Raw genomic sequence first — 69,716 nt, forward strand, 5'->3', positions numbered from 1 at the left:
CTCGCGCCGCTAAAAGCATTCTTTGAGCATGTTCGTCGAGAGACCTAACATCAATCTTCATTAAGTCCATCCCATATTGTCGGTTCGCCAACTTCGTTTGCACCCGTAGAAAATCTTGTTGCACCTTTAGGGTCTCTTGTTGAACCCGTACAGCTTCACTCAAACTAGTTGATCTTTGTTGGATTCTTCATCTCTTTTTTCTCAGTATCCCTAATTGGGAGTTTTTGAAGCGGTAGAATGTGTGGATGTTTCGCCAACTCTTGCATTTGCTTTGGCTTGTTTACGGCCAATTGGTCTTTCTTCCGATGGATTGGTATTAGAATCTCTTTTGCCGGATGTTGACTCTCCTGGCATGTCTGCCATCCACTTGTTGTGTGTCATCAAAATTTTGTAAACATGTAGGAACCTAAACCCTTTACCTTGATGATTTTTTTATACAATTCGATAGCTCTTTGTATAAACAAAATATATATATAAGTATATATTATGAATGAAGTGAAAAGATAGAAAAAAGAAATTAAAAAGTTAGAAACAATTACCCAGTCATAATCGTTTTCTCCGCTTTTTGGAACTTTATTTATTATCCTCAAAGTCGATTTAAAACTTTGACATTCCGAGCTTATCTCACTGAAATGAGATTTACAACTTCTAAGTGTGCGTCGAAACTTTGCAGTCGCATTATATTCATCCGATATATTTTGCCAAAATACTTTATATTTTTGACTATTTCCGGCAACCGCATCAAATGTGATTCTCAAATAACAATTGGCAAGTAAAATATCTTCATCCGGCTTATACGGTTCCCGTTTAGTTATCTTTATCGAAGTCGTCCCTCCTTGCACGCAAGAATCCTCACATACTTCATAATCATCAACTCCTAATTGAGTCGACGGGTAAGTAGAATTAGGGGACAACATTTCCATATAACTTTGGTTATCGAATTCGTTGATGTCTAATGGATCCATGGGTGAACAAATGAAAAGATCAAAAAAAAATTGAAAAAAAGAGAGATAGAAATGGAGAGGATGGAAGTTGCAAGAATTAGAGAAAGAAAGTGATGAAGAGTGTGGGAGATGAAAATGGGTCCAACCCCTATTTATAGGGGTTGGACCCATTTCTAGCCGTTGGAGCAAATCCAACGGCTAGGGAGCATTCCCCAAGTGACCGTTGGGGCCCCAACGGTCACTTGAGGCCTCCCTTCAGTCGCCCCTAACTTTAGGGGCGACTGTGGAGGAGCTCCAGCCTCCGCTCCAAGCAGCTGGGCTTGGAGCACCGGGCGGAGGCCATAAATTTGAATTTATGGCCTCCGCCCCGCTGGGGCTGGAGATGCTCTAAGTGTTTTCTTCTATCTTTTTCTTTCTAAAATTTAAAAAATAATCAACAAGAATTCTTTCCAACCAACTTTAGATAAGGAAAAATCTCTAATGAAGTATATCTCTAATTCATTATTTGATGTTTGAATGTGTCATGTATAAATGTCAATGAGCACTTGTTAAAAAATCTGAGTGTTTATAGAATATTGAAATAATAACTTGAGTGCTGAGCTGATAAGGTCATCACTACTTGTACACAAAAGTCGAGTGCCTTTAGATTCCCATCACAATTTTGGTACAAGGTTAGAGGAACAACTGTCAAATATATTTTTACATCCACACATTTTATCTTCTTTTGTTGAATCTCATCCCCTCGTATTCCTCCACCATTTTCCTAAGATTTTGTTGGTCGACCACCACTACCAGTTTGTCACATTCTTTTCCAAGTGCATGTAGCTTTCCTTTCTCTCGTCGTAACTCTATTTCTCGACAAAACTCTATTTCTCTTTTTTTTTTCTAACAAAATTCCAACATCTACTTTTCAACATATCATTTTCTTATTTCAACACCGCCCTGCAGAACGTAAATCTCATACCCAAAACTTTGCTCTTGTAAACAACATTGACTTATAACATTTGTCAATAGTCGTCTCCATTAGTCTATGTCAGCACCCTCAGCGAGCATATCTTTATATAGTGGGTGGTGCAACTACTTGCATTATTCTACTAGATGTCTGATGGGACGATCAAGAATTACGAGCAATGGTCGCGGTATTTCTTGATTTTGTTCGGACCCGGTCAGCCTCAGTCAGCCTCGATCGCCCTGAGCTACTGAGTACCCTAGTGATAAAAGTTTGGATTCCCGATCGAGACTGGACCGAGAAGTTTATGACCTTGGACGGGGCGACCGGATGATTCCCACCCGTGGTCTGTATATTCATACGAATTTAGGACTTAGGGACATTTTATAGGCAATGTCTTTTATTGTTAAAAACAATGTATTTTGTAAGTTTTACTTAGTCAATTTATTATGACCAAATTTAGTTAAAGACAATGCTATCTTCGGGCGAAAAATCATCCGTCCGTAGATGAGGAGGTATTCGATTGTGAATCAAATGAAATAGTGAGAATCCACAGATGAGGGAGAAATAACTTGGGATGTAGTTGGGGAAGATGGAGTAGTCTAAGATTGCTTCTTTTACTTGAACCAGGTTACCAGGCCCGTTACTCTTAATTAATTAATCAATGAATGAGCTCACTCGGGTTCTTCTTCAAGGGTTCTGAGCTGGAAATTTCAGAGATGTTCAATGGGTTATGTAAAGGGAGAAATCGGTTAGTGTTGTTGAGTTTTGTTGGGAAGGGGAGATTGCATGAACTTATGATTTCTTTCTTCTTTATTGAAGAAATTTTGTGCCAGATTTTCCAACGTCCAGGGGAAAAAAATGAAAATAAGAACACGGCTTACTGTATGGTTCTTTACTTTCTCTCTCTCGACGTCTCTGTCCATATTTTCTTAGGCCGGCATTTTCATTGATTTTGTGCCTGATTTACGGTGTGGGCTGTTGGAAAATTATTAGTTATGTAAATAATTCTTTATTTGAGTGAAATATTATCCAATAGATAACATGTGAAAAGACACAAGTTATGTGTAGTCACAACCCAAATTGAGAGGCATCTTGTAGAGTCGCAATTAATCTATATATACTCCATTTGATTTCTTTCTCAAACAAGTTTTTTTTTAGACAGCTTTTAGTATATTTTGAAGACAAAAGTTGAGTAGTCTAGAGTCGCTTATGAGAGCATAATAACTAGAGAGTTCGATGGAGCGTATAGAATTGTAGTGCTTCTTTCTATACGACGCGATCGTTTTATCTTGGGAGACAAATGTCCGTAGTTCCGTTAGCACCATTGCGGGGACATAATTGTCTTAAGGAAAGAGTGACCACTCGCCTCGATCAAATAATTAAGATAAGTTTTAGTTTCTATATTTACATAACTTTATAATGTAATATTAATTAGTTGTCAAGAACCCAATCCATAGCCCCGAAACCAACAATCTTAAGACAATTATCATTCTAAATTCGGTTTGTGGGTAATGTAAATTGATTATTATTTTAATGTGTGCCTCGGGTTTCAACTTGAATTGCTATGTATTTCAACAAACAAAAAGAAAACATGAATTGCTATGCCTGAAACAGAGACATGTAATTCTCCTTTTGTTCATGTGAAATCTTCTCCAGGTATTAATATGAATAGTGTATATAGTTGACCATATTTTTATCAAAAGATAAATATATCAGCCGAGAAAGTGTTTGTGCATGATTCTAGAAATTATATACCTTAGATTCTTGACTATACCGAATATCTTATTATTTCTAGCATGATTCTAGAAATTATATACCTTAGATTCTCCAGGTATTAATATGAATAGTGTATATAGTTGACCATATTTTTATCAAAAGATAAATATATCAGCCGAGAAAGTGTTTGTGTGTGATTCTAGAAATTATATACCTTAGATTCTTGACTATACCGAATATCTTATTATTTCTAGTATGTGATGTAGAAAGTGTTTGTGCATGATTCTAGAAATTATATACCTTAGATTCTTGACCAAAACCCCAACTTGATAAAATTAGATTAGAAATTCAGGAGAAACTGAATCAATTAGAGAAAGAGAAAGAAATACTTATTGAGGAAGGAAAAGTTAGGAAAATGAATATTCAATCTTTGATTAAGGAGAAAGATTTAGTTGATGGAAAGTTGATTGATTCCTTGAAATCAATTGAGAATCTGAAGAGAGAGAAAGATGAAACTATCTTGAAGCAAAAAGTTCAGGAATTAGAGAAGAATATAGAAAAGACACTTAAAGAACAAAATCAACAAAAGAAGGAATTATCTTCACTCTCTACAGAACTGAAGAAGAAGGATCATAAGCTTAAAGTGTTAATGGAAGAGTTGATTTCAATTAAGTTAAGTGTTGCGGATATTAGGCAGTTTATCGGTTCCGATTCACTTGCTTTTGATAGTTGGAAGAGTTTGCTAACAGAAGATTCGTCTAAATTCTGTTATGCTTGCTTTACCCGAAAATATTCTGTTTCACCACCTAGCACAGAGATTAAAGCAAAGAAGGTTGGGGATTTCGTCGTGATGGTTTGGAAGACGACACTCAAGGTTAATTTTCTCAAAGAGGGGAATGTGGTGCTTATGATATTTTTTACAGACCTACAGGATGGCGGGAGATGTAGAAAATTATTGGACCTATATTCTCTAAGATCGATTTTCCGAGGATCTTTGCAACGTTGGATTCGGTATGAAGTTGGTGTTTTGGTCCTTATTCTTCTTCGAAATTCCGGCAAATGTCGAACAAAGTGGGAATTACGGATCACCATAACAGAGTTCACCGTTTGCTGGTGCATTACGTTATTTTCTTCATCAAACGGTTCGGGACGAACCTCTTGGGAGAAGGGGATGCTGATGCAGGGGCACCCGGCGTGGAGGCTTTTTCCATGACTAAACCGGGCCATGGGCCATGGGCCATCCGGCCATGGAGAGTAGCTTTAGGAAGTCCCAATTTTAGTATGATTATTAGAGAATTTAGGTTTAGGAAATTATGTTATTTTAGTATTTCCAATAATTGGAAAGGTCCAGATTTGAGTCTAGTTATTTAGGAAGTTGCAGTATTTTATTTATTTAGGAAAGTCTAATTCAAGTCTATATAGGAAAGTCCAGAATCCTATAAAAGGATATCTAGTTTGTCCATTATTCGCATGTTGAAGAGAAAACCCAATCAAGTTTAATCGAGTTTACAGTTATTTAGAGTTATTCATTTTCCTAACTTTTCCTTCCTCAATAAGTATTTTTTCCTTCCTCAATAAGTATTTTCCTAACTCAATAAGTATTTCTTTCTCTTTCTCTAATTAGTTTATAATATTGACCATGGTAGTCGAAGGAATTTCGGATAATAATTTGTTCGATTGGATTTGAGATTCTATAAAAGATAAGTATTCATCTAAAGGAAGAAAAACATACCTAAAGATGCTTTTTAATGTAGTCCAATCGTCGACGAATTTTTTTCCTTGATCAATGAGTCTCCATTGCATCTCGTTGAATTTTTCATAGACTCTTTTAGACAAGTGTTGTTCGATGACAAAAACCTTATCTTCGTCATGGACTTCTTGGTTTATAAACCAATCTTCCATCTGTTGAATCCAAAAATCTATATGATATTGATAACCAAACATAGGAATTTTGGAATCGACATTAATTTTGTTTTGATATTTTCGATCAACATAGAGTTGTTGTGCATCTCTTAAAGGATCCCAACCTAAACGCGGAAGATTATTCCAACATTCAAGATGAGAAGTATTTAAAAAAAATTATCTGTTCCCAGATTCTTAAAGCTCTGATACCAGCTGATGTAGATTGTTGCGGAAGCGTAAAAGTAATGGAATCCACCATTGTTAATAAACTAAACTAACGAAATAAAACTGATAAAATAACGATAAACAATAAACTTGATTAATAACTTGAATAATAATAAACTTGGTTGATAATATTCTCTGATCTGGTTAACAAAGACAGACTAGACTTCTCTTATATAGAGATTGTACTTTCCTAGATAGACTCAAATAAGGAAATAAGATAACTACTAATAATACTTTCCTTGATTGCTAAGACTCATAATTATGGAAACCCTAAATACTTAATTATAGAAACTACGCTAATGTAGCTTCTTGACCGTGAGGCCCACTATCACCATGGCCGTGAGGCCCAATAGGAAGATGGTCTCCATCAGTATGTGTCCTGGAGCTTTATATTTCACGCTGAGAAGACGCTAAACGATTTTGGCCAACCTGTGTTTTTGTCCTTTTTCGTCTGTTGGATACAACCATGGAAAGAAAAAGGTTGTGATATTGTTCACTTATGCATGATGCATGACATATTAAGGTGGTATAATTATTTGCATCATCTACAGTCCTTGTATGAGATTAGGTGTGAGATGTTCCAAACAACATCACACTTTTAATGGACGATTCTATTGTTCTCCTATTTTCTTGTTCTCATTGTAGTCCATGGTTTATGAAAAATACCTTTTGGGTTTCATTTTCTTTTATCACAATTGAAGAATTGATACAGTTAACAATTTTGTTAACAGAATGATATAAGACATGAATTGATAAGAGGTAGTTCCCTAGGTGTTCATAAATGATGGAACAAAGATGAGAAGTATTATAATAAATTCGTTTAGTGGGATAAATCATTTATAAGAACCCATAATTTTTATCTGTCCTGATTATGGTCTAGAAATGACTTACTGTTTTTTTCAATTGGACCATCTTACTTAGAAATGTTGGATAGAGAGTCAGTGGTAGTATGCTGATGGTACTGATATGTTCTGGATTGGATATATACATCCTCATTTTTCTTTGATACAAAAAAAAAAAGAACTTTGTAGAGGTCTCCCATTTGTACGTGCAGACATCTTTCAAGTTTAGAGTTTAAGATAGAACCTCTTCCTCGGTAGCTTTTCTAAAAGATGTGTCCTGACTCCTGACTATGAATCCTTGTATCCTTTGGGTCCAATCATTTGAACAAGTACCACCTTTGCAAAGGTATCACCTTTATCTCATATCTTTGACATGCCACTTTGACCAACACAGGTAAATTATTTGATGGGGTACTTAAAATAGTAATATGCACTAAAACAAAATGTCAGTGGTGATCATATTATTTTTTATGGTTAAATTTTTTTTGTTGAAACAGCCAATCGTTTGTGGCTGTGTAGGTATCTTTGATGTCAAGGATAATAAATACTCTCTACTACTAATTAGGAATTGGTGTGCCACATTCCATCATTCAATCTGGTTTCCCAAATATTGTTAAATGGGTGACTTCAAAAAGGGTGATAAGTTGTGTCGAAGGATTGTAGGCCCTGTTTGATGAACAAAGTGTCTTGTCGCGGAATGCAATGTTAGCAGGATATACACAACTACTCCGAAGGGAGGAGTCCTTCGATTTGATTCTACTAATGTTAAGAACTACTAACCAAATTGATTATGCCACTCTAGGTTTGATTCTCATAATGTTTGCAGGAAAATCTTACCTATTTCTAGGAAAATGGGTCGGTTTCGACTAAGACACTTTTTCTTCTCGAACAGCTTTGTCCGAAATGACATTCTTGTCATTTATAGTTAATGTGGTATATGGAGAAGTTTTACACTTTGGTTCTCTGAGATGGGTCGAATTTCACAGAATTCCTTAATCACTATCTACCCTCGCCATAAGCGTAGTAAAGAAGCATTATATTTTTTTTTATAAGATGTTGCTGGAAGCATCGCCGAATGAGTTCGATTTTAGCACCTTGTGCTAATATCTTTGCTCTTGACGAATATCTTTGCTCTTGAACAAGGGAGGCAAATCTGTGGTTATATGCTTCAAGAGACCTTATACTTTGGAACTATATGGGTTAACTGTTTGGATTAATGAAGAGCGAAGGAATTAACGCGCCATTGCCTTGCTCGAGTGCTTCAAGGAACATCGCCATGCACAGAGAACAAAGTGGCGAACGGGTGCGTAACGCGTGGGAATCTGCCGAACAGTTACATAGCAAGGTGTTTTGCTAGCTTGCACTAATGAGGAGTTAGTACAATTGGGGAAGCAAGATTTCAATTCAATGAGAAATGAGTATTGCTTAACTCCCGAGTTTGAGCACTTTGAGTTTATAATTCAGCTTCCAGTAGGCATGGGTTCATGGACGAACTTGAAGTTTTGTTCATAAAATACCCCGTTTGAGCCAACAGAACCATAATACCAATCTTTGATGCTTGTAGAGAACACAAGTACTTGATAACAACTTGATACAACTTGATATTATAAGATTTAATGTCACTCTCAATCTTCCAACCACTGGCAACACTAAAGAAGAAACTTGTTATTTCAGTGACTTTTCTTAAGTTGCTAACTCATTGAACCGCAAATCTCAGTAAGCGGTTAGATAATATTATCAAAAATCATTTAAGGAAGTTGTCGAGCAATCAAACTTATCAGTTGGAATGAGTACCCCTTAATGTGCTTTTGCATTGTTGATGGTTTTGGTGAAAGAGAAAGAAATGTTGTAAAACCCTACCTAAAAATTAGTAAGAGTACCTCATATGCTCTCATGCTGCAATTATGTCTACTTTCAGCATTAGGATTTTGATACATGGCTACTGTCAGAATGCAGATCTCTGTAAAACTCTAACATTAGAAGGAGAAGTCCGGAAAGCCGATCTTGTTCAAAAACAAAAAATGATTGTTTTGACAAAAGAAGTTACAATGTATGAGGAACAGTTTTTTTTTATTCAGATAAGTATATAAATTATATCCGATGATTTACGCTTGCAACATTTGTTACAAAAGCATGTGCCACATCACACAGATCACGGATGACTACTGCAATGAAGATGATACAGCTTATGCAGAGAAATACAATCCGAAATCATTATGTCATTTTAATAATAACCATTTTATGGTGGTAGAAACCGTTGTGTATTCTATTGGATCTTAAATAGAGAAAGACTCCCTGAGTTTAGTTTCATGACAATATGTTGCCATGAACTGTGGGGGATTTATGAAGGGAAAAAAATACGACATATAGTGAGGTTTCTCTCATACAAATGTTGGATCATTAAAACTCGCATTGTGGGGTTTGTTTAAGAAGGACATTTATGTCTGCCTAAAATTCTTACATAAGATAAGTGACTGGGCGTCCTAACATTACAGTCAGAAAATGTGGGGGAATTTCCAATGGAGAAATGGGTAGGGCTATGCTATGTAATAGTAATGTTCGTATTTAATGTGAGGTGTTTTAATCCCTACAAGTTGAATTTGTAAATTATTTTTATTTAAATAATATCAATACAATGAGGACGTAGAACAAAGGAGTTCTATGTGTTCAAACTTCTCATCATAAGAATGTTTCAAGTGATATGATTAAGAGAAGAGCTCTTAGTTAGATTAAAGTCAAATTAACTCAAACGTAAAACGTAACGATTTGGGATTAGGGCGGCCGACCTAATATCAAACGGAAGTTGTAGCTAGCGATGTTTTACATGATGTTTGAGAACACCCTATTGAGATACACATCTCATCGTTCTATAGAAAATAAAAAATGAGATTTATATACACCGAAGCTTATGACATGGTGTATAAGATATATATATCTTGATGAGTTACGGACTACAAAAAAATTAAAGAATATCCAATTCGTTTATCAAAAGTATCAAAGCGAATATGTATTCCAAATGGAACGGAGAACATGAGAAAACTCTATTTCGTAGAAAATATTTGAAAACAAGATGATAAAATTACCATTAAACAATTGCTCTCTAAGTTGAGGATTTAAGATAAATGCGCATGTAAATGACAACCTAACTGGATTCAATTATATAGTATAGGTGTGTCAAAGGAGCAATTGTCAACAAGGGGAATGGGACTATTGCCTAAAGTAAATGAGTAAAGTCATAACGGAAACCCAACCTAGTTGACTGGAGATCCCAAGATCTAGGTTCAATGGGAAACTGAAGTTATATACTGACTCGCCAGTAACACTAAAAGAGATTTATCTCTTACCCATTCCTAAGATGAATCAGTGTTGCCTGTAATGAGTAACGATAAAATTATTTTTAATGATTCCTATAGTTTAGGATTTTGTTTTCTAAGTGGGGTATAACAGGATACCTTTAATAGGAGATCACCTATATGAGTGTGAACTGGTGCCGGTTCCGTGAGAAGGTCGTTATGGCCGACTTCTCTAAAGCGCTCATGAAACCCGAGAACGTTCAAGGCCGAAATGAACACAACCGAGAACGGAAGGTTATAAGGAGTGTCATGTGTGATAGCCACTGCATCGGTTTACAGTTCACAGGACCCAGTTCAAGACATAGTTCACTAAGGTCCTTGTAAACCCGGTATCTTTTCACTACGGAAGATTCAAAGCCAAAAGCTATCTTTCCCGATGCATGACATCTCCTGTTGTGCTCTCATATATATATGTATGTTTGTTTGTTTGTCTATCTGTCTGTCATCTGTTTGTATGTCGTCTATCTTTTGTTGATAATTTCACTCATGTGGGGGATTGTTGGAAAATTATTAGTTATGTAAATAATTCTTTATTTGAGTGAAATATTATCCAATAGATAACATGTGAAAAGACACAAGTTATGTGTAGTCACAACCCAAATTGAGAGGCATCTTGTAGAGTCGCAATTAATCTATATATACTCCATTTGGTTTCTTTCTCAAACAAGTTTTTTTTTTAGACAGCTTTTAGTATATTTTGAAGACAAAAGTTGAGTAGTCTAGAGTCGCTTATGAGAGCATAATAACTAGAGAGTTCGATGGAGCGTATAGAATTGTAGTGCTTCTTTCTATACGACGCGATCGTTTTATCTTGGGAGACAAATGTCCGTAGTTCCGTTAGCACCATTGCGGGGACATAATTGTCTTAAGGAAAGAGTGACCACTCGCCTCGATCAAATAATTAAGATAAGTTTTAGTTTCTATATTTACATAACTTTATAATGTAATATTAATTAGTTGTCAAGAACCCAATCCATAGCCCCGAAACCAACATGGTCCTCGCCGGCAATAAAGAGAGAAGAGAAAGATGAAAGGGAAGAAGGAGGTATCGAGAAGAAGAAGAATGAAGGTGAAAAACATGGAGAAGGAAGGAAGAAGAAGAAAGAAAGAAAAAAAGTTTCTATTAGGTCAAACATTACTTGAGTCATTGCATCTTAAACGCACATTGCCTTTAACAAAACTAGAGATTGCCTTTAGCGAGATTGTCTATAACAACTTCGGGGATTGCCTACAAGGTGGCCAATACGTGGACAACTGTTTTTTTATATGGACAACTATTTTGAGGCCCGGTGCGAGTCAATTATGCTTGACTTAGTTGACTTTGATTTAATAAGGGGACAACTCCATAAAGTCTTAAATATTAACAGTTACTAACTTGTGGACCATTAACAAAATAATAGTTCAAAATTGAAAACCTAAGTTGTCTTCTTCTTCATCATCTTCTTCTTCTTCTTCCTTCTTCCTTCTTCTTAGTCTTATTCTTATTCTTTTACTGATACTAAAAGTAAACTATAGTTTCTACCACTTTCTTTTGTTTTTTTATCAATTCCTAGATGAATGAAGAAGATAAAACTCATCAATCTCCACTTCCCTTGTTTTTTAGTAAACTATAGTTTCTACTACTTCTCTTTGTTTTTTTGGTGAACTATAGTTTCTACTACTTTCCTTTGTTTTTTATCAAACCCTAGATGGGTTCAGGGGCGGCCCAAGTAGTTGGGAGGCCTAAAGCGAAATATAATTCGGGGCCCTTTGTACACAAACTATACAAAAATAAATTTTTGTCGTAACAAATGTATTACTATGAAAAACATTACCAAAAAACGTAAAGCTAAACTTATGTACTAAATACGGAGTGCATGCGATTTCCATAATGATAAGCTAAACATATATTGAAAAGATTCTTCTTACAAATTACTAATGATGCGTTCATAACCCAAAACCAACCCATTTAATCTCTCTTCTGATATAGTGGAGCGGAGGTGACTTTATCACCACTTACTATTCTACTTTAGAATATAAATTGATTCGTTTTAAATATAAATAACATAAAATATATATACTCAAAAAATCAAAGGGTCAAAATAAAGATAATCGGTACTAAAATAATAAAAATAAGAGAGTACATGTACCTGCAAACTATTGTTAAAGACTTATGATTTATAGAAAATTGTTAGAGATAGAGAATAATAACAAGGGCGCGGCTGAAGGCTCCCCTCGAAAATGTTGTAGGCCTCCGGATTACAAACAAATTGTGAGAGATCTCCTGTATAATCCGGAAGCCTACAACATTTTCGTCCGGAGAAGGAGCCTTCACAGTAAAAAAAAAAAATTAGAAGGTAAACAAAGCACCATAAAATTCTAGATAGAAACAAGAAGTATAAGTTTTAATAGGCTGCCAAAAAACAATTAGAAGGTAAACAGAGCCCCATAAATCGTATCGGTTCAAGTTTGTAGCTTTGATGCCAAATTAGGGTTAGACTAGCTGATTAGGTAACCTTATTGGCAACTTTGAATTTGGGCCCACTATTATAAAGACAAATTCACTTTTAGTTGTACTTGGAAACTCTCCCAGCAAACAACCAAACATGTAAAGTAATTATTTATTTTTATTTTATAATTTTACTGAAGGTGCCTGTAACTATATGAAATTTGGGGCCCTTGCCCAAGTGAGGCCCAAAGCAGCCGCTTTGGCTGCTTTGGGCCTGGGCCGCCCCTGGATGGGGGCGGCTGCTTTGGGCCTGGGCCGCCCCTGGATGGGTTTTAATCAAACCCTACATTGATGAGGTAAAACTCTAATTTTTTTTAATTTTATTTTGTTTTTTCGCGTGGGAAGTTTGAAAGAATACAAAACGATTTCAAGGCTAAAATTCGAAGTGAGGAAGAAATTCTCAGAATTTTGTGGGAAATCCACGAAAATATGCTAGATTTTCGTGGCAAGTTTCCTTCTGTCTTGCCAAATTTTCGTAAGAAATCTACGAAATTGGCAAGTCAGATTTTTTTTTTTTTTTTTTTTTTTACAAATACTCAAAAGTTAAGATCTCTCGTGTTTTGCCGATTTTCTGCGAAGCACGAGCAACTCTACTTGTTTGTAAAAAAAATCTAAGATTTTGAAATTTTTGATTTCAAGGTTTTAAAAGTTTAACGGGTTTTAGGATTTTTAGATCTGATTTTTCTGGTTAGAAATATCCTTCAACAATTCCCTTCCCTTTGTTTGATGTCATAATCTTCTCCAAAAAAATTCTCTCTCTAGAATTTTGGGTTGATGATGAAGATGAAGTAGTAGAAGAAGACCAAACTTACTTAGGGTTTACGGAGAAAAGAGGGAAGTGTTAAAATAATACATCTAATTCTAAGAGGACTTGAGTGAAAGTAATAGAGAGTTGTCACCTTAGAAACTGGCGTGCATATAAAAAAAATTGGGTGCTTCTAAAGGCACCTGACCAAACAGCTGTTGGCACCCATCTCTGTTGGCACCAGGCCCAAGCGCTCTATTCTCTGTTGGCACCACTCAAGTATGCAGGCACCGGTCCATTATCTGTTGACCCTAACCCCTCCATCCATCTCTCACAAAATCCATCCAAAATTGGGGATTTTAAACTTTCTCTCTCTAAGCTCTTAAAAAACCGAGTTTAAACCTCATCAAATCGCTCATAATCTCACTAATCTCCCTCAAATTTTGTTGAGAATAAGTCATTCGACTCTCTAAATCTTAGAATCAAGAATCATTTGGTGGAGACGAAGTTGAAATCAAGCTACAATTGCTCCTTCAAGGTTGGTTCAAAAACCCTAACTTTTTTAATTTTTTTGAATAAATTTGTTGTTTGATTGATTGGGGATGTTAATAGTGTGTTGTAACATGTTTAGAATGTTGTATTCTTCAATTTCGAATATATTTAGAGCATTTTCTGTGAATATTTGATGCCCAAACAAACTGCCCAAGATCTATGAAGCTTCTGGAACGACTCGGACGGACTGGACCAGTCCGTCCGTGTCTTCCTAGTCACGGATCAGCTAATCCGTGACTTAGTACAAAGAAACGAACTCCCTTTCCAGTCCGTGACGGACTGGGTAATCCGTTCCGGACTTAAAGGGCACGGATTACCTGATCCGGGACCTGGTTTTTTTTTTTTTTTTTAATCTTTCATATTTTTCTTTCTTTATTTTTCTCATCATTTTTCCTTCATTATTTGAATGACCTTTTTTGTAGCGATACGTGCCTATTTTGAATGACCTTTTTTGTAGCGATACGTCTAATTTTTCCTTCATTAATTTAGAGTAGGAAAACATATTTTGATTATTTATTGTTTGTGCATCACATATCCGCGTATTATTCAAAAGTTATTATGGCACCACGTAAGCAACGACGAACGCAAGGAAATGAGAACGAAACAGAGCCTCCTATTTCGACAGTAGAAACAGAAGTAGGGGGGTCATCTTCATTTTCAGACCCGTACTCTGGAGGTCCGATAGATCGTGCGCTTCTACCTTGTTTCAAGAATCATGTTGCTTATACGATTTGGAACAAACCGGTAAGCAAATATTATTTTCTAATTTTAGTAGTTATGATAAAATTTTGTTAATCATCAATCTAAAACAATATCTTTTTTATTTTCAGGAGAGGCCGGTGCTGAAGTTACACAACCATGCGTCTGTCGTAGTTGTGGGTACTGCTTTGAAGAAGACGAATGGGTGGGACCTGGAAACTGAGTGTCAAAGTGTTCGAGAGAGAGTCCGGAACACGGGATTGGCCCACATCGCCAAATATTCATACACCAAGCTAGATCGTGTTCTAATCTCGGCATTTACAGAGCGGTGGTACGAGGACACAAATACTTTCCACATGCCGTTCGGGGAGATGACGATCACGTTAGAGGATGTGTATCGCATATGTGGTCTTCCAATTGAAGGTAAACCCGTTGTTCTGTCCAAGACGGATGATGAAGATTTGAACGATGACGATGACGATGATACAAAAGATCCAGATGCATTACTAGTCTCTCGTTATTTACAATTAGATTACGAAGGTGTAAAACTGCACTTAGGTAAATCTAAGTCTGTGGAGCTTAAGTGGTTGAGGGAGCAATGCAGTGGGTCGAAAGAGGATGACACCGACCTTGTCAAAGATGTTGTTGCACGGGCATACCTCTTGCATCTTTTTGGTTGTACTCTTTTTGCTGATAAGAGTGCAACTAAGGTTCCTTTTGTCTATCTACGTTATCTGAAGAACTTAGATGATATTCCGAGTTACTCGTGGGGAACAGCGGCGCTTGCCTATCTTTATCGGCAGATTGGTTTTGCTTCGAGGGGAGGAAATCAATTGGCTGGTTATCTTACTTTATTTCAGGTAATTTCATATTTATTTTTGTCTCTCAATTATTTCTTTATTATGTTAGAGTAGCGAATAATAAATGTGTATTTAACATTACATTTGTAGGCGTGGATCGATGAACACTTCAAACTTGGGGTGTCTGTTCCCAACCCAAAATATGATCCTATATCTAACGTGCCCCGGATGTATAGATGGGAGGAACACGTTTTGAAAGGCAACAAGGCATGTGCTCTAGGAAGCACTCGTGAGCAATTGGACGGTCTGACTGAGAGAGATGTATGTATTTTATTTATTAATTTTTTCCTGTGTTCTATAATACCTGACGTATGCTATAGGAATCACTCGTTAAACGTCTGTATCATGTAGGTCATTTGGGACCCATATCGTCCCTTATTGTCTGGTGATGCACTACCACTTCCTGAATACTCTTTTTACACTGGTTGCATCGCGGTTAACGATATTGCCGAGCCCTATCACCCTGATAGGGTGTTAAGGCAACTTGGGTTGGTTCAAGTCATCCCTAAAGAACCGATTCGACCAAAAAAGGTGTCGAAGGATGGAGATTCTAAAAACTTTGGTAATGTGGCTTCTCATTGGGGGCGTTGGGAAGATCACCTACTAAACATGAGTGATAGACCGAAGGAGGTATCTTTGGCTCCGTGGGAGGCAAGCGCTCAGTATAACAATTGGTTCAAGAGAGTATCTCACCCGTTTGTACAAAACCCAGCTTTGTACAAATCCAATAGACCAGAACAGTACATAGGTTCGGTATTGTACTACGTGAGTATTCGATTTATCATTCTTTTGTTTTTTTACTTTTGAATTTGTAGCTATAATTTGTTACCTAATTTGTTATTAATCCATTGTTGTTTTTTTAGAGAGATGGAATTGATCGTGCCATTGTAGCGATTCAAGCGTCTGACGTTCCGTTAGGGCTTGAAATCCTAACTAATGCGAGGGCTGAAATGCCGCTTCCCGAATGTCCTCATCAACCTCAACCAGAACCCGAACCAAGAAGATCGTCTAGAAAAACTACGGTGAAGAAATCGAGGAAATCACAAAAGGAATGAAGTATTATATTATCCCATATATTATGGTTTAGAATCTCAAGAGTAGTCTCGTTATTTTGAATTGCTTTTGTGAACAACGGTTACTTTTTTTTAACTTCTTTTGTGAACGATGTGTATCGTACAATTTGATCTATGTTTGAACATCGTTACTCTTGTTTTAACAAGTTTTAACATCTACCGTACATTTTGATCGTTATTCTTGTTTTTTTAACAAGTTTTAATATCTATCAAACTGTAACGACTCTAAGATCTACCGAACGGAAGGTTTACAAAACGCCACCTTAAGTACCATCGTTTGGAAAAAGAAAAAAACCCGTACGGATCAGCTAATCCGTGCCTTCCCTTCTCAGGTCACGGATCTATGGATCCGTGACGATGTTACAATAAACGGATCCATAGATCCGTTTCTTTCTAACAGGAAAACAGTAACCCCTGTTAGAAAGTAACGGATCTATGGATCCGTGTCCTTTTTATATGAAACGGATCCATAGATCCGTTTCTTTCTAACAGGGGTTCCTGTTAGAGATTGACGGATCTCTGAATCCGTCCCTTTGTGAACCAAAACGGATTCAGGGATCCGTGACCTGTATGAAATTCCTGTTTTTCTGTTTCTCTTCGATTATAAACCCAAAGAAAATTAATCATCTAAATTTATTCAAATATTAAATCAAAAAGTTAAGTAACGAAGACAATTAATCATCAAAATTTATTCAAATATTAAATCAAAAACTTTGTAACTCGGTCTTTCAGTACACCTTAATCATCACTTAAATTTATCACACTACTACTTGGCTCATTCGAATTATCATGAGAATAAAATTTCTTTCCATCCTCGATTCTATCTCTAACAAGTTCAAGCCAACCCGTTGCCTCTAGCGATGCATACCTAGACCATTGCGGTGCAATGGGAGGGAGTATAGAATCTTTTTTGAGTTTAACGTTCATAAAGTGACCACCACTATATGTAATGCATGCAATTTTATAACCCTCAGAAGGTGGACCACTAAGTAAGGGTAAGAAAGTTGTCGAACAACCTATAGACAAATGAACTAATATGCAATTGAAGCTACTCGCCACAGCTATACTAGTGTACGGGTGAATGTAGAACCAATCTTCCGGACATGTAAAATTGAAGTTGTTCGCGGCACTTAATGTTTGAGTGTAATCTCTTATTCCAAACATCTCTTTGTAGAGTGTGTACTGATCCTCAAGTTCTTTTATGACATTTTCGCGAACTTGTTTCCAACCATCTTCTAGTGAAAATCCAAGTCCTTTACCAACGGCATGAAACCCACAATGACCATCGCCTGGCACATCTATAATGTCATCCAAGAATGGATCCATAACTGGCGGAATCTGTCCTTTGTATCTTTCAAAATTGGGTATGGTTGCTTTCGGTGTTTTGGTTACTTTGTTAACTTTACGTACTGTCTGAGTGGAGGGAACACATTCATCAACACACTTTGCATATTCGAAAGCAGATGGGTTCTTCTTAGTAGATTTTGCAGCTTCTTTTTCTTTTTTGCTCATTCTTCTTTGTTTCGGAGCCCCTTTTGTCTTTGTTTGTTGCAATGGCTCACACAAGTTTGTCATGACCGGAAAAGAAATTTCCCTCAACTTCTCAAGTATTGCGGTCCTCTCAGCATCACTGGATTTATCCCACATTAAATAAAGGTGCTCCATCTCATGTGATGCGTCAAGATCATTATGAATCGGCGGAGTCGGGTTAATGGATAGCTTGGTCCACTGAGGGTGAATGATGTCCTTTGGACATACCTTATCTTGATTCATCAAAGATACCATCTCATGAGCACAAGGGAGACCATAGACATACCTTAGAACACATCCGCAATTTTGAACGTTAATATCAATCCCATTTGCACGGTCGATCTCATCTACCATAAGATCTAATGCCGCGTGCGAGACATAACCACGTAGCTCTTTAAAAAACTTGATTTGATGCCCTTCCTTCACCTTAATACGACTGTGCTCAAAAGATGTTATAATTTCACATGTTTCGGTTTCCGTCATGATATGCATAAATTCCCAGCACGTAACATAGTTACCTTCGGAGCTACATAGATATCTCTTCAATTTGGAATGAGCACCTTCCACACGATTTGTTGTAGTATTTCCCATGTGAATAACCCCGTTAGTCCATGCAGTCACAAATCTCTCTTTCAATCCCAACCAGGTATCTTGAACATAACTAACATCTTTATGATGTGTGTTTGACCAAAACTTCACAAAAGTTTCCACCGCCTCATTATAACCACTTTCAGTCTCAGCATACATGATAGCTCGAAACATTGTCATAAACACATTGAATTATTCTTGTTTGAAATGACCTTTGACTTTGGCTACCACACACTTGTCGATGTGGAAAGTACATAGCAACCTTTGAGTATTTGGAAAGACTTCACCAATGGCGTTAATCAGTGCAAGTTCACGATCGGTAATAAACACGATTGGCATTGAGTTGGGAGGAAACAACGTCCGCAAACGATTAAGGGCCCATGTGTACTGATTAGTTGTCTCCCCATCCATAAATGTAAAGGCCGCGGTGAAGGATTTCAACGTAGAAGTTACCCCAACAATCTCAAGCAATGGCTTGTTAAATCGGTTGGTTTTATACGTACAATCGAGCAATAACACGGTATGGAAACTCTGTAATAATCGAATACAATCAGGATGTGCCCAAAATAGATTTGTTACCTCATCAGTGTCTTCGTTCTTTGAAAAATGGTAGACATAATGGTGTTCCACCAACAACTTAATGACTTGTTGCATCGGACTCCTTCCTTCTTGGTTTTCCATACGTATGATCGCACGTGCATTGTAAATGGTTTTCAACGTTGATGTGTTATCCTTGAATTGTTCATGAATTTGAGAAAGAATTTGAGCTGGCTTCGAACTAATTTTTAATAGATGTTTCACAACAGCTTTTTCATCGGGTTTCAACCTATTCACATATGCGTGACCTAGAAGACTTTCAGCTAACTCGTGGTTATGGATTCCAGACACAACTGACACTTTCCACGTGTCATTAACCCCCGGTATTCCTTTGAGCTTGAAAGGACATTGACATTTTTTGGTGCTCGATTTCCTTTTCTTTATAGGTGGTTGATGGGATTTTGGAACTAAATCCTTCTTCTCATGTGAACGAAATACTCCACTTCTTTCGCAACATAATTCTAACCGGGGTTTCTGTCCACCTCTTCTATTACCTGACCTGGAGGTCAATACTACAAACTTATGTTTTTTCCCAATTTCTTGAGCCCAACCGATTAACTCCTCTTTAGTTTGAAAAACATCTTCAGTCACAAAATACTGACCAACATCAATACTAATAAATTGACACCCATCATTTGAAGGTCGATTTTCTTCTTCGGCATGGTACTCCTCTTCAATAGGAACAATATTAAGGTCCGGAATCTGTCAAAGGGTGAAGGATGGAATGGACTGAACGAGTCCGGGATTTATCAGCTAAGGACTGATCAGTCTATCCGTCTAAATATACAAGAGCACGGACTTTTGAGTCCGTGACATTTCATTTATAAACGGATAGACCGATCCGTTAATGACTAATAAGTACCGGACTGGTTCAGTCCGTCCGCGTCACCGAAGTTTCACTTTGGTTTTTTCAAAAACTCACACAACACGTATAAAAACATATAAAATAGGATCGGGGAATGGTTGTATACCTCATGAGAAACTTCTCCTTGCATGGAAATAGGTGAAAGAGTTGGAATCGATGTAGTTGTTAAATTTTTAGAACTCTCTTCTTCCATGGTTATCTTCCTAATTTCTTTTCAAAAGATGATATAAAGAACCTATAAATTAGATGTAACACAGTTGTATGATGAATAAATCACCCGGATTGATTTTTTCGAATAAAAGAATAGTCGCCGGTAGGTGTCGGAGACGTTGTCGTCGCCGTTGCCGGAGAATGTTACACTCTTTTCTAGGGTTTTGTTTTGGAAGAAGAATTGATTAGGATTCCTTTTTTGTTGGAAGAAGAAGATGGGAGAAGTAAACGAAGGTGAACGTCACCCACATTAAAAACCGGTGCTTATAGAGACCTCGGGTCAAAAATCATTGACTTGAGCTAAGCTCGAAAAATCGGAAATCGGGACTAGTCGGCAGACCCGGGCCTAGCTACTAGTCGGGACTACAACGGGACTAGTCGGATTTAATCGGTTATATATATATATATATATATATATATATATATATATATATATATATATATTATAATTATATAATATATATATATATTATATAATAACATTATATAATATAATAATAATAATAACATTAAACTAATATATAATATATATTATACAATAATACATAGGTTCCTCATTAGTCTAAAGTTCTAAACTATTTTTATTATTGATAAAAGAAAAGATTGAAGGAAGAACTTCTTTCATATAGTGCCAGCAGCCAAGAGAGAGAAAGGAGAGATAATCACGTGGTATCTTTTCACCTACTTTTGACAGACATAGAGAGAGAAAGATGAGGCAGGTAGTAAACACTAAACATGAGAGAAAGATAGAGAGAGAAACAAATCAGTGTATAAGGAAGAAAAGAGATGAAAGGATTGAGAAGGAAATCGAAGGTGACGGAGACTGTTGCTGAACTTCTTACTCTTCTCCTCTAATTCTCTCTCTAAAGTTTCTTCTTTTATCTTCAATGGTTGCTGCTATAGCCTATTAGGGCAAGAAGTAGTAGAGAGAGAGGGGGGGACGGCTGCATAAGGAAAGAACATAAAACCCTAACTTTAAGTTGGGGTTTTGAAAAAAAAAAAATAGCTGCTGCCCGAGCCGAGTTAGTCGGCGCCTAGCCAGCCGGGTAGTCGGCTCCTGGGCGCCGGCTAACTCGGCTGCTGAAATCGACTAGCTGACCGAGTGCTAGTCGATCGGCAGCTAGCCGATTAGTGTGTAAGCGGCGCCTAGGCGCCGCTTTTTAAAGCATAGGACTTGAGTCAACAATATTTTTGGATGCTAACAGCTGTTTGGTCAGGTGCCTTTAGAAGCACCCAAAAAAATTAATTATTTTGGTTGTCCATATAAGAAAAAGGGTTGTCCACGTATTGGTCACCGCCTACAAAATCTCCCTAGGACTTAACTGTCATTTCTCTTATTCCCGCTTCATTGGATTGGAAAATAAATTCATCCCAATTGGCGCGCCAGCGGCTTTCATTTCCTTCTAGGGTTTTGTCTGAAATTTTAAAAACCTCAATAAGAGTTTGGCCTCCATTCCCGTACCGTCGATTGACATCAAAACCTCAATTTGGGATTACACACGATTGAAACTCTATTTATTCCCTGTCAAATCGAAACCTAAAGTTCTAGTTTTGAAGTTCAGAATTCGAACTTCACCAGAAACAACTTCAAATCGCAACTACTGATTTTAGGATTTATTTAAACCCTTATAACAACAAAGTTTGAAATTAGGGTTTAGAAATTGGGAATGGAAGAAACACCGACGCTCGGAAAGAGGAAAACACTAGAAGAAAATAAGGAGATTACACCTGAAACGGCATCCGAGGACAAGCAAGAAACTGAATCTGCATCGAAACGGCGGAGCTTAGCTCGGACTTGTGTTCACGAGGTCGCAGTTCCTACTGGTTATGTTTCTGCAAAAGATGAAGTTATTCATGGAACCCTATCTGATCCGGTATTCAATGGTACAATGGCTAAAACCTATAATTTCGTTCTTGATCCTTTTCAGCAAATATCTGTAGCTTGTTTAGAAAGAAATGAATCTGTATTGGTTTCTGCACATACTTCAGCTGGTAAAACAGCAGTAGCTGAATATGCAATCGCCATGGCTTTTAGAGATAAACAAAGAGTAATTTATACTTCACCATTGAAAGCTTTAAGTAATCAGAAATATAGAGAGTTAGGTCAGGAATTTTCGGATGTTGGTTTGATGACTGGTGATGTTACTCTTTCTCCTAATGCTAGTGTATTGGTCATGACTACTGAGATTTTGAGAGGAATGCTTTATAGAGGTTCTGAAGTATTGAAGGAAGTTGCTTGGGTTATTTTTGATGAAATCCATTATATGAAAGATCGTGAACGAGGGGTTGTGTGGGAAGAGAGTATTATATTCTTGCCACCCGCTATTAAAATGGTTTTTCTTTCTGCAACAATGTCGAATGCGACTGAATTTGCTGAATGGATTTGTAATTTGCATAAACAACCTTGTCATGTAGTTTACACAGATTTTCGGCCTACCCCATTGCAGCATTATGTATTTCCTGTGGGTGGATCAGGTTTGTATCTTGTTGTCGATGAGAATGAGCAGTTCAAGGAAGATAATTTTGTGAAACTTCAGGATACTTTCACGAAGCAGAAGCCGGGTGATGGGTATAAAGGTGCGGGTGCCAAACCAAGTGGAAGAATTGCAAAGGGTGGGTCTGCCTCTGGGGGTTCTGACATATACAAGATTGTTAAGGTATTTGTTCTTTGAATAATAATTATCTGTATTTGGTTATCTTCCTATCAAACTAGTTGCTCTGTGCTTCGTTTGGATGGGTTCCCTTAGCTAGGTGAGTTCCATACTTTCAAAATTTTTGTGTTGTCTCATAACTCATGATCTACTTCTTGTGTAAACATTCCAAGTAATAAAAACACTAATAGTTTCTTGTCAGTGTGCAATTATCATGGTACTATTCTTTCACAAGGATCATGATTAATGCATCAAAGAACGATCATGACCACAGACATATCTCAGCTGCATTTGAATAGCTGAATAGAGTGTAAATGATCATAGAAGTCATACATGATCCAGCCATTGCTAATTGATTAGATAAAAGATGCCTTACGTCCAAGGAAAACGAACACTGATTCATCTTAAAGTTTGAAACTTGAGCATTTGCCCAAAAAGTGTACACTGTACACCATGACTCTTGATTAGATTGTACAAAAGTGATCTTTTTGTGCTGCTTGGCCTCTAAAAAGTATGATGTTTCCATTTTTGTTCAAGACTTAATATTGGAACTTTTTTGAGGTATCTAAAAATTATGAATCTGGTAAGAACTTTGGCTTGCTTATATGAAAGAATCTACTCTTGTTATAGAGAGAATATTGGATATTGTGTAAAATACACGATGTACTGATGTAGTAATTGGTAGTAAGTTGTTACAAGTTGTCAGGAATTAATTAGCAACAGATAGTTAATTAAATGAGGAAAAAGAAGAAACTAGAGAGGACTGGGTTATACTATCAGATAAAGTATGCACCCTAACTCTTCCAATCCATTGAAATGAACTGGTTTTATCCGTGGATATGGACTTCAGTCACTATTTGTTGCTTATTGTTTCTTATGCAGTGCTTATTGGAATGCTTCTTTTTCAGATGATTATGGAGCGGAAATTTCAACCTGTTATAATTTTTAGCTTCAGTAGAAGGGAGTGTGAACAACATGCAATGGCTATGTCCAAGCTTGATTTTAACACCCAAGAGGAAAAAGATATAGTGGAAGAGGTTTTCCAAAAGGCCATACTTTGTCTGAATGAAGAAGATAGGAACTTACCTGCTATTGTATTAATGCTGCCACTTCTCCAGAGGGGCATTGCGGTGCATCACTCGGGCCTTCTTCCGATAATAAAGGAATTGGTGGAGCTTCTCTTCCAAGAAGGGCTTGTCAAGGCCCTCTTTGCTACGGAAACAGTTAGTTTGTGATACTTATTGATTTCTATCATTTATTTGCTTTGGCAACATTACTAGTTTAGACAGCTTTCTGACCTTATCTGTTTGCATTCAATCTCAAGTTGCATATTTCTCTGGTTTATTCTAATTTATACGTTTGACAGTTTGCTATGGGTTTAAATATGCCTGCAAAGACTGTTGTTTTCACATCTGTCAAGAAGTGGGATGGTGACAGTCATCGTTTTATTGGATCTGGTGAATACATCCAAGTAAGTGATGATTCGAAGAACTGCATTATTTTAGATTCTGCACTTTTTCCCTCCATTTTTAGTCATTTACTATCTTACAATTGACAATAGATGAGCGGAAGAGCTGGACGACGTGGCAAAGACGATCGGGGTATTTGCATCATAATGGTTGATGAGAAGGTAATTTAGATTAGCTATTTCTTTTGTTTCCATGAACTTCACCCGTGAAAGCAGTTTTTTGTTGGAACTTGAAATATAAATCCTTGTTTTATGATGCTTTTTATCACTAAGCAAGCGTACGATATTCACCATTATCTCAAAAGCGGGGTGCATAAGTGCACAACCTCTTCACCCTGTAACTGACTGCTAATGTTTAGCAAGAAAGTGGAGCTGTCTAAATTGTCAGGTCTGAAGTTACTTTACTACCTTTCCGGACTTTCTTAGATATTTATAAGAAAATGAAGAAGGAAAGAAAAAGATAAGAACTGGAGGCGAGTCCTTAGTTGTGCTGTGTGTAACCCGGGTGCTCGACAGTGTACTGTATGGTTTCGTACTTTAGTTTTCATTAAACCAGCTATCTTCTTTTTTCCTTCAGATGGAGATGCATACTCTCAAGGATATGGTTTTGGGTAAACCTGCTCCATTACTGAGTACTTTCAGGTTAAGCTACTACTCTATTTTGAACTTAATGAGCCGCGCCGAGGGCCAATTTACTGCTGAACATGTTATCAAAAACTCATTTCACCAGTTTCAGTATGAGAAGGTTTATACTATATCTCTTTCTTCATTCACATGAGCAGTTCTTTACACAGTTCAGATATCTGGGATAACGGCTACTAATTGTTATTCGTTGTTCAGGCTTTACCTGATATTAGCGAAAAGGTTTCAAGGCTAGAAGAAGAAGCTGCTAAGCTTGATGCCACTGGGGAGGTGATATTTCTTTCTTTGGAAAAGTTGAATGTCCTCAACTCTTCTTGGTTGCATATTAAGCTATTATTAACCTGTTTTATAGGCTGAAGTTGCTGACTATCATAAGCTAAGACTTGATATTGCTCAACTTGAGAAAAAGATGATGTCGGAAATAACCAGACCAGAAAGAGTTCTCTATTTCCTTCTTCCTGGTAGGCTTGTAAGTAAAAGTGGACGATTCCACACACCTCTTTACATCTAGTAGTTCAGCTAAATTGAATTGCTTCTTTTTCTTCATCTGCACTCTTATTTAGTTTATTTCGACAAAGTTCTGCAGTTGATACCGTGATACTTCGAAATGTGTATCTTAGATCGTCTAGCTCTAGGTTCGGACTCGATTCCCTTGATTATGTTGGTGACAGAATCTTATCCTGTTTTTTTTTTCCCGCGATGTTACCTAATAGCTCTGTTCTTATTTGGTTGTTGACAAATACCCTTTAAGGAGGCTTTCCCTTAGCGGCCGTTTGGGCCTTTAGCCTTATCCTCCCACAGACTTTGTGATTTCTATCAGAACCCATTTCTATATATTTTGCATGCTTTTTTGTTACACCAAGATTATATTGATTGAGACTAGTTTGTAAGTGATCCTGGGCCCATTTTTCGGTGGCCATATGTTTTTAGTCATGTAGATTAAATTAGATATTATATCATCTAATTGTGTACTGTTGGCCCTAGTTTTATTAATTCATGTGTTTATTATATTAGTATACCAATTCGTGGTACTCTGATATGGTTTTAAGTGTTAAACTTATTTTAACTGCCATAGTTTGCGTAACCTTCAGAAATGGCTTCACTGATATAGGTTAAGGTCCGTGATGGTGGAACAGATTGGGGTTGGGGGGTGGTGGTAAATGTTGTGAAAAAGCCCCCATCAACACAGGGCACGTTGATTCAATCATTGTCTTCTTCTCGTGGTAGTGATTATATAGTGGATACTTTGCTAAACTGTTCTCCCAGATCAAATGAAAACCGTGATTCTCAGCCTAAACCATGGCCTCCTCGTCCAGGAGAGAAAGGTGAAATGCATGTGGTAAGTTGAAGCTTGTGTAAAATAATTTATTCACTGTTCAGTTCATTATTCTTAGTACTGGCACTTCAAGTTTGATTCTCAGACCTGGCACTGTGTCGAGGTAAGAGGGTCGGTAATTGAACTATATTCCTGTTAGATTTATAAGATGGACCATGTAGCCAATTTTAACTACTTTGGCTTTAATATACATATCTACAAGGTACTGGTAGGATTAATCCTAACCTTTCGAGGGTTCATCTGGAATGCTCATTACGAACTCAAGATATTACAGAAACAGAATAGTAGGTAGACTGAAGTTGACCATAGTGAAGTAGGATGATGTCGGTCTTCGGCTTTGATCAGCTTTACCCATATTAAAGTGTGAATTTTCGATCTTGCATTATTGATGCATACATCATATCTGTTCATTACATGTAGGTTCCTGTTCAGTTGCCTCTGATATCTGCTCTCAGCAAAATCAGAATATCGGTCCCTTCTGACCTCCGACCATTGGAAGCAAGGCAAAGTATTTTGCTGGCAGTGCAGGAGTTAGAGACGCGATTCCCTCAAGGTCTCCCGAAGCTTAATCCTGTGAAGGTATCTTTGGTGCTCTAGTTATTAGGTTACTAAATTAACAGTATGAATTATCTAACTTCACGATTAACTATTTCATCAGAAGAACTATAAGTACTGTTCAACTAATAAACCGTCAAATTCATGTTTGAGAAATTATTCCAATAGATATGTCACTGGGTGCATGATTTCTTTGTTTGGTATTGTCTGTTGCCAGTTGCCAGAGCATTAGCTGATACAGCTGGTACAGAAAGAAAAGCAACAGTGATATCAGTTTTGTTTCATCCCCAATAATTAATTTAAATTACTCAGTTTTCATAGACATTTGGTTTTATGATGGAACTTTTACAAACCAGTGTACGAAGCTTGACAGTGAATCAGAAGTCAACCAATTGCTTTCCCGTTGTTGTATATCTTCTTTGGTTGAATTTGTTTTTTCAAATCATATATTTCATACCAAGCTCCATTTGAAAGATGAGAAATAATAGAAAGTGGAAAAAGATACTCTGGCAATAATTGATAGCAACTTTTATAGAATAGACTCATAGAGTATAGATTATAGAAATTTCCTTGGTTGGAGCGAAGAAGTACATTCCATGGAATTATGTTATGATCAAGGAACAAATTATAAGTCAGTAGAATCAAAATAGCAATCAATCGATGGTACACCAGGTACGAGTTATTTTCAGTGAAACTCTGACGCTTCGAGAACTAGCTATGATACACGCATTACTTCAAACAGATATATTTTGGGTATTGAGAGAGGAAATAAGTTTTCTGATTTTCTCTTCTTGCAGGATATGGGTATTGAGGACCCCGAATTTGTTGATTTGATTAACCAAATTGAGGAACTGGAGAAGAAGTTAGTCGCTCATCCTGTGCACAAGGTTTGCAAATGCAATTTATTCCTAAATAAAGGCTCTACTTGGTGTGTGGAGAATTTTTTTAAAATGATCACATTCCATTTATGCATGGGTGGTATTTATTCAGGTGCTGTGACATGGACTAATTTCTAATCAGCACACATGAACTTTACGAAATAGAGCCAAAATATTTGAGGTTGTTAAAACTACAAAATTGAACACCCTAATTGTCAAATTCATATTGGCTCGTCGTTAAGGTGGTTCATGTGATGATTGATACTCACCAAGGCATAAATGCAATGTGAAAATTGCAAAAATTCACTAAAAAACTAATGATGTTGCTTTCAAACAATTAAAATTACCGTGTACGCTTTCTCCATGGTTTTTCCAATAACACTATCTTGTGGATAGATCTTGCTTTCTCTTGTCGGTCTTTTTAAGTACAATCTCTATGATTAATATTATTTCATTCTGTGCAGTCGTCTGAAGATAAGAAGCAAATTAAATGTTACCAAAGAAAAGCAGAGGTGAACCATGAGATTCAACAACTAAAAAATAAGATGCGTGATTCTCAGGTAAACTTGTGTCGAAAGATTTCTAATTTTTAAATTACCTACACTTAGGTCTTAGATGCAAACAAAGTGGGTTCCTGACAGTGGTAAGGCAGTTTAGTCTTTCATGCTCTGCAAGACTTTGCAGTTCTATTTTGGTAATTTGTCAATACCAATTTCTTTAAGAATCTAATAGAACAATCCATCGGGAAATTAAGATGTAAAATAATACTACACTGCATACTCAGATACTCTAACTTACTGCATTGTATATGCAGCTTCAAAAATTTCGCGATGAACTTAAGAATCGTTCACGGGTTCTAAAGAAGCTTGGCCATATTGATGCTGATGGTGTTGTGCAACTAAAGGGAAGAGCTGCCTGCTTGATAGACACAGGAGATGAACTCCTTGTTACCGAATTAATGTTCAACGGTAATAATTATGCGTTATCCAGTTTTCTCAATATTTCCTCACGGATTTATTTTTGTAATTTTAAAATCTTCAATCTGCTTGCTTAGGTACATTTAACGATCTTGATCACCATCAAGTTGCTGCTCTTGCGAGCTGTTTCGTCCCTGGAGATAGGTCAAATGAGCAAATACATTTGAGAACTGAACTTGGAAAACCACTACAACAACTCCAAGACAGTGCACGAAGAATTGCGGAGGTTTATTGAAGTTTTAAAATTAATGTTTGTTCCATTTCTGAAGTGTTGCAACAAGTATGTAAACATGTCTTAATATTTTTCAGATACAACGAGAGTGCAAGTTGGATATAGATGTCGAAGAATACGTCGAATCAACAGCAAGACCGTACTTGATGGATGTGATTTACTGTTGGTCAAAGGTCAGTGACGAGACTCTAAATCTTATAATTTTTGTGTCCTCTGGGTACTTGGTTTAATATTTCGAAAGTTCGATAAATTGAGAAAATAAAATTGAATTTTGAGGTTAGTTTGTCTCTTGAGAAGAAAAGTTTTAGTGTGTTATATGTTGCTCGTGTCTTTTATGGTCTTTTGGTTTTGCTGCTTTAGAATTCAAAAGTTATTATTCTACTTTCTTTTTAGGGTGCAAACTTCGCGGAGATTATAGAGATGACTGATATCTTTGAAGGAAGCATTATTCGACTTGCTAGAAGACTAAATGAGTTTTTGAACCAGGTATGTCAACGATGTAGATTTCATTGTCCATGCTTTCCTAGCTAGGTAACTTGTTTTGGTATTGACTGACACAAAAAGAACACTATAACAAATTTAGTGGTAGGTTCCGTTTGCAATCGACAACTGGTTAATAGTCAAGAATTTGTTCGGATTACACTTAAAAAAACTTATCAGCAACTTTCTTATGTTATTCAAGAACTTGTTCGAAAAACAACCTTCTGACAGACATTTTTTCTTTGGCATCTCTTGAATTAATGAAAAATATTTTGATCAAGAACCAAAATCCACATAGCATTTAAGGTTTTAAATGGGTTGGACAAATCAATTTAGCAGAGTCGAGGTAGGCAGTCTCTGACCTAGTGAAAGTGTTTTTTTTTTTTTGTAGTTGAGAGCTGCAGCTAAAGCTGTGGGAGAAGTGGATTTGGAGAGTAAGTTTGCAGCTAGCAGTGAGAGCCTCCAAAGAGGTATAATGTTTGCAAACTCACTCTATCTCTAACGAGTTGATTCCCACCTTATTTCTTGCTTTGCTTAAACTTTCATATTCTTACAAGAAAATCATAGGGCTTAGAATGTTGTAATCTGCAATTACACATTAACTTGCAAATCCCATTTTCATACCGTAACTATGTTTTGTTTCTCCCTTGTCAATGATATGCGCTATTTAAGGTCTTGTTAGTCGTTATCAGTGTTTGAAAACGATAGTTATAATAGAAATTACTTTTCTTTTTAGTTTTACCCTTATTTGTTTTACTTGTATTTTTGATTAATTATTAGGCAATCGCAGATTGGGCCAAAAAAAGATTATTGTTACTGGGAAAGAACGTCACTTACCCCTTGATGGTTACTTTCTAAGAGGGTGTTTGATTTTTTAGCACTTACAAGTGCTACCACTTACTAAGTGATAATCACTTAGTAAGTGATATCAAATGTAAGTGCTATGGTGTTTGTTTTCCATCGGTTCTAAGTGCTTGATTTTAATTTTTATATTAATTCTAAATGTTATAAAAATGAAAAATTGTCTGTTTTAACCTTGGTGTATTTACACATTAGCATTTTATACTAATTCCTAATAAGTTCGATAGTTTAGGTAAAAGAAAATTACGGTTTACGAATGTTATGTCAAAAATATTAATCGTAAATAATTAAGAATTATGAAGGTGAAAGAACTTAGTTGTATCATGGAGTTTGGGTATTCCATGATTAGTGAAGGAAGAGATGTTAAAAAAAAATTTAAGAGGAAAACTTAGGTGAATAATGAGTGAAGATAGAGAATAGTCATAGCGAAAGTCATAAAAAGATTTTGTATTTATCAATTGTTTAAGATTTTCTTCTTAATTAAAATTATATTGGTAATTACAATATTAGGAGAAGGATAGAAATGTCATTTTTAGCACTTACAAAGTAAGTGCAGAATAATAAGCTCCAACTTGGAGCTTACTATTTTGCACTTACTTTGCTACCACTTAGAAGTGATTTTCACTTATTAAGTGAAAAAACAAACGACCTAAAATTGCCGGCCCGCACTTAATAAGTGAAAATCACTTAATAAGTGCAAAAATCAAACACCCTCTAAGTGTGCAATTATCGAAAGGACAAAAATAAAACAAACACATAACGTTTATATCATAATCTTATTCATGAGTCATAACCATGTCATATTAAATTGTTCTACCCGAGATTTTTTGAAAAAGATATTTTGGTAAGTTGTCATATTGTTAGAAAAAAAGAAGTTAATTCACCGTTTGTTGTTTTTGAAATATATTTTGACCGTTTTTACATTTGTTTGTTTCAAATTATTTTTTCATTGTTTTGTGTTTTGGTGGGATGATTTTTCTTAATGTTTTGTTGTTTATATTTTTTTCTTTTGTTGCTTTTTTTCCGAGATAGTTTTCCGTTGGAAAAGATTTTTTTAGCGAAGTTCCTTTTTTTTTTGTTTTGTTTCATTTTGTGGCAAGCAACTGAAGTTTACCGAACAAATTTTTCCGGCCATTACCTTCCAACACCCATTAGAACAATCTCTAAGGAACAAATTTACACTTACAATGTCAAATCGTCTGTCTTCTTCCATTTGGAAAACTTGACGTTGCTGTAATCCACTCAATAAGAAATGCCTGATAGAGGCGTTGTCCCCTGGAATGGTTTAGCCGCTGGGTTCTGGAAGAACGGCGTTTTCAGTGACTAACAAATTTGGGGAGTGAAAGTTTTGCTGTCCGGAGGTCGCTGGGCGGCGACCTTTTACGAGAGAGAAGTATGAGGTGGAGAGAGAGAGAGAGAGAGAGAGATGAACTGAAGGTGAAGAAGATAGAGTTGTAATCAAATTCGACTTAACCATTGACCTAACAGCGTCAAAGAGAAGGATGAGGTGGCGAGAGAGAGATGAACGGAAGGTGAAGAAGATAGAGGGTTGGTTAATCAAATTCGACTTAACCATTGACCTAATTGCGTCAAAGAAAAGGATGAGGTGGTGAGAGAGAGAGAGAGATGAACTGAAGGTGAAGAAGATAGAAAGTTGGTTATATCAAATTCGACTTAACCATTAACCTAACTACGTCGATTGTGCCGGTGTGTCAAAATCACATACCCATTGCCTTCTTTTGCTTGTGCAGGTGTGTCAAAATCACATAGGCATTGCCTTCTTTTGCTGGGATTGTCTTTAACAACATTGCCTCCCATAACAAAGGGCATTGTTATAAAACTTTCCAAGTTTAATGGATATCTGTTAAGACCTGAAAGCAGATAAATTGCATGATTCTCATTTTCATATCCTACGAGAATTTATCATCTGATCGGCGTTACCCGATTGAAACCGATAGGATTTCAATGCTAATTGAGTATATCCGAGAAATACCCGTTATCCGATTTTAATAGGCGGTTTGATGTTTTTTTTTGCAAATTTTAAGGTTTCAATGTATGTTATTAATATTCTAAGTACTATATTTGAGCTTATAAACAATCTTAAAATATATTTAACAATAAATTTTATAACAACTTTTAACCTATACTTAATAACTTGTTGTGAATTTGATAATTCCATCTCTTTTTATTATTAAATAAGTTAAATAACAATAATTTGGATTTTGAATGAAGTATGGTATCCCGAATTAGTGTAAAAATGTTCAAATAACAAGTTTTAAAGAGCCGACAGATACGCGATACACAATAGGTATCCGTAATTTTTATGAGTTTTAGTTCCAAGTTCTTGTATTATAGAACCCGAACCGCTAGGAATCAAAACCGTAATTTCTTTAATAGATTTTCGGCTTCTGGAAAGTGAGATATCCAAGCAAGAACTCTTCATTGTTATAGAGAAGCATTTACACATGATGGCAACAAATGTAACGTTCACGTGTTGTAAATCAATCCCACATTAGTCGTGAGATGGGGTGTGGTGCTCCTCTTAAGAGGTTAAGCACCCTTCCCTAGTAAGACCCAGGTGTGCCAAAGCGAACAGTATCACTAGCAGCCAGAAGGCTGGTCCGCACCATCCAATAACAAAAAGTTTGTAAAGAACCTGCTAGGCTCCTATTATGAGCTCTACCATCTTTGTTCAGGTAGGCTGAGGCTAAAGACAATGCACCCATATACACCATTAAGCTTTTTGCTCGTTAAGTAATGAAATGCACATTATTCAGATAATATTTTTGGATTAGAAAAAGGAACACTTGATCAGATAATGTATCGTAATCTAATACTTCATACTACACCCTCTCATTCAGTACATCCATTACACATCCCTTACACCTCTTACGCGGCACAAAAGATTTTTGTTTACTGGGAGTATGTTAAGGATGCAAATGAAAATGTCTTGTTATCACTGTTCGAGGAAAAGTATCTTCTCATCTTCAGGAATCCATGGCAATAGCTTCCGCAAGAGGAACGACTAGTTGTAGAGGCGAGGGAGTTTGGGTTTTCAGAGAGATGTGAGGAGTATTCAATGAACCACTACCACCACCCAAAAACAATTTCTCCTTTGGTCTTCCAGTGAATGCAAGTACCTTCCTCACTTCATTCGCTAGCTCTATTATTGAATCATCCTCGTGACCTGTTTTCATTCACAAAGTACACCATCGTATAAGTACAATGCGGCAAAACCCAGTCCAATATATATGCCTACTGGGTTATTCTGATAAAGTATTCTCACCAATATCAGCTAAGGCCTTCTCTAGCTTGAAGAGATAGTCTCTATTATTTCCACACGGCCCAAAAGCAGTTGCAATTTGGCTGCGAAAATAAATCCCACGATAATCAGACGAATGTTTTAAAAGCATAAACAGGGTGAATGAGAAGAAAAGCCATTGTTTTCCTACTTCACCTTGCCATTTCTTCCAGTGGTGCAGGCCCTAAATAATACTTGTTCGATACTTTGTCAGGGGTGGATGTAAACCTGTAAATTTTGAAACATTCATTTTACTCAATTATAATAATTCAAAAAAGCAGGATTTTCAAAGAAATGAGAGCACTAAGGAGAACAGAATATCCGGTTAAAGCTGGTGCAACAGTATCTAAAAATGCTTAAAGTACTCACACAAACATTCCGGTTAAAGCCGGCTCAACAGTATCCTCCTACAAAGTTAGTAAACAGAGAGTAATAAAGATAGAGTCGATAAATGATCCAAAACATGACATACTTCAAAAGATCGAAAGATAGAAAGAACAAAGAAATGCAATTTCACCTTGTAAAAGTCTACAAATGTCTTCTGGTCGTACTCACATTCCCTTTTCTCTAAATACTAGAAACAATAAAAAGAATAGGAAATCGTTATACAATAAACTTTATATACTCCTATAATTTTATACTAAAACGTTTGAGAGTTTAGCTAGACTATGATTTTCTAAAATGAGTACCTCCATTGCCAATCTTTCCTTTTCGAGGCCTCCTCTTACACAGAATGCAGCACCCCACTGAAAAAGGTTTGATAAGAATTAGTTACATATGTACTCAAATACGATTCCTGCGATATAATGAACATATAGACAACAATTACTGATGTTATCCTGCAATACAATTATATATCAAAACATTCACTAGTCAAAATTGAAGCCCTAAATTGTACTAGAAGTACGGATGATCCCCTACGGTAGACTCGTTCAAGGCAGTGACCGGTTCTAGTCAAAAACGACAAATTGCTTCATCGTTACTCTTGCTCGTGGAATGTGGAATATTTTGTTTTTCTAATGAGGATTTGTTTTTAAAAATCTGAAATGACAGAATGTAGTATAGCTGAAAAAGTCAGAATAATGTTATACTTACACAAACATCTCCTTCACTGATTTCAAGGGTACACGTTCTTGCCGGGTGTTCAGGCGTACCTCTGTGATCGATACAAGCTGAAAGATGAAATCAGTAAAACAGTTTAAAATTGGTCCAAAATCGACTAAACATATAAATATATAAACAAGAATCTAATCAGACTAGTCACATATACATATATAGACAATACCTAAATCGAAAACCCTTTTGTAGTCCTTGATGAAGCCAATCACTTTTTCATCAAAATCAAATCCAGGGTTCCACACCAATGAACCATACCCAAAAACCCACAAGACCATGGTTTTATATCTGCAAAGAAAAATTACAAGATTTAAGCTCCTCTGTTCTCAACAATCAAATACCCATTGTTCATAACAAAATAGTATTAGGAAGAGGTATTTTTTTCATCTCAGATGGTGAAGGAGATAAACCAACAAACTAGATTCTAATCCCTTGATCTGCCTATACATATTAACAAACTAATAACTAACCCTCAAGTGATGAAAAACTGGTTTTAATTAGAGAGAAGTTAATCAGTAAAAAGGGTTTAACCAACTAATCTACCATAATTAGATATTGATTTGCAAGAAGAATGGCAATATTAGGGATTTATTAATTACAGATCTAAGTCATTCAAGAGTCAAGGATATAAATGTCTAAAGCAAAAATACATAAGATAGGGAAAATCCCCAAAACCCACAAAAGATATATAAAAATGAGCTAAAAGAAGTAGAATTAGAAAAAATGAAGAGAAATAATCTGAAGATGTGAAAAATCTCTAATGTCTTACCTAAAATTCAAATAAGTAAATTTGAAGAAATTCTTCTCCTGGGGTGTTTCTATGAATCACCAGGAAAATGGAGAGAGATTGGATAAGAACAAAATCCAAAGAGAACTCTTTCAATAAATATTGAAATTTGGGGAATCTTAGAAAGAGCAAAAGGATTCTAAAGATCTTAACTTTTCTTTGTCCTTAAAATCAAGTAGAGAGAGAGAGAGAGATAAATGCCGATTAAGGTTAGGGTTTTGGATACAAAACCCACAAAAACCTCCTAATCTCTCTTGTTTCTCTCTCTACTTTTCTCTTTCTCTCTCTAGTTTGTAGGGAGAAAGAAAGAGAAGAAAAAGGAGATAATTTATAGGAGGAAGAAATTGGGACTTGGATCCACGTATAAGGTGTTAACTTTCATGCCAAGAGGCACTTATCTAACTAGGTATTTATATATGTGTTTCTGAAAGATATTTTAGTCATAGATGAATTAGATTCATTGAATCTAGTCAATTTCATGACCAAATGAAACCTTGGTGGACGTTTTTAAACTAATGGCGCGGAAAGGTCGGTTTTTACCTCCCAAGAATTGAAGTGGGAAGGAAACAGTCGTCTTACCAGGTTCATTGTACATAGACGTATTTGGTCTCTCTTTCTTTGTAACATAGAGTTTAAAGTCCGACAAACTTATTACTATTTATATTTAAAAATCCAAATATATATTTAATAGTACATAATATATATACTAAAAACAGCAAAAAAAAAAACATGAAAATGAGAACGTTTGTGACTTTGTTTTTGTTGCAATGAGAATGCAAGCGACCTTGTTAGATGCAATTTATACTAGGAAGGAAGAAACATATCATTTTATTCAAAATAGTTTCAACCATCTTATCAACTAGGATTTTGTGTTAATTTTTATTCTCATTTTAAAGTCCCACGTATCATGACTTAAACTGTGTTTTGTTTTCTAATAGTCTATTCAAAATAGTTCCTATCATTTTGATGCATGGGATTCATGTTTTTAGCTCAAAACATGAGTTTCAATTTGAAAAGAAAATTTGTTTTAAGATCTGATTTACTTGAGAGACAAATACATCGAACAACTCAAAATATACAGGTAAATTCCGCATAATTAATACTCAAATTTCATATATTGAAAAAAATCAATTTTGTTTCGGCTTCCAATTTGCGATTAATTGATTTTTTTGACTCTGTAAGCCATTATCAGTTCGTTTTGGTCCCTGAACGCCATTTTTTTTTGTTTCCTGAAACTAAACTTTACGACGTTCTTATAAATAATTTGTTTATCCACATCATCTTTTTTCCTCTTCTGCACTTCACTCTCTCATACGCCCATCTCTCTACCATACCCCTTTTTCTTCATCTAAGAAGGTTGTCATTGACCTTTCACGAAAAATAAATTCTTTTATCTTTCTTTTCCCACCACAACCATTGTCATCTATTTATTTGTTATGATGAAAAGCATAATTACCTTCGAGAAGGCGTCATCTAACCCTCCCTTTAGCTTTTAGACAAGTGACGGGTTACTTAGCATTTTAGCAATATATTTATACTAATTTGATAATGCCCTATCCTTCAACATTTAAACATGACTTTGGGTCCATGGATTTTAGGCCCAAAATAAAATTCAAAAAGAGATTAAGGTCCAATCTTTCAAGAAAATAAGATTTTAGTCTTTTTCCCTTATGGAAGAAACATTGTTGCTATATAATGTATTATGTATAACACATATAAAAAAAATGAAATAAAGTATGTAACTTTAACAAGAATCAATAAACTAAAAGACACTGTAACTTTGACATCTAGACATACTTTAACTATACTAAATGTGTTTTGTTGTAGAAATATACGTAATTGATACTAAATAGTATATATATTGCGAAATAGATCGTAAGTTTGAAATCAATCGAAAAAATCTGAGAAAAATAAGAAAGAGAATTTTGGGGATTGGTTTTCAAAAGTGGATTTTTTCTTATATAAAAGATTATAATGGGTATTATGATTAAATAGAAATGATAGAGATCTGTTTTTCTATAGAGATTGGTCAATTTGGACTAAATATTCATTATAGTTATTATTTTGGTTTAAAATCTTATATTAATATTAGGGTGGACTAAATGTGTGTTTAGGTGTAGATTTTTGGACTAGGAACCCAAAAATTATATGACTTTTTATATGTATGTTGATTACTGATGAAATCAGGTATTGACCCGACAGCGGCAATTGTAAGGAATCACCAAGTGAGGTTCTCTTTTCAATCTCTAAAATATTTGTGTCGGTTTCTCCTCTTCACAGTGAACTCCAGGGCTTTAAGTTAGGGTTTCAAGCGGTTACACAACATCATATGGAAGCTTTTATAATGGAAACAAACCCTAGGGTTTTACTTGGAAGCTTTTATAATGGAAACAAACTCTAGGGTTTTACTTGATTATTTTACTGACAATGATCCGACGGTACCGTGGAGATTGTTATCGTATCTCGAGGAAATTAAAGCAACCGCGTCCACTATGAACGCCTTAAGTTTTGGCGGTGTGAGGCAAACCAACTGGCGCACAATATTGCGTCGCAGGCTTTGGCCCCGGTTGATCTTAGTATTAGAGTTTGGTCCTTCTTGTTGTTCATTCTTACATATTGGCCCAGATGGGTTTGTATCGCTTTTTGTTTCTTCGGGACGATTTGTAATCTCTTTTGTTTATGTGATGTTTGTTCTAAAAAATAAAGTATGACTTTTTATATATAACCACAAGTTCAATGTCATAAATACTTTTTTTTTTTTTTGCTTGGTTATGTGATCAGCCTCCGATGACTAAATCACCAAAAGAAGTTGTCAAAGTCAAACCCTAACAATGTACCTTTTGAAATGGGCAAGAGTCAAGTATTGGTGGAATATATATGCTACCACTTAAATCTTTTTTATAAATAAAATGACTAGATCTTTCTTTTGTTCACAATAAGATAATTTATCCTACAATATTTACCAACATTTAAATAATAGAAGTTCAAACTCAAATGTTACATCCACCAAGTTCCACAAAAAAAAAAAGTGTTACACATCCACCACGAAATAAATAAATGCATATCTCCAACTGTAATTTTCCAACTCTCATCAAAAAAAAAAAAAACTGTAATTTTCCAACGAGCCCACACCCACAATTGAAACACAATTAACTTGAGGCCGATGCAGGGATCTCACAAAATAGCTAAAATTATGAAGTTAACTTTTAGTGAAGTTAGTAGCTTTCGGACATAAAAAAAAATACGCATAAAGGAAAAAATATCCGAGCATAAACACTTATTCAATCATGATTAACTAAGGACAAAGTTTAATCTTCATCAAAAAAAAAAAAAGGACAAAGTTTACTAAATTGTCCCTTATCTCTAATATTAATTGTTACCTCACCTCAATCTAGGGTTGGGAATTTTTTAAAGTCCACAAATCCAAAATCCGTCACGAGTACCCGAGTCCGTTAGAGTCCGCAGAGACCCAAAATTCGAAGGCGGGTTTAACCCATCCGACCTGATGAAATCAACTGATCGAGTATGAGTTTTGAAGTGTTACCTGCCGCCTGCCCGATAATCTTTACTCGACATAACCCGCTTAATAATGTCATCCATTTATTCTATAATACTTATGCAAATTATATGTATGCTTGCTAGTATGTATTTATGTATGCATGTAATAAATATATATAGATGTATTATTAAAGTATTTGAAGTGTATAATATAAATACATATATTGTTGTCCAAGTGCGCAGTGCCCTTGCCACAACATTGTTAAGAGAAACTTAATTAAATTTTAGTTTCGTTAGAAATTTCGGTACCATCGAAATAGAAATATTTTGGTTATTTCGACCAAAATATTTTGAAACTTTGGTGAAAACTCGATCGCCCGATATCCGAAAAATTTGACGGACTTGGACGGATTTTGGCCACTAGGATTTCTTAAATAACCCACCTGATTAAACCCGAAAGCCCGAATGGACAGAGAGTTTCAAAGCCCGACTGGCTCGACTCGATGAATGACATAAACCCGACCGGCCCGAGCCGGACCGATTCCCACCCCTACCTCAATCCCACAAGTAGAGACAAGAAGATCACCTCCCTTCCGTCCCCTTCTTTAGTATCGTCTGACCCGAATGCCTTTTCGTCCTTGTCTAAGCGATTCTCTCCTTGGAGTCCTCCTCATCTTCGAGCAACAATTCCCAACCCACTTCTTCTTCCTTTTCCTCAAACAACAGGTTCTCCTCTAAATCCGACAACACCATCTATTTCTCAGATTTTGATGATGAACATTCCGATAATGACAATAAGACAAACTCCTTGCGACCCATTCACCAAGAAATCCTGCGATCAAAGAACCTAAAGACTCTATGAACCTCCACGAAATATTCCACAAGATGAGGACCGGGGGTTTCGTCACCAGTGCCACAAGATGTTCGATGCATTGTCTAATGATGATCTTACCCACGAGGCTTGGAAAGAAGCTAGAGAGAGAAGATGAGAAAGATAAAGATGAAGATAGTGGTGGCGATGGTGCATAGATGTTGTGACGGTCGGAAGTTATAGGGTTGAGGTGAATATGAAGAGTAGGAGGCAAGAGACAAATTTTTGGAGCAAAAAACAAATTTAGTCAATCTTGATTGACTGAGAGAATGATCTCAAATGCAAAACTCAATCTCAAAAACTCGAAATTCCACTTTTAGAGTTTTTTGTTATGTCTTTTGCAATGAAAAACTCAAACCGGAACATCAATGATAACAGGTCGAATGTGGAATAGAGATATCTAAAGAAGACACTCTATTTCTAGAGTACACTATATATTGAGATATCTCTAATTGCGAAACTTATAAATAATTAAATTTGAACTAATATAAAATCAAATCTTAATATATTTATAAAACAATTAATTATTTTTTTTTAAATTGACCAGCCAACATAAGTGAAAAAACAAGTTCGGAATTTTTGCATTGGAATCGCACAAAAATTAAAGCCCTTTATTTTTCGCATCGAAAACAAAAGTCTCAATTAGACCTTGACAAATAATACTAATTAAGATTTTATTAGTTTAGCTTTGTAGATGCTCTATGCCCCAAATATTTTAACTCTGCAGTGAGCTCATGCTATGTATCTAATATACTCATTGGTAATTTTTTTTCTATTGAGATGTTCTATAAACTTACAAAAATGACCATGAATCACAAGTTGAATCCACAACCCTTCAACAAAAAAAAAAAAAAAGTTGAATCCACAACAATTTTAGATTGTTAGTGGGTGGACCACTGCCTCCCCACAGACAAGGAAATCCTCAAGTGAAGGTCACCCTAGGCTAGCTAGAGTACATACAAAAGTAGACAAACACATTTTTGGACAAACTAGAGATTCTTTGATTCCACTGTATCCTCTTAACACTCCCTTACAAAAATATAGATTTTTTAAACATGTGATGTTTTATTCCCAGCTGGTCCAAGAAGATAAGAGTTGGTCCAATCCTTATCTCCATGGGGCCATTGGGGGAGGGGGGTACAGAAGTGACAAAACCCAACTTTAAAACTATTCACTCTCCATTAAAGTAAGGTGTTCTTTTGTACTACTGCATTTTGCTGGACTAATTAATTGGAGGTGAGGCCAGTCAAAGTATTGGGAGACCTCAAGGAGAGTCAGAACAGACTAACAAAAAATTACAGTTACATATCTCAGAAAAGATTTTTTAGTCCTAATTAAACATAACATTTGTCGTGACTTTACGCGTCTTTGTAGGACTTATAGGACCTAAGATATCATTGAAAATTGTCCATGATAATATATACAATCAAAAAATGATAACGAGAATCCACGAAAATCTACCACGGTCAATGAAAATGTACATGGACACGAAATCATGAATATCGAAGTGTTTATTTGAAGCCCCCTTTTCTCGCAATCTTTCTCCACACTCAAAATATTTCTCTAATTTTTCTTTCTAGAGGAGCACCAATAACTCTTTGAAAACTACCCCACAACAAACCAACTACTTACTACTATCAAGACAAACAGATGTGGGGTTAGCTTTGGGGGCAAACCTTCCACAAAATGGGAAAAGATTGAAAATGTTTTTTTTTTAATTGATGACCTTTGACTTTTAGGTGGAAGATTATACCTCTTACCACTCCAACCAAGGATTGTTGGCAAAATTATGACCTCTAAGTGGAAGACTATACCTCTTACCACTCCAACAAAGGTTTGTTGGCAAAATTATGGCCCATACAAGTTTCGAAACTGCGACCTCTAGGTGGAAGATTATACCTCTTATCACTCCAACCAAGGATTGTTGGCAAAATTATGACCCATGCAGATTTCGAACCTGCGACCTTCACTTCATATCAAGTTTAAGTGACGCTCTCGCCATCCGAACTAATGGACCAATGTTAAAGAAAACGTTGTTTACAATGACCAAAGGTGTAAACATACCCTTCAACAAAAAAAAAAAAAAAAAAAAAAGGTGTAGACATACCAACAACTAAAATAGGTGTAGACATACCAACAACTATCTCACATACATATACTCGAAACCCTAGAAGTTCGCATACACAGAAGCACCGTTCTAAACAAAACAAACCCAACAAGGTCACTCCCTCTAGGACTGACCACTTAATAATCCAACTATATGCCTCATTCAAACTACAGCAGGAAATAGTAAATTCAACATATTTCTAGCTAAACCCTGCACAAAATTGCACCAATTAAGGTGATTAAACCCAAGTACCTTTAAAAAGAGGAGCTGTTGAAGCAGTCTCACCAAACATCATGACCAAATCGGAACAACATCGATGATCATCACCTTCTTCCTTTTCTTCTTCTTCTTGGGTCTTCAATTCTAAACCCAACTCCTCTTCTATGTCATCAGATGCTGAAATCAACAAGAACTCGCATCCTTCATAGTTCAAGAAATCTGGTGGATCGGCCGCGGAATATCGTTTCTGACCAAATTGACCTTGTAAATGTGCTGGAAATGCTGCTCTTCTTTTGTTCTGAAGTCCTCCAAATCCTCCTCTTCCTTGTTGGTTTTGATCTGGGTTCTTGATTTGTATTAGAAATGAGCCTTCCCTTTCTATGTTGAGGGATTCTTGAGGTTCGTTTTTTGAGTCCTCGGATGGAAATTCAAGCTTGTAGATCAAATGAGTGTGTGTTCTTTTTCCTGGGTTGTGTCGTAATATTCGATAAACTCCTTCGGCAAGTGCTCTTGCTGGAGAATTATGTCGATGACCTCTTGTGGCCGTGTCGTACTCCTCTATAACAAATAACCGATATATATAACGAACACTTATCAGTACGATAATCAAGCATAAACTAGAAATTGACTCATCTTGTAGAAATATATATATTCATAAAAAGGACATAATTTGGTGCAATCTAAACTTGATGGTAACGGTAAACTGTAACAAATGAATTTGTGAAGTAACTTGATAGTACCTCCTTTTAGGGCAGTCTTTATATCATCAACCTTGGTAGTGACCATCTCGACGAATCCCCAGTAAGGTCGACCTCTCTTATTGCTTGGATCAGGAAGGGTTTTTCTACCCATAACAATGAATCGCAGCAGCGGCTCCTTCTCAATGTTCACTTCCTGCATTTGTTCAAATCAATCAAAATTTAGTGCCAGATTTCGGTGGAATCTACCACAAAAATTTTGTAAGTGCGATTTTGTGTCAGTGGATTGAAAATCCGAAAAATTTCGGCTATATCAGCCGAAATGTTCCAACATTTCACGACCAGAGTTATTAGAACGAGAAGGCTCTGGTCCTTATACACATCTGCTAGGTAAAGTTACTAGCAAGGAGTGAAATGTCGAAACATTTCGGCCGACATGCCAGAAATTGTTGGGTTTTCAATCCACCTGACACGAATTCGCACTTACGGTCAGATTTCGGTGAAAATCTGACACGATTTCGAAATAAAGATTTAGGGTTTCGAATAGTGGATTCTGACAATTTCTTTCAGAAAAAGATAAAACTATTGAACTGAAAAAGTGTAAAGATAAGATTTGGATTATTTGGTATGTGATTTAATCTTTGAATGATTCTACAAGACCCTAACACATTAGAAGTGAAAAGTCCACTCATACATGTCCTCTTCTCTGTTACATTTTTGTTGAGTTCTTCAATAATGGATATTTGGTTCGTTTTTAACCTTTCAATATTTAACCCCTAAATTAACTGAATAAGTAGTTAGTTCTTCAAGTAACCCCTAATTTTACCCTGTGGTTTAACTTTAACCCCTAAACTAATAGACCTACCCACATTTTATTGCTCATTAGCCCTCTAATAGAGGGTTAGCCCTATAATTAACAGAAATAGTTGCACATTAGCCCTCTAAGTGACAATTTACTAGAGATCGACCCTCCAATTGAGGAATGTGTTGCAAAATTAGTCCTCTAATTGTTTTTTTTTGCAGATTAGTCTTGTAAGTAACAAACTTTTTTTTGGCACACCAACTCTCTAATTGAGAATTTACTGCAGATTATCCCTCTGAATTAACATAATTTATTGCAGATTAACCCTCAGTCTCTAGATTGTCCAAATCATTCTGTATTTTTGTATTTTTATTTGAACCGAAAGAAATCAAGTCTTCTCCTATTTTCAAAATAAGTAGTAGTTATTTTTGACAAAAATCATAGTTTTGCATAGGAGATGCGCTTAGTTAGTGGGTTATACATCAACCATTGCAGTTACTTATTGCAATCTCTTATCATGCATGCATATTCAGAAACAAGAGATTATAAAAGTAATTTATCGTACCTGGCTTCCATGACCACCTTTGCTTCCTTTTTCACTGGAACCTTCATCATCTTTCTCACCAAAATCTGACGACTCTTTCTTCCCAGTATCCTTCTTTTCATTATCATCTCCTTTCTTAGCACCTTCCTTGCCTGAATCAGACGACTGCTTCTCTTCAACTGACTTCTCACCGGATTCCGGTCTAAGTACTATATACAACCTTTGTACATCATCAACACTATGTGCTTCTTCTTTGTCAACTTTTGGTCTGTAGAAGAAAAATATTTCCCCTCTTTCCTACAACAACAATAACAATATATATATATATATATATATATATATATATATATATATATATATATATATTATATATAACAACAAACACAAAATATAAGTCAAATTCAATTGTCTATATAAGTTCAATTCTCAGAATACTAGTCCTGATATCAAATCTTGTTGTTCTGAATTAAATGTTATGGTTAGAGGAAGAGAGAGAGACCTGAATCTCAACTTTGGGTTCATCTCTAGTTTTGATTTCTTCCCCTTGTCCCATTATATATCTCCTGGGTTATTTTTGGTCTCTTCCAAGCCCCAGACTCTTGACCGGAGGAAGTATTATATATGGGGTGGCTAAACTTCATTTTTTTACTTTTGCAAATAAAGTAAAGATTAGTAGGTGGCAACAAATCTGCAGTTACCAAAAATACGTGGAGTAGTTTCTGGGAGTGAGTAGGAGAGGACGACACCTTTTATGATTCAATACCCTCCTTGTCATGGTCCCGCGGGTCCATAGGGTTGGAGAAATGTCCCATATCCGACGCATTCACCCGAGTCCTATAAAACGCACCGAGGTCTAACCTATTCTGGGTTGTACCCGCCCGGTCTGATAGATTTTAGTGGGTTGTCCCGCCCGAACCCGTTGTAAATGTCGGTCAAAGACGTGTGTGGCCACTTATATAAACTGCCGGATGGGTTGTCGGCTGGCTCCTTTCGCACCGTCATACATAAGGTCCACTACAAGGACACACTCCCCAGTTTTTCCATATATTTGTGGTGTCATGGTATTTACAAAACTTTTATTTACCGAATTGATTATTTATATAACATCTTTTTAACATTGATTTAACGTAATTAACATTTACGTAACGCTTTCAAAACAATTTTCAATCTTAATCAACTAAAAGTTAAGGATTTCATTTTTTGTGACAGCTGATTTGGAAAAATAAGAAAATTATCAAGGATACAAAATCTAAAAAATCTTATAACATTTTTTTTGTGAACACAATCTCATAACATTTAAAGATTTACAAAAGCTAAAAATTATTAGATCCTGATGATTTGATCTTATAGAACTAAGTTTTTATCATGAAGATTTGATCTAGGTTTTCTTTGTTTCACTCTCTAGAAAACTTCTATCAATCAATATAATGAAATTAATGATTGTATATAGGTAGAATTTGATAGTTTTTAGTAAACATTTGATGATTTTTTTAAGGCTTAATTTCTCTAAGCCCCCTAATTTGTGATTAACTCACAGTTTTGGTTCTCAAAACTGTCTGACAATTCATTTAGCCCCCGAAGGCAAACAAATTTCAACTTTTCAAATGGAAATACCATTAGGGGCAAAAATAAGATTAATTCTAAAAAAGTTTACAAACATTAAAGGACACATCATCTTTTTATCTGTCCTCTATATATTTACTTCTCTCCTTTACTTCATCTCTCCCTCTCGGCACCTCCCCATCTTCTCTGACGAAGGTCGTCGGGTCAATCACTTTTTTCGGCGAACTTCAAACTAAAAAAGAATATGTATATATATATATATATATATATATATATATATATATCTTATTTTTCTTCTTCTCTTATTTTTCTTCCGCGTTCTTCCTTTCTTTTTTCTCTCTCTCCTTCTAGGTTCCCCTTTGCCGACAAGAGCGCCGGTGAAGGGGAACACCTCTGTCGAAGGGGTTCCTGATCAAAAACCTTTTGTGAAGGCAAGGGTTTCTAGATCAGAAACTCTCAATCCACGTCTGATCAGAAAATTCTTCGATCAGAGGTGTTCCCCTTCAACCTGGACGGGTAAGCACCATTACTTTTCTGGTATTAAAATCTTGTGGGCCGTTTTCGTACATAGAAAATGTTTTTTTTTTTTGAACAAAAAAAAATGGCTTAACACAACAGGCGAAGACTTAGAGTGAACCACGGGGTGTACAATTGTAATAACCTAAAAAAGTGGATGAACCCCTACTACACCTAATGTTAGGGATCAATCCCGAAAACCATTCTTTCAAAATAGGGCATCGGGGGGAAGAGTGAAGAGGGTTTTGTTCTTGCTTGTTCTCTCAACAGAGAGAAGGGAGCAAAGAAGGAAAGGGCGAAAAGAAACGAGAAGAGGGAGGAGCAGAGAGTTAAGGGTTTTGTTGTTTCTTTCTCTGTGAGTTCTTCAGGACCGTCAGATTTCTACCTTACAGGTAAATTAAATTCATAGTTTTATACTTTTATTATAATTTATAAACCCTTGTTTAGTTTGTTCCGGTTTGAACTTTGAAGAGGAAAAATTATGATAAACTTAGATAAGAGAATTCAAAATCTGAATTTCACTTGAATCAACTTTACAATCAGTTTGGAACTTTTGGGAATTGTGACCTAACAACTATTAACAAGTAGCAACAGTATTTAGCCATTTAGGTCAAGTATATATTTTCTCCCTGAGAATAATTTGATTGGTGTGGTGACTTGTGAATTCAGTTTATGAGTTGTTCTGATCTTTTCTATCCATGGAAATGAACTTTAGTTATTGGGTGTTCTTTACTAGTTTTTCTCTGTATAATCTTAATCAAATCTTTTATCTCTCTCTACTTTGAATTGAAGAAGTGGAGTTGAGGAAATTTAGCTCGAGGGAGATTTCATATTTCATTTCTTAGCGTATTAGCATGCTACTATTAACTCTACATGTTTCATTTTTGACCATTTAGGTGAAAATGTCGGAAGTTTCTCGAGCGCCTAAACGAAGAAAAACGATAGATTCATACTTTAAACCAAGAGAGGGCCACATAACAAAAGTAAATGCACCTACAACATCTAGCATTGTTGATGAACAACCTCCTCCCAAGTCTTCAAGAATTGATGAAGAAAGAGTTGAAGATGGAGAAGCTTGTTTGCAATTAGTTCGACTCTCTGAAAAAGTTGATGCTACTTCTTTTCAACAAGATCCTGGATTACGCCTTCAAATCTCGCAACATCCGGTTGATAAACAAGATGAGGTTCGACGTGCATATCTCAATGCCGGACCTTATCAACCCATCCTTCAAGATTATCCAAAAACTAAATGTGGAAAGAAACTTCGGAGGTTCCAGTCTTCTTGGTTTACTCGATTTCCTTGGCTAGAGTATTCTCCTGCAAAAGATGCAGCATTTTGTCTTCCGTGCTTCATTTTTGGAAAAACGTCACTTAATCGTACAACGTTCACGGTTCAAGGGTTTAGGAGATGGAAGAGAGTGAATGATGGCAAAAAGTGTGCATTTTTAACACATATGGGAGACAATGGTTCTTTACATATGTCGGCAGTAGAAGCTTGTCAAAATTTTGCACCTTGTGCATTTAACGTTGCTTATGAACAACCACCTCTTAGGTCTATAAGAATTGATAAAGGAAGAGTTGAAGATGGAGATTCTGTTACACTACCAGTTGGACTATCTGAAAAAGTTGATGCTACTTCTTTTGAACGAGATCCAGGATTACGTCTTCAAATCAGGCAACATCCGGTTGATAAACAAGATGAGGTTCGACGGGCATATCTCAAAGCCGGACCTTATCAACCCATCCTTCAAGATTATCCACAAACTAAATGTGGAAACAAACTCCGGAGGTTCCAATCTTCTTGGTTTACTCGATTTCCTTGGCTAGAGTATTCTCCTGCAAAAGATGCAGCATTTTGTCTTCCGTGCTTCATTTTTGGAAAAACGTCACTTAACCGTACAACGTTCACGGTTCAAGGGTTTAGGAGATGGAAGAGAGTGAATGATGGCAAAAAGTGTGCACTCATAACACATATGGGAGACAATGGTTCTTTACATATGTCGGCAGTAGAAGCTTGTAAAAATTTGGGGGATACATCTCGACACATTGACAAGTTAATTAATGTTCAATCGGTAGATATGGTAAAAAACTCCGTTAAGACTGAAGATAACAATCAAATGATCGTCCTAATTTCTGAACAACAACATGAATATTAAAGGTATTATTTTCCATCTTTTAATAGTTTTGATGTTTTTCTTATTCTTCTTATCTTTCTACATTTATCAGTTCATCCATTCTCAATTCTTCGTTTTTCTAATACCTCTAACCTAACTCATTGCAGCTCTCAACAGAAGTTCTACTCGAGTTTGCTTCAGCTTCAGAGTTTATGTTTTTGAAAAAAATTGGCCGAATAGATTGCCATTTTTGGACTTTTTGGTGTGTTACTGCATCATGTAAAGGATGCCTCAGTATTTTGCTGATCTTTTGAGAAGTTCGAGTGCTTCTCTTTTATGTTGAATTGTGCAGTTTATTGGTATCATACATATTGATTAGTAGACTTTCATTTATGTATCCTCCAAATCTTTACAAGCTCTTATTGCAGATATTGCCAACATGTGTACACATATGGGAATTTAAGTAGCATTCGTAACTCTGATTATTGTTAACATGTGTGCACAAGGATCCTATACTCAAAAGGGAAAAATCCACCATTTCTGTTTTCAGAGAAGGTAGTACAGAGTACTGAATGGCTGGGGAAACTGGATCTCTCTCCCAAGGGAATGTTTTCCTTCTTTCATTATGTGAAGTTTGTCAGTTTTGCTAAAGTTTGTACAAAGTAGGAGTCCGTCACTCGTACGCGTAAGTGAAGCCATATGTAAACCAACAGTTAAGTATGTGGTCATCCAACTCAATACCCGCACCGAAAGTTGCTTTCTAGCATATTCTTACCTTTCACGTTACTTAGATCCTGTTGATTTCTCTATGTCGGACCTTAGATCAGGTTCAGGCTTAGGTTGGGTAATTTGGGACTCAAATTCGTCTTCCCGTGTCTTGAGGTAAGACATGCTTAAGAGCTAAGTTGATTTTCGCAAACCTCCTTTATTGCTTCAAGATCCAGAACAGAGTCATGACCAGGACTGAACTGGTTGGTTTTATAGTCAGTGCGGGGCTTAAAGTGCACAAGACATTCGTGCCGACCTTCTAGTTCTAGACTTAGCTGACAAAGCCTTTTCCGATTCTCCTCCCTGGTGGCTTTGAACTCGGGTTGATCTGTTTGATTCTTGATCTTTCTTTGACTTATTGATTTTTTTTTATGAAGTTGACTTATTGATTCGGTCAACTGATAATCAATAATTGGACCATCAAACATGACAAGGGAACAAGTAGTATTTATAGAAAAATACGTTGATTGCTCGTTAGCGTTTTCCAAAACGTGTCGTTGTGCAGCTTGTGTTTACAACAAAGAAAAATAGTAGAGAGACGGAAATTTTCCGACAAAAATCCAACTAAAATATTTTGGGTTATTTCCCTAATGGCCCCCAACTTTGTGACCAGCTTCCCGCCTGGACCCCTATTTTACGAAAAATACCCATATGGCCCACTTCCGTTATAACACCGTTAGTCTCTCTCTTCCATTTCTTTTCTCTTTCCTCCATCATGTTTTCTCTCTCTGCCACCTCGTTAAAACCAACCATATCATCGTCTTCACCGGCAGGGTCGCCGGTCGGCCAAATTTCCGGCCGGCGACCTTCAAACTTTTTTTTTTCTCTCTCTCTCTCTAAAAAAAAAAAATTTTTTTTTAGATTCTCTCCTCTCTCTCTAAACTCCGGCGAAGGGGGTTCCCCTTCGTCGGAGTTTAGAGAGAGAGAGAGGAGAATCTAAAAAAAAAATTTTTTTTTTAGAGAGAGAGAAGAGAGAAAAAAAAAGTTTGAAGGTCGCCGGCCGAAAATTTGGCCGGCCGGCGACCCTGCCGGTGAAGACGATGATGTGGATGGTTATAACGAGGTGGCAGAGAGAGAAAACATGCTGGAGGAGAGAGAAAAGAAATGGAAGAGAGAGACTAACGGTGTTATAACGGAAGGAGGCCATATGGGTATTTTTCGTAAAGTAGGGGGCCAGGCGGGAAGCTGGTCACAAAGTTGGGGGCCATTAGGGAAATAACCCAAATATTTTTCTCAGAAGTAAGTTGGCAAAGATTTTTCTCTGAAGTTCTAAAGGCGCCTTAATTATAGGTAAAGGCGCCTTTTTTACAAAGCAAACCTGCACCTCTCTTTCTCTCTCTCTGTTGGGTGGATTTTGTTCAGGTGAGAAATGGAAATCCAATCTCCTTCCTCTTCTTGTCTTTCACTTTTCTGGAATTTCAACTCCAAACAGCTATTTCGGATTACTTCTCACCAAAATCACGACTTCTTCACTCGAAATTCAGCTTCCAAGGTACTGCTGATTTGTTAATCTTTGATTTCTTAAATGTGCTTAATTTTTGTATAACATGTTAGAATTCAGCTCAAATTTGTTTTTGCCTTTCTTTATCATTCCCCAATTATTTTACATCTCCAAACCATATCTTACTGCATCCACTTGCAGGACTCACATGAAGATCATCCTAGGGTTTTGTTTTTATTTTTCATTAGGTCTAGCAACATATAGATGAGTTTTAAGCCTTCTGGGCTTCTATTTTTCTGTTGTTTTTTTTCGTTATTCTTTGATACTATATTATCTTTCTCTTATGTGGGACTATTCTCACACGCTCCCTCACGCGTGGCGTTCTTTTAGCCTACCACGTGTTTTTTTTCTATTCGGGTGATGTGGAGCAAGTGTGACTTTTAAACCTATCACATGTGAGCCTAACTCTGATGTCATCTTGAATTTGTGATCACTCAACTTAAAATCAATTGGGCATGAGTGGAGTAGACCTAGACATTATGTTCTTGGTTACACAATCACCCTTCCTCTATGTGCGACTATTCTCATAGTTTTCAACTTACTTCTGATAATATTAATTTAAAGTTATGGTACGATTAGTTTTTTTCTTTTTAGGTTCGAACTTTGGTCTCTTTTGTAGAAAGACATACACGTTACCACTAAACCAAAGTGAGCTTCATAATATGATTCATTTTTTTGAAGGTTCGAACTTTGGTCTCTTTTGTAGAAAGACATACACGTTACCACTAAACCAAAGTGAGCTTCATGATATGATTAATTTTTTTATTTTGTATTCTTATTGAGGATTAATAAAGTCAGTTCACATATTCATGTGTTCCATGCATGGAAATGTAAGCAGAGAGTAAGAAAAAGTGGATGGTAATAGTAAAAGAGTAGGGTAGAGGACCTGAATTATCATCCTCAAATTCTCTTACCCAAAATTTTGTTGAATCTAAATCTTAGGCAAGTGAAGATTGATGTGATGGGGGAGACTGTTGAGAGGTAAATGGAGATTTTTCGGTCACTTACAAGTTACACGTACTTGGGCTATATTTATTGACAATAAGCACCATTGTTATATGACTGTTCAACTTGTCACTGGTTGTTGCCAGTTTCGCTCTTGAATTTTTGCTGATCGAGATGTGATGGGTAAACTTGGGACATAATTTTAGAACCAGTAGTATTAAGTTCTGAGCGTGCTCTTATTTCATTGATTCTTCACAATTTTTAGGCAAGTAGCATAGCCACTTTGAGATATATGGAAAATATGGTTGTTAGTATTAGTGTGTATGAGAGTTCAATCCTTATGTGATTTTTTAAGTTAAACGCTCATTTGCCTTTTCATTGTTGTGTAATATGCCGTCCTCTTGAATCAAGCAGATAAACTGCCATCGGGACGAGAAAAAAGATGCCAAAAGAAACAACATCAATGTTAACTTTACATCGTTGGTACGAACATTAGGAAAGGAAAAAATGACTCATATAGCTCATCTACTTGTCCATCAGATAAAATCTGAAGGCTCTGTGCCAAGTTGTGATACCTTGTTAGCTCTGATGTTATTCTATGCAGATAATGGACTTATATTTCATGCCCAAGCAGTTTGGGATGAGATTATAAATAGTTCATATGTGCCAAGTATAGAGGTAGTCTCTGCTCTAATGAATGCATATGGAAACTTGGGTCGTTTTGATGAGGTAAAAAGGATACTCCGTGATGTTGCTTTCAGGAATTTTAACTTATGTCCCAAAGTTTACTCATTGGCCATCGATTGTTTCGGAAAGCACGGGAAACTTGACGTGATGGAAACTGTGATGAAAGAAATGGTTTCAAGGGGTTTTACAGTTGATTCTACCACGGGAAATGCCTTTATTATATACTATTCAAAGTTCGGTTCTTTAACAGATATGGAAGCTGCATATGGTAGGTTTAAAAGATCTAGAATTCTTATAGAGAGAGCAGGAATTAGAGCAATGGCTTCTAGGTACATAGAGGAAAGGAAATTTTATAAGATGGGAGAATTTTTAAATGATGTGGGTCTTGGTAGGCGGAATTTAGGGAATCTTCTGTGGAACCTCCTTCTGTTGTCGTACGCTGCCAATTTTAAAATGAGAAGCCTGCAACGAGAATTTCTGAGAATGTTGGAAGCAAAGTTTTCTCCTGATCTTACTACTTTCAACATTCGAGCTCTGGCTTTCTCAAGAATGTCTTTGTTCTGGGACCTCCATCTAAGCCTCGACCATATGAAACATGAAAAAGTGGTGCCCGATCTTGTGACTTATGGGTGTGTTGTTGATGCCTTCCTAGACAAGAAACTTGGAAAAAACTTGGATTTCGCGTTGGCTAAACTGAATTTGGATGCTTCTCCATTTGTTTCGACAGATCCATTAGTGTTTGTTGTTTTCGGCAAAGGAGATTTTCATTCAAGTTCAGAGTTGCTTTTAGAGGCAAATAGGCATGGGCGGTGGACGTACAGGAAACTAATCGCAAGATATCTCAAGAAAAAGTACCGTAGCAACCAGATCTTTTGGAATTATTGAAATCCGTTCTTCGCGTATATATCTTCCAAGAAATTTTCATGTTTTACTACTCGAAGGACATGTCGATTTGATTTCACGTCTTTCTTCAGCATGTCTAATGAAATCCTGGTTAGTTTTGTTATTACTTATGCTATGGTTCTAGTTCAACAATGATCATATTTCTTTCACATCTCTATGTAAATTGGAAAATCCATGTTGTATGACATGAAATTACCGAAGATATGTAACCTTCTTGAGCATATAAATCTCATATATCATATGAATCTAATAAATGTTGATTCCACCATGTTAGCAACAGTTGTATTCAGTTTGAGGAACTACACGTAGCTCTTAGCGTTGGTTTCTTATATAATGTGGATGAGAAATCCTGTAGTGACCTCCATTAACTTCTGTCACTGACCCTATAAAACGAAAACAAAACCAGTTAGCTTCCATAGGAAAGTAAAGGCACTCAATACTAATATCTGCAACAATGCCGGTAAAGTTGGTATAATTCGGGAAGAAACTCCCTTCGGCCATGTATTTGAGAGAGGCCTTGAAATGTATCTGACTAACATTGAACCGATGACAGAAGAAATTAAGAATAGTTGCCCCTTAGAGGCAGGTCTTACATTTATATAACTCTAATCCTCGGCAGAATCACAATGTTATGTATGGGTTTTATCTTGACTTAGACTTTGAAGTTATTTCAATTTTTATTTTTATACTGAAGTTCTTGATTCTAAAATTTCGATAAATTTTAATGTTTTACATCATCAATGTAGGGTAAACAGAATGGAGTATGCACCTGAGAGATGGATTTTTAGACCAAATTTCAGACGCCCAAATTGTCTATAGCTAAACGAGAAACAACATATGTTATTACTTTTGCATTGTCCATGGAGTCAAGTGTGATATCTTGGTACTTGTGTCCCCAAGACAACTAATTTGGATCAAACAACAATAGGTCAGTAATCTCCATATTTTTTTTCCTCCATTTTCTTGTGAAATCAATTTGGAAGACATCTTCTTATACATTTGCTTAGAGAATTTTTTATGTACTGAAGGTACTTATGAGATGTTATCTTTTCGCCAACAAAAGTAGCAAAAATAAGGAACTAATCGTTGTCAAGACTATCGCCAGTTCTCTCGTGGACTCTATGTACTGCCGTTCCATAAGAATCCGACAAGGTAAGAAAAAAACTGCTGGTATGTAAACATTGATTAATATGTAGATTGAAGAACTGATTCTGATTTATACCACGAGCATATTATTTCAGAAAATCATGTTTTACACTCGACTATCATTATCATTGATGATATAACAAGAACAAGAACAAGAAGAACAACAACAAAATTGGTATACATTAGAAATATAATATTCTAAATTGTTAAACTACTAAACCAAATGAGGTCACACCCATCAATGTTTCTTCGACACAAGTAGGATGAAGATCTAAACAACAATCATTTTCTGCGTTATAATTGTTTTGGGGCCAGGTCATATATAGCAAACATGTGATAAGTCCAACACTATATGTTATCCAACAAAAAACTCATATTAGGCTAAAATAAATTTCATACATGAATTCCTACGTAAAGATGTTCATACATGAGAAAAGAAAAAAACTAATGACCAAAATAAACAATATTTAGGGCTTCTAGTTTTGAATTTGATGCTTACAAGCTTATTACATAGAATCCCTACCCAAAGAAAAAAAAAGTAGGGAGGGGAGAGAGTAAAAGATAGTGATGTCGACCTAATTACATTTTTTTTTATCCGTGTATAGAAAGAATTGCTACAAAGCCAAAGAGAAAAAAGTATAAAAGTCATTCAGAAAAAAAAAAGACAGACAGAGATTTTCTTTGCTAAGCTCAAAAAATAAACGGAAATTCAACTGAATCAAATATATTCGTCCCCATTCATCATCATCTTCGTCATTTATTCATTGATAGAGGACGAGAATTCATCATCTCCTTGATCATTAATGTCATTTAACTCTTGAATCTTCTGAACAGCTTCTTTCCAATCCAGTCTCTTCTCAACGTCTTTTTCGCAACAACTCAACCCTATCTTCAACAACTTCATCATCTCCTCTTCACTATCCTCTCTTCCTTTCATTTCCTTATCAAATACTTCATCTGTTTCTTCTCTTACTACTGAGTTAACCCAACTTGCTAAATCTGAGTTATGTTTAGCATTACTTCCTTTCCCTTGATGTAAATAATTGGCTGGGAACTTCCCTGTCATCATCTCAAGGATGAGTATCCCTAAGCTCCAAACGTCTGTTTTCTTTGTCGTTCTACCGAACTGTGTGTACTCAGGTGATTTGTATGCTACCATGAGTTGAGTTGCAGCTTCTTGATTGATTAGAGGGACTAAAGCGTAATCGGCTAGAAGCGGTTCAAATGAGTCATTTAGTAATACATTTGATGACTTTAGGTGTCCATGAGGTACTATTAAGCTTGGTAACTCTGTGTAGAGATAAGCCAGACCCCTTGCTACTCCTTTGATGATCTTTAGCCGAGTTGGCCAACTCAGCCCTGGTTTGTCTGCGCTATGGTTACCTGAACAAATATCGAGTAATCAATCGCAAGTTAGCAATGTTTCTTTCAACTAATGTCTTTGCTTTCTTTCCAAAATTAGACTCGTAGTCAGATTTTAGAATTTGATTCTTATCTGGTTTGTGCGTCTAATTCGTTTGAATGGCTTACTAGGACTGATTTCAGGTCTATTTTGAGCCATTTGCAATAAGCTGAAATGCTTATTCTGCCGTTTACTAAAACAAATCAGACTCGGGCTAGTCAGATTCTGACAGATCATATTCAAGCAAATAGCTTCTCTTACGAAAGATGAGGCACATCCTAGAAGTTACCATGTAGGTAACTAAATATATGATCATACTGATCCACCTACTGGATACTCTAACTTCTACTCGCCACGCCGGTGGCAGGTCACACTATCCCGAGGCAACCTTCCTCTTCAAGCCCACTTGGTTGAGGTGCAGACATTTCTGCCGAAATGTCATGGGTCCAATGCGTCGCTTGAGAAGAAGTGAGAGTTTCCACAATGTGGGACTATTCCTATTAGTTACCATGTAGAGAGAGAGGGGGGAGGAGGATTACCATGGAGTTGATTTGCCAAGCTACCATTGTCAACAAACTCAGAGATCAAAAGCTTCTCCTCCTTCCTATAGTAGTAAGACACAATTGATAACAAATTAGGGTGACTCAATCTTCCTAACCTTCTCATATGTTCTTGAAACTCTTCTCTCCCAACATTATTCATCAACCTAAACCTCTTCACAACTAGTGATGGACCTGTCAAAAGTACAGCCTTATAAGATGACCCAAAACTCCCACTCCCTAATACCTCAGCTGATGCTCTAAGTAAATCTTGTAAATCAAATTTCTCTTTCTCTTCCTTAACAAATATTAACTTCCCTTGATCAGCCTTCTTCGTATTAGGGTTACTTCTATTTGACCCATGCTCTATTTGTTCTTCATGGTCTGAAACTGATTTCTTTCCCATCTTTGTTGATGGAGATCTTTCTAGCATCTCTTCGTTTTTTCGCCGCAATGCCACAAAAACTGCACCACCAATGAATCCTACCGCACCAATAGTTCCTATCACAATCCCAACTATTAAGAACGCGGGTACTTTTTTCGGTCCACATGGCTCCAGAGGCGCCCCACATAGATTTGCATTACCTGCATGAGCATGAGCCCGAAAATTACGTTATGGATATTAATTTTCTATAAATTCATTATTTTTGTGGGGATAGGATGGAAATGTTTCGTTTTTTCTTACGAGGATCAATAATCATGTTTTCCTCATTCTGCAGATCATTATATTCAAATAATCGTAGCACAATATATATCTCTTCGAGAATAATTCGGTATTGATAAAATATGAACTTTATCATATGGGTTTGAATTGATATGATTAAGGTGACTAACCTGAAAATGAATTCTTATTCATCTTGCTAAAGCTGGCAGGAATTTGACCCTCAAAATTATTAGATGCTAAATTAACATACTTCAAGTCCTTTTGATGAAAATCAGGAATTAGACCTTCAAACTTGTTATTATCAAGCCTCAACTCCAAAAGCTTAGGTAAGTTCACCATTGATGAAGGAATCTCACCTGTTAATTCATTATTATTCAAATATATTTTCTTCAATGATCCCATACCCTTAAAAGTGTCGTCTGTTATTTCGCCAGAGAAACGATTATTCGATAAGAATAACGATTTTAACGCACCGAGTTTTCTTATTTCAGGTAACGGACCATCGAAACTATTGTTTCTTAACCGTAATGTACGTAAAACAGGTAATTCAACTAGAGAATCGATATCTATAATACCCATTAGACCCATATTTTCGAGTTGTAAACCCCAAATGGAACCATTAGAACAAAGAACACCAACCCAATTTGCATCATCACCTTTACATGGCTTTGAAGATGCATTCCAATTATATAATGCATCATCATTAGCTAATGAATCTCTGAATTTGAATAGAGTTTCGGTATCGGATGCATTAGAGAATGTTATTATACATAAAATGAGGATGAGAATAGTTAATAATATTTCCCCTGGTGGGTCGTTACCGGCCATTATTATGATTAATGACCGACTGAACGACCACCAGAGGAAGAGGAAGAAGAAGAAAAAGAAGAGAAGATGGAAGAGGTTTGGTTGGATATGGTTTTGGGGGGCATGAGGGAAAGTAAGGGACAGAGAAAGAGAGTGGGATGAGAAAAGTGGAGAGAGAAAGAAAGGCAGGATTGATAGGGAGAAAATGTGGAGAAATGCTAAGAATAGTTAATGGAGGAAATCAAATTGAACGTTGTGAGATTGACCAAGTCCCTTTTTGGTTTTCATTTCTATTTGGGTTAGTTGTGCCCTGTCTGAGAGAAAGAGATAGAGAGAGAAAAGCCTGGTGTGCCAACCAAATCCTTGGAAACTTGTACAAATTTTACTTAATATATGTGAACTCATGCAAACCTTAAATTGTTCAAGTCAGTGAAAAAAAATTTTATGGACCTTAATCAGCAACTAAGCTGTCATTTGTTTTTCTTTAGGTTCGAGTCTGAAATTTGAAATAATGTAATTTTAGTTGTTTTTTATAATTTTATCTCAAGATCTTGAAAAAAAAACTTCATATCAAATGCACGTGATTTCAGCTTTCAAAACAAGTCTGAAATTGCGAAGGAGACTTTTTTGAAGTCTGGATTGATTGAAACATGCAAGTACTTGTGCGGTACAAGTAAATTACACATTTTTTGTTCCAATTTCAGATTTGGCTGGGAAAAAAAGAGAGAGGAGATTGATCTTTACTGAAGAGTTTTGTCCAATTTTTTTTTTTTTTTTTTTTAAATTGTCAGCGTGCCTCGAACCCTTGACCTCTAAGGTGGAATATGAAACCTCTTACCACTCGAACTAAGGGTTGTTGGCAGTTTTGTCTAATTTTCACTTTTTAAGATGTTGCATTTCTTTCTGCTTATTTTGGATGACGGGTGAATGATCACATAAAACCAACTTTCCCTTGCTAGCTTTTCCTTATTTCCAACCAAAGGTATTAGGCGTGTCGTTTTTATGTTTAAACTTACAAGAGACAAGTAACTAACTTAACTAATACGATACTAATAGTACTTGAAGACTAGAGAAAATGGAAATGGTTGAGAACTCAAAATGGATGTATAAACTCATAAACAGTAAGAATCATTACCATTTTGATCAAAAACAGATTTTACATCTTCATTTTGGTAGATTTATCATAATTTCTTGTGACCTATTTAACTGTCAGCTAAAATCTCCAATAGGAGTAGTTGGGAAATGTTTAATATCTCACAGTTTCAATTGAAACCTGAATAAAGAATCAATACAAAAATATTTAATCGTTGACTTCCGAGTTGAGAGCGAAGATTACATGTACAGACATAATTGGTTGTCTGGCCATCATTTGGATCGGATCTTTCATCCACTACTTAATCTTGAAATAGATGATTTGATCGAGAAGTACGATCTGATATCTTCGCCTGCAATACAATTGTCACAGAGATCAAGATGTCAATCTGCTGATACTTTAAAAAAAATATTGGAGCCACAGAAATCGACATACTTATTTATTTCCTTGGGTTAGTTAGCTGTAAGCTTTCGAGCTAACAGGTAAGCATGTTGAAGGTGATGTCAACTCTCTCCTTTACTCAATGATAATGGTTACTACTTACTAGGAAAAGTTAAGATGACCATTCTTATTGACACTAAATCAAACAAAATGCACAATTTTAATCCGTTGTTTCGGGGACAACATTGGTTTGTTTCTGTTTTTCGTCTTCAAACCCTCATATGAGCGTAGATGCTAAATTTCTTGATTTATGATTCCATTTACAATAGGAAACGATAAACCGTAGAGGATTACCCTATGGGATGAGAGCGTTTTCTGGGTTGAATTCCGCATATCCAACATCCACAAGGCAAAGGCCATCTGGTGGGGCCGGAGGAGCCGTGGCGCGTCTACATGTAGCTTCCATGAGCTTTAAAAGTGCATCATCGTCTGCACCAGCTGCAGCTTCTCTTATTGACGTTGCCACAAGCACTCGAACCATCTGACAGAAAAGCATCATGGTGGAGAGGCAGTAAACAACTACACCAAATCATATATTTAAATATGCAAACAAGAGACATGTACAAATATTGGGGACAGATGCTGATATCTAGAGACAATTATACAAGATATGATTTTAAGTTTTAAATGAATTTCAAATATTAAATTATAGAAACAGTAATACAAGTAGATTTTCCTTTCCTCTCGTTCTTTGATTTTCTCTTGTTGACAAACTGATGCGATGAACGACAAAGAATTTGGAATTACGATAAATTGTGAAAGAATACCTATTTGTTAGAAATTTAAAACAACATTTTCTTATTTTCTTTGAACTTGTTGTTTATTTTTGGGCAAAAAGACAAAATTTGACATGTTCAATCTCTTTTAGGGATTTTACTTTTAATTGGGAAGCCATGTTCGCGATAATAGTAATGCTTACTTTGGTCTTGAACCATTTTGGTTAGAATAATGTAATTTTACATGCATCAATATTTCTTTTTCAAAAAAAATATTAATTTAAGCACGCTTAAAATTACCCTCCGCAAGAACCGATTAGCAATGAGCTCTACGCACATGACCCTTTGCCCTGTATTCTTGCCCGCATAAACCTAGTGAAGAAACAATATGTAATTAGTTATGGTCCTTGTTGGTATTTGGGGGTCTCAAGAGGCGAAGTATACACACCCCATCATACTTAAAATCTGAATGGTGGCTATCAAAAGAGTTAAATTTAGTAAAAAAGAAGACCTCATCTGCACATGGTAATATTACTTCTGTTGCTCGAGCATGGTATAAGAAACATTCTGTTGGTGGACCCCTGACAAGAACATAATAAGTAAATCTAGTTAGCCGTTATATAAATGTCACAGGTGATGACCCTCTACTTCTAAATCCAGCACAAGGATTAAAAAAGGCCTAGTTATATCTCTCTCTGTGTTGTTAATATAATAACTGAACAGGCCCATTATGCAAGCACGAACACAGGTAAGACGCGGTTCAAGGCAGACGTAAATCAGTGACTAGTACTTAGCTTTCGTGTTTGTGACTTACTGACTTCATTGATTAAGACCAGAAATTGTTACTTGTCATAATAGTGATTTACAAATTACTTCTGCTTCAAGGATGAAAAAGTTGAAAGATCAAATAATATATGTAATAATTTTGATTGTCAGTCGAAAAAAGCCTCTAAGAGAATGTGAATAGTTCCAATTACTGTAGAATAGGAATAACCGAGGAAGTTATTCTGGCTTCGCTTATATTGGGAGAATTACTTTCATCAAAGAAAGGGCAAGGCTCTGCTAGTAAATGTGGATTGTGGAATTTAAGATGCAAATATATGGAAAACATCACTCATAGCCAATAGATATCTGCAATACATATACAGGAAATTAGTACTTACGTGCTTCTAGAAGCTTTTGTGTCCCTCGCGAACATGGAGTACGATAAAGACTTCCCTTCTAGCTGATGTAAAAGTTGGTTAACCCTCTGAACGCTGAAGCCTTTTGGTTTATTTCCAGTTTCACACCCATCTTCAATATCAACTTCTGTATTTTCATCTTTCTCCTCTCTCTCAGATTCAGGCCATTCATTTCTCTGCTCTGGGTCCTGACGGATGGGGTCGGGTTTCACACCACTATCTCTTACAGTCTCACTGATTTGTCCTTCTCCATCCGTTATGGGGAAAATATAGAGATAATGCCTCCATTTGGCAGAGAAATTTGGATGAAAGTCACGCAAAACCTGTAACGAATTTTGATACCGAAACCGATTTCAACTCTTAGAGGATAACCACTAACCTTTTCATCTCAAGTGTGAAAAAAGTTAGAAACTTAAAGTGACAAAATTTGATCATAACTACTACGAGTAGTCGAGTACAAATAAATCAAGATTAATTTGTGAACAATTCGAAGAACTGAATTATTTTTTTTAGTATGATATTTCAAATAATAGCTTCTACGGGACAATATATGACCTTTGAAACGGAAATAACCCTGAGCTTTCCTGGTGAAACACTATTAATTGCATCCTCCACATCTCTAACTTTGACATCTGTTCTCCATGTATCTGACAACAATTACAGGCGGCATCGATTAAACACCCCCAATATGTGGTAACATACTTCTAACTTTGTTTCAGTAATCCTAACATGTAAGTAAGAGAGTTCTCATAAATGTAAAACAATGTGAAGAAAATCAAACAGCCAAACAGAAATGGGCCCTGAGAACCAGATTATTAGCTTCATTCTGAACTAGAAACACAATTAAGAGTTCATTCTGAAAATATTCGTTTTTTACTAAAACATATTGAAGCAGCTAACGGAATTGCACCTTCGTAAAATTAAAACTTCAAGTAAGAGATTATAGATAATCAGCATAAGAAGCCCACAAAAGGAAAGCAAAAAACTAGCTGAGGAAGAAGTTATAACTTACAGAAAGAACAAACTTGGTTTAGAGCTGTGACTCCTTTGTCAGTGCGCCCAGCAACATTAACAGCAGCTTCCAGCGGTAATGACTTCTCTTTCAGCTTTTGAGCTTTTCTTTCATCAACAAAATTCCCAAGAGAACTTTCGACTAAGCTTAAGACCAAAGATATTGAAGAAAAAGTCAAGAGAAATAAAATAAAAAGAAATTATGACAATAGAATGGATAACCCAATCAAGTGATAGAATTAGTTAGTTTTTTTTCAGTAAATTAGAGCAATAGAGTTTATTCTAGACCACAAAAGCAAATGAATACTATAGACATAGAGTGTCAAGGGTTAGTTAACCGAAGGTCAAAATATTAGAAAAATGCCGTAAAACATCTTACCCTTGGACAGTATTCAGACCAGGCTGTTTTTGCCACCCATCAAAAGAATTCCCATCATAAGAAAGAACTATCTTATATGTTACCCGCGCCCACCTTCCTGTCCTATCTTTAGTTTTAAGATCCGGCAAATCAGTTTGCTTGCGAGCTTCTAAACTTCCAGCAACAGATTGAATAGATGTATTACTGGAAGAAGGCCTCTACAGTTAAAACATACGAAAATCTAGTAATGCTTGTGATTCTGTGAATGAATAATGACTATATAAATTCTAGAAGACTATGAGAAGAAGCACTTTTAGAGTGTTATAACAAATACCCATATACCAAACTTGAAGCGCAAAAGATGGTAATTTGCAGAAATATGAACTTCATTGATAAACTAATAAGATTTTGTCGAAATTTGATTCACAACTAAACGATTAGAAAAGGGAAGCAACCACCTAACACTCTTAACAGTTTTCTCGGTTGTTCTACTTACGGAAAGGAATGACACCCGATAAATTTACATTGTTAAATAATTGAATTCATTCAAAATGTGAATCAACATGCAATTCAAGAGCAGTAGAGCACCACCAACCCAAGTACTATTTGATTGATATAGCTTCCATGAACATACCAGGAACCCATAATGCACATGTTAGTACTTGAACATAATCCAAATACGTATTCGGAATAAATTCACAAGTATGTATGATGTTTTGATAAGCAAAAAAACATGAAATTTAATAACTTTACTTTAGGAAATGAGAATATGATAATGACCCACCTCATTTCCAAGCAAATCAGATAAGGGCAATCTACCATTTACAAGATTCAAATAGAAATCAGCTACTTTTTGCCATGGCTTGTTGTACATGAACTGATAACACTCCCTGTAAAAATTAATACATAATTCAAATTCTGATTAATGGGAGTACAAATGAGTCAGAAATACATCACTCCACCGATTCGAGTAAAAACAAGAAATAATAGCTAAAAAAGGATTAGGGTAAACATATGTATGTATATACCTAGAGTTCCATCTTGCATAATTACAGGAATCAGTGTGGTTGTAATGTAAATGTTCCTTCTTTTCTGTCTGTTTTTCCATTACTGAGCTTCGAATTCGTTCTCTTGTTGCTACTACTCTACTTCTAGAGTATGTTAGCATTCCACCACCTGTTTGTTTTCTCCGGAGACGACGACGTCGGATTTCCAGTACCGCCGCTCCGCCCCCGTCGAAATAGATGACCGGGTTTCTTTTGCGAGCGTCTTAAGTCGGACCGGGCTCGCACAAAATACAGTGTCTAAAACGACTATAGTACCCTCGTTTACCAAAATCTTTTGTAGTCCTCCAACAATTGGTGTATTCATGGATAGGTCCTCAAAATTTTTCCATTTAGGGTCTGTTTGATATGTGTGAAAATAGGCTGAGAAAATCGATTTTCTTACGAAAATCGATTTTCTGCCGTTTGGTTGGTCCTCGTGAGTAAGAAAACACCTTTCTCGTGGTAAAATAAAGTGGGAAAATGTCTCCATTTCTTTTCCAACAAAATAGATGTGAAAACCGTTTTCACACGGTAAGTACGCGCTCTCTCTCTCTCTTCCTTCTTTCTCTTTATCTCTCTTCTCGTCTTTCTCTCGTAAACTGCCTTCGAGTTCTCTATCTGTCTCACTGAAATCTGCAAGTTATTCAAGGTTGGTGATAATGAGAAGAAGAGAACTCACAATTTCATCAAACATCAATAATAATCTACATATCATCTGGGTTATTCAAAATCACAGGATAGGGAACTCGAAGTTAAAGAAAGCTGGAGCAGTAGTCGGAACCCTAAATTTTTGGATCAACTTCGCATCTTCCTTAACTACCGTGATAATACCCACCGAAAATTTTGCCTGATCTATGCACCCACCAAGACCCATTCTTCCTTAACTACCGTGATAATACCCGCCAGAAATTTTGCCTGATTTATGCACCCACCAAGACCCATTGTTTCATAAAATTGATTTGATGATGCTCCTGATCTAAAGCTGCTACTATAAATCATGCATACTTTTTATTATGCTCCTGATCTTGATTTTGTTCATCTTCTTTAATAGATGGTTTAATCATGTAAACTCTTTTATGATGCTCCTGCTCTTGCTTTTGTTCATTTTCTTCTTTAGTAGATATTGATGATATGCTAAAGCTGCTACTTGTGGTTTAACCAGAAATTTCGCCTGATCTATGCACCCACTAATTCCCATGAATCCCATTATCATCTTCTTCTCTATGTTTTCTTTAGGATCTTGTTGTTGGATAACCCTCTCTCTCTAGGTCAATTACTCAATTTGGGGAAGAACATGATTTTTTTTACAAGCACCACTAAGAAGTCCAATAAGTACCTCAATTAAGTCCGATAGTCTATTTCTTTTTGAAGGCACCACACAATTTCTCAGGGCTCCAACAAACACCTTAATTTGAATTTCTAATGTGAAAGAAAGTTGTTTTCTTTCTCATCAGAAAAAAAATGATTTTCTTACTCATACATTCTAACGAATCAAACGGACCCTTAGGGGGGAGTGGAATAGGAAAGAAAATATAAAGAAATGAAGGAGATGGCTATTAGTATGGGGTTGGGAAACGGGCGGGTATGGGCGTTCACGGGCACTTGAAGCATCGGATCGGGCGGGTCCGACACCAAACTTAAATGGCTATTAGGGTAAGCGGGTTAATCGGGTTAATCGGGCGGGTAATTTTAAAATTCGTTTTGTCCATTCCCACTTTTCCTATTAAGAAGTTCGGTAATTCGGGTATGGGTGGGCGGGTAGCGAGTAAGCCCATCACTTGAAAAAACTCACTTCTTCCTCTGCCTTTATAAAGTTTCCAAACACTTTTCGTAATTCTAAAGAGGCAATGTGCGACTAAAACTAGAAGGTGTTTGTGTTGTTCCTTTTAAGAATTTAATGCCACATTGAAATTTAATGAAAAATTCTATGGGATTGTGGTAATATAAACTTATCCCACTCCTTCTTCCTCAAAACCAAACAATACTTCACTAACCCACTAGGAATTTTTTTGGCTCATTGCAAAGCGATACATTGGGCTCGTCTAATTACCCTTAAGCATATTGTTTACCATCTCAACTAGGTCTAGCAACATGGTATGTTGGATTTTATCAACCCAAAAAATTGATGTAATTTGGTTGGTTATCATCGAGTGATGCTAAGTGGGTGCGTGCATGGACAGGTGTGCAGATAGAGGTTTTAACTAAGGGTGGCAATGGGTACCCATTTACCCGAAAACCAAACTGTCCCGAGTCTTAATGAGTAGGTTCTGAGTATAGGTTTCATATCCATTAAGAAAATCGGGTCTTAAATGGATATACCCGATACTCTGATAGGACCCTTAGGAGGCGGGCCCTAATCGGGTACCCGACGGGTAATGGGTACCCGAGATAATACGAAAAATTACCTTAGATTATATAGGATTCTTTTAAGTCTTTTCCCACCAAGTTACCGATTCACCAAGCCTCTAAAAGTTAAAACCTAAAAGTTACTCACAGTTGTGAATTTTCTCAAATCCTCTTTTCCTTGGATGAAAAAGCTAATTTATAAACTCCAAAGGTGAGTGAATTTATATAACATAAAGGTTTAATTTTTCTTTCTTGATTTCCCTAATCTCTAATATCTTATACTCATCAACTATTGTACCCGCGGGGATATTTCATTATTCAAGGATTTTATCGTTTATGGTATTTCTTTTCATTACATTCATGCAAACTCTTCTATTTTAAGAAATGTTTGATATAACTTTGTGAATACCCAATGAGTACCTAATACCCGATGGGTACTCGAGAAATTTAAAGGTTGCAATTCTGGATCCTTCTGTTGAGGTACCGGTACCGAAATCGTCAAGAACCGAAACTGCTACAACTTACAGGTTCTAGTTGTGGGTAGTTACACACCCGAGCTGGACCGACCCGTTGACACCCCTAGTTTTAACCCATGTCCGCCTATTAAAATTTAGCGGGATGGGTGGGTTGTACTGGAGACGGGCACGGGCGTTCATGGTCCTCCTTGGAATCGGGTGTCCGTGGGCGGGTTCGGGCTCATGAACATAATTCTCACCCCTAGTTATTTGTATTGTATATAAAATGAATAGTGTCTAAGACCAGAGATGACAATTCAAGTGGGCTAGTTGCCAACCCCGTCCCACTCCAAAAGACGGGTTTACGGTGGACAAGAAAATAACAAAAATTATAAATTAGAATTTGGACAAGAAAATAAATAGAAAAATTCTTCTCATCAAGCCATTAGGAGGAGGTCCAAAACAATAATACTTGGACAACCTGGTCCCTGGAGGCCAAGATGGTCATATCTAGAGGATTTCCAGTCGCGCCGCTCCGCCCCCGTCGAAATAGATGACCGGGCTTCTTTTGCGAGCGTCTTAAGTCGGATCGGGCTCGCACAAATTACAATGTCTAAAACGACTATAGTACCCTCGTTTACCAAAATCTTTTGTAGTCCTCCAACAATTGGTGTATTCACGGATAGGTCCTCAAAAATTTTCCATTTGGGGGGGGGGAGTGGAATAGGAAAGAAAATATAAAGAAATGAAGGAGATGGCTATTCGTACGGGGTTGGAAAACGGGCGGGTATGGACGTCCACGGGCACTTGAAGCATCGGATCGGGCGGGTCCGGCACCAAACTTAAATGGCTATTAGGGTAAGCGGGTTAATCGGGCGGGTAATTTTAGAATTCGTTTTGTCTATTCCCGCTTTTTCCTATTAAGAAGCTCGGTAATTCGGGTATGGGTGTCGGGTAGCGGGTAAGCCCATCACTTGAAAAAACTCACTTCTTCCTCTGCCTTTATAAAGTTTCCAAACATTTTTCGTAATTCTAAATAGGCAATGTGCGACTAAAACTAGAAGGTATTTGTGTTGTTCTTTTTAGGAATTTAATGCCACATTGAAATTTAATGAAAAATTCTATGGGATTGTGGTAATATAAACTTATCTCACTCCTTGCTTCCTCAAAGCCAAACAATATTTCACTAGCCCACTAGGAATTTTTTTGGCTCACTGCAAAGCGATACAATGGGCTCGTCTAATTGCCCTTAAGTATATTGTTTACCATCTCAACTAGGCCTAGCAACATGGTATGTTGGGTTTTATTACCCGAAAAAGTTGATGTTATTTGGTTGGTTATCATTGAGTGATGCTAAGTGGGTGCGAGCATGGACAGGGTGTGCATGTAGAGGTTTTAAACTAGGGGTGGCAACGGGTACCCATTTACCCGAAAACCAAACCGTCCCGAGTCTTAATGGGTATAGGTTTCAGATCCCATTAAAGAAATCGGGTCTTAAATGAATATACCTGATACTCCGATAGGACCCGCCTCCTAAGTCGGGTCCTAATCGGATATATTCGTCGGGTACCCGAGATAATACGAAAAACTACCTTAGATTATATAAGATTCTTTTAAGTCAAAGTTTTTCCCACCAAGTTACCAATTCACCAAGCTTCCAAAAGTTAAAACCTAAAAGTTACTCAAAGTTGTGAATTTTCTCAAATCCTCTTTTCCTTGGATGAAAGCTAATTTATAAACTCCAAAGGTAAGTGGATTAATATAACATAAAGGTTTAATTTTCTTTCTTGATTTCCCTAATCTCTTATACTCGTCAACTATTGTACCCGGGATATTTCCTTATTCAAGGATTTATGTCGTTTATGGTATTTCTTTTCATTAGATTCATGCAAACTCTTCTATTTTAAGAAATGTTTGATATAATTTTGTGAGTACCCAATGAGTACCCGACACCCGATGGGTACCCTAGAAATTTAAAGGTTGCAGTTCTGGGTCCTTCTGTTGAGGTACCGGTACCGGAATCGTCAACAACCGAAATTGCTACAACTTACAGGTTCTAGTTGTGAGTAGTTACATATCCGAACCGGAACCGACCCGTTGAGACCCTAGTTTTAACCCATGTCCGCTTGTCAAAACTTAGCGGGCTGGGTGGGTTGTACCCGAGACAGGCCGCAGGCGTTTATGGTCCTCCTTGGGATCGGGTGTTTGTGGGCGGGTTCGGACTCATGGACATAATTCTCACCCCTAGTTATTTGTATTGTATCTAAAATGAATATTGTCTAAGACCAGAGATGACAATTCAAGTGGGCTAGTTGCCAACCCCGTCCCACTCCAAAAGACGGGTTTACGGTGGACAAGAAAATAACAAAAATTATAAATTAGAACTTGGACAAGAAAATAAATAGAAAAATTCTTCTCATCAAGCCATTAGGAGGAGGGCCAAAACAATAATACTTGGACAACCTGGTCCCTGGAGGCCAAGATGGTCATATCTAGAGGACCAAACTGGAATTAACCCTTTCCCAATCAAGACAAGGTCACGTGGCATATTTTGGAGCCTGGTGCATCAAACTTTCTTTTCCTTTTGGATAAGCAAAATCCTTATCTATCTCGTCCTCAACTTGCCCTAGCGAGAGAGAGAGAGAGAGAGAGTAGTGAGAGAAAGAAGAGAGAGAGAGAGGGAGCAGGGAATGGCTTCACTTTCACTGCAATACCCAACTCCGACGAGAACAGCGACGATACGTGCCGGTCAATCTCACGTTCCTTTACAAAATCAACCAGCTCAAATCCTTCACAAATCCCCTCTTTGTCTTTTCTCACTAGATCTCAACAAATCCATAACTAGAAGAAGAAGAAGAAACCTTTACCTAATCAAAGCAATTGAAGATGGAAAAGACGAAACTACCCTCACCAACCCATCATCATCATCATCAATGACAACAGATAGTAATGAATCTGGTGAAAAGAAAACCCTAGAAGAAACATCTAAAGAAGGGGATGGTGATGTTGAATTAGGTGTTAAAATCAGAGAAGCAATGAAAGAAAGAGAGAGTAAGGAGAATTTTTGGGGAGGAGTTCGGGAAGAGATAGGAGAGATAGAGTGGCCAGTGTTTGGTAAAGTATTAGGTATAACAGGAGTAGTATTGGGAGTAATAGCTGGTTCAAGTGTGGTTTTGCTTACTGTTAATGCTGTTTTGGCTGAAGTTTCTGATAAGGTTTTTGCTGGTAGAGGTCTTCAGGATTTCTTTGGTTGATTTCTTCTTATTATATCAAATTTTTCTTGTAATTTTCTTTTGTTTTTCTTTGGCTGATGAGCCTGAGGGTATGTAAAGCCAGGCTTTAAATCATCA

General features: G+C 36.5%; 8 protein-coding genes across 15 annotated transcripts; 3 read left to right on the forward strand and 5 right to left on the reverse strand.

Annotated features, from left to right (window-relative positions):
- Positions 1-17,089: 17,089 nt before the first annotated feature.
- On the reverse strand, positions 17,090-17,863 carry LOC147564452 (uncharacterized). The gene has a single exon (XM_086633171.1). The coding sequence runs from the start codon at positions 17,861-17,863 to the stop codon at positions 17,090-17,092; it is 774 nt and encodes a 257-aa protein (XP_086489297.1).
- A 3,475-nt stretch (positions 17,864-21,338) lies between these two features.
- On the forward strand, positions 21,339-30,101 carry HEN2 (RNA helicase, ATP-dependent, SK12/DOB1 protein). Its single transcript, XM_086646436.1, has 16 exons — positions 21,339-22,798; positions 23,701-24,015; positions 24,159-24,263; positions 24,354-24,422; positions 24,838-25,005; positions 25,101-25,172; positions 25,255-25,371; positions 26,014-26,241; positions 26,659-26,817; positions 27,591-27,680; positions 28,136-28,231; positions 28,486-28,639; positions 28,726-28,874; positions 28,958-29,053; positions 29,274-29,366; positions 29,752-30,101. The coding sequence occupies exons 1-16, from the start codon at positions 21,809-21,811 to the stop codon at positions 29,860-29,862; spliced, it is 3,012 nt and encodes a 1,003-aa protein (XP_086502562.1). The 5' UTR covers positions 21,339-21,808; the 3' UTR covers positions 29,863-30,101.
- Positions 30,102-32,993: 2,892 nt separating this feature from the next.
- On the reverse strand, positions 32,994-35,852 carry LOC147564454 (gamma-glutamylcyclotransferase 2-1-like). Its single transcript, XM_086646450.1, has 9 exons — positions 35,408-35,852; positions 34,808-34,926; positions 34,618-34,694; positions 34,212-34,268; positions 34,040-34,096; positions 33,892-33,929; positions 33,679-33,750; positions 33,508-33,587; positions 32,994-33,408 (listed from the first exon to the last, which is right to left on the reverse strand). Exons 2-9 carry the CDS (start codon positions 34,914-34,916, stop codon positions 33,209-33,211), a joined length of 690 nt encoding a protein of 229 aa, XP_086502576.1. The 5' UTR covers positions 34,917-34,926; positions 35,408-35,852; the 3' UTR covers positions 32,994-33,208.
- A 6,069-nt stretch (positions 35,853-41,921) lies between these two features.
- Positions 41,922-44,781, reverse strand: LOC147564455 (uncharacterized). The gene is made up of 4 exons (XM_086665900.1): positions 44,664-44,781; positions 44,186-44,461; positions 42,861-43,014; positions 41,922-42,678 (listed from the first exon to the last, which is right to left on the reverse strand). The coding sequence occupies exons 1-4, from the start codon at positions 44,715-44,717 to the stop codon at positions 42,140-42,142; spliced, it is 1,023 nt and encodes a 340-aa protein (XP_086522026.1). The 5' UTR covers positions 44,718-44,781; the 3' UTR covers positions 41,922-42,139.
- A 1,579-nt stretch (positions 44,782-46,360) lies between these two features.
- LOC147564456 (uncharacterized) lies at positions 46,361-48,849 on the forward strand. Its single transcript, XM_086646462.1, has 3 exons — positions 46,361-46,635; positions 47,140-48,401; positions 48,525-48,849. The coding sequence occupies exon 2, from the start codon at positions 47,146-47,148 to the stop codon at positions 48,397-48,399; it is 1,254 nt and encodes a 417-aa protein (XP_086502588.1). The 5' UTR covers positions 46,361-46,635; positions 47,140-47,145; the 3' UTR covers positions 48,400-48,401; positions 48,525-48,849.
- Positions 48,850-50,423: 1,574 nt separating this feature from the next.
- On the forward strand, positions 50,424-57,797 carry LOC147564457 (Pentatricopeptide repeat (PPR) superfamily protein). Of its 6 annotated transcripts, none has more exons than XM_086646486.1 (4): positions 50,424-50,617; positions 51,986-53,251; positions 53,908-54,089; positions 54,190-57,797. In XM_086646486.1, exons 1-2 carry the CDS (start codon positions 50,495-50,497, stop codon positions 53,141-53,143), a joined length of 1,281 nt encoding a protein of 426 aa, XP_086502612.1. In that variant the 5' UTR covers positions 50,424-50,494; the 3' UTR covers positions 53,144-53,251; positions 53,908-54,089; positions 54,190-57,797. The 6 variants fall into 6 exon arrangements, with proteins under 6 accessions (XP_086502612.1, XP_086502620.1, XP_086502626.1 ...); XM_086646494.1 differs by having other exon boundaries at positions 50,428-50,617; positions 54,228-54,768; XM_086646500.1 differs by having other exon boundaries at positions 50,448-50,617; positions 53,908-54,093; positions 54,228-54,768.
- PRK2A (Leucine-rich repeat protein kinase family protein) lies at positions 54,756-57,740 on the reverse strand. Its single transcript, XM_086646473.1, has 3 exons — positions 57,083-57,740; positions 56,249-56,833; positions 54,756-55,690 (listed from the first exon to the last, which is right to left on the reverse strand). The coding sequence occupies exons 1-3, from the start codon at positions 57,738-57,740 to the stop codon at positions 55,065-55,067; spliced, it is 1,869 nt and encodes a 622-aa protein (XP_086502599.1). The 3' UTR covers positions 54,756-55,064.
- Positions 57,798-58,804: 1,007 nt separating the features above from the next.
- Positions 58,805-66,959, reverse strand: LOC147564459 (Pseudouridine synthase family protein). Of its 3 annotated transcripts, XM_086646590.1 has the most exons (11): positions 66,896-66,959; positions 63,548-63,743; positions 63,304-63,409; positions 62,541-62,737; positions 62,163-62,308; positions 61,706-61,797; positions 61,133-61,473; positions 60,481-60,550; positions 60,270-60,341; positions 59,548-59,734; positions 58,805-59,164 (listed from the first exon to the last, which is right to left on the reverse strand). In XM_086646590.1, the coding sequence occupies exons 2-10, from the start codon at positions 63,685-63,687 to the stop codon at positions 59,549-59,551; spliced, it is 1,350 nt and encodes a 449-aa protein (XP_086502716.1). In that variant the 5' UTR covers positions 63,688-63,743; positions 66,896-66,959; the 3' UTR covers positions 58,805-59,164; position 59,548. The 3 variants fall into 3 exon arrangements, 2 of the variants coding, with proteins under 2 accessions (XP_086502716.1, XP_086502729.1); XR_015227376.1 differs by lacking the exon at positions 66,896-66,959 and having other exon boundaries at positions 58,805-59,321; positions 59,410-59,734; positions 63,548-63,833; XM_086646603.1 differs by lacking the exon at positions 66,896-66,959 and having other exon boundaries at positions 63,548-63,886.
- Positions 66,960-69,716: the final 2,757 nt, after the last annotated feature.

This window comes from Eschscholzia californica, unplaced genomic scaffold (assembly GCF_041429995.1).
Source record: "Eschscholzia californica isolate CP2 unplaced genomic scaffold, dmEscCali1.0.p SCAF_1, whole genome shotgun sequence".
Classification (NCBI taxonomy): Eukaryota; Viridiplantae; Streptophyta; class Magnoliopsida; order Ranunculales; family Papaveraceae; genus Eschscholzia; species Eschscholzia californica.

What these genes read in the sequence shown, in the direction of transcription:
- LOC147564452 (XM_086633171.1), bottom strand. Translation starts at nt 17,863, where the DNA reads ATGAGCAAAAAAGAAAAAGAAGCTGCAAAATCTACTAAGAAGAACCCA.
- HEN2 (XM_086646436.1), top strand. Translation starts at nt 21,809, where the DNA reads ATGGAAGAAACACCGACGCTCGGAAAGAGGAAAACACTAGAAGAAAAT. An exon ending in CCCTCTTTGCTACGGAAACA is followed by an intron (nt 24,016 to 24,158) that starts GTTAGTTTGTGA and finishes TACGTTTGACAG; the next exon opens with TTTGCTATGGGTTTAAATAT. An exon ending in TCATAATGGTTGATGAGAAG is followed by an intron (nt 24,423 to 24,837) that starts GTAATTTAGATT and finishes TTTTTCCTTCAG; the next exon opens with ATGGAGATGCATACTCTCAA.
- LOC147564454 (XM_086646450.1), bottom strand. Translation starts at nt 34,916, where the DNA reads ATGGTCTTGTGGGTTTTTGGGTATGGTTCATTGGTGTGGAACCCTGGA. An exon ending in CAAAAGGGTTTTCGATTTAG is followed by an intron (nt 34,695 to 34,807) that starts GTATTGTCTATA and finishes TTCATCTTTCAG; the next exon opens with CTTGTATCGATCACAGAGGT. An exon ending in CCACTGGAAGAAATGGCAAG is followed by an intron (nt 33,588 to 33,678) that starts GTGAAGTAGGAA and finishes TTATTTTCGCAG; the next exon opens with CCAAATTGCAACTGCTTTTG.
- LOC147564455 (XM_086665900.1), bottom strand. Translation starts at nt 44,717, where the DNA reads ATGGGACAAGGGGAAGAAATCAAAACTAGAGATGAACCCAAAGTTGAG. An exon ending in AACCCAAAGTTGAGATTCAG is followed by an intron (nt 44,462 to 44,663) that starts GTCTCTCTCTCT and finishes TTGTTGTTGTAG; the next exon opens with GAAAGAGGGGAAATATTTTT. An exon ending in AAGGTGGTCATGGAAGCCAG is followed by an intron (nt 43,015 to 44,185) that starts GTACGATAAATT and finishes GAACAAATGCAG; the next exon opens with GAAGTGAACATTGAGAAGGA.
- LOC147564456 (XM_086646462.1), top strand. Translation starts at nt 47,146, where the DNA reads ATGTCGGAAGTTTCTCGAGCGCCTAAACGAAGAAAAACGATAGATTCA.
- LOC147564457 (XM_086646486.1), top strand. Translation starts at nt 50,495, where the DNA reads ATGGAAATCCAATCTCCTTCCTCTTCTTGTCTTTCACTTTTCTGGAAT. An exon ending in CTCGAAATTCAGCTTCCAAG is followed by an intron (nt 50,618 to 51,985) that starts GTACTGCTGATT and finishes TGAATCAAGCAG; the next exon opens with ATAAACTGCCATCGGGACGA.
- PRK2A (XM_086646473.1), bottom strand. Translation starts at nt 57,740, where the DNA reads ATGGCCGGTAACGACCCACCAGGGGAAATATTATTAACTATTCTCATC. An exon ending in GAATAAGAATTCATTTTCAG is followed by an intron (nt 56,834 to 57,082) that starts GTTAGTCACCTT and finishes ATGCTCATGCAG; the next exon opens with GTAATGCAAATCTATGTGGG. An exon ending in CTTGGCAAATCAACTCCATG is followed by an intron (nt 55,691 to 56,248) that starts GTAATCCTCCTC and finishes ATATTTGTTCAG; the next exon opens with GTAACCATAGCGCAGACAAA.
- LOC147564459 (XM_086646590.1), bottom strand. Translation starts at nt 63,687, where the DNA reads ATGCTAACATACTCTAGAAGTAGAGTAGTAGCAACAAGAGAACGAATT. An exon ending in ACAAAAGCTTCTAGAAGCAC is followed by an intron (nt 60,551 to 61,132) that starts GTAAGTACTAAT and finishes TGTTCTTGTCAG; the next exon opens with GGGTCCACCAACAGAATGTT. An exon ending in TATTACCATGTGCAGATGAG is followed by an intron (nt 60,342 to 60,480) that starts GTCTTCTTTTTT and finishes TTTCTTCACTAG; the next exon opens with GTTTATGCGGGCAAGAATAC.